Source organism: Ascaphus truei, chromosome 4 (genome assembly GCF_040206685.1).
Source record: "Ascaphus truei isolate aAscTru1 chromosome 4, aAscTru1.hap1, whole genome shotgun sequence".
Taxonomy (NCBI): Eukaryota; Metazoa; Chordata; class Amphibia; order Anura; family Ascaphidae; genus Ascaphus; species Ascaphus truei.
The window spans coordinates 215740470-215812558 of NC_134486.1; the positions used below are offsets into that span (position 1 = coordinate 215740470).

Genomic DNA, 72089 nt, shown 5'->3' on the forward strand with positions numbered 1-72089 from the left:
ATTAGCCAATATATGCCAATGTTGTTGTATAGACCTTTTGATATGTCCAGATGCAGTGCTGTAAGTGCTGACCACCTTACAGTGATCAGAATCAGTGGTCCTCATTGTTGGTGACAGCAGCTCCTCCCTCTTTGGGATCCTGGCTTTGATGAGTGCCTTATTGACTTCTTTGGGATCATATCCCCTCTCTAGAAAGCGAGAGGCCATCTCCAGAAGTGCACACTCCACTAGTTTGGGGTCACTCACAATTCTCCGGACACGTAGTAGTTGTGAGAAAGGGAGACCTGCTTTTAATGGTGGAGGATGATGGCTGGTTGCATGTAATAATGTGTTCCTATCTGTGGGCTTCTGGAATAGACCTGTGCAGAGTTTTCCATTGTCCTTATAAACAATGGTATCAAGAAAAGGAACTTCAATGGTACTGTAGCTAGCTGTGAACCTAATTGTACATGGAATTTTGTTTAGATACTCAGTAAATGATAGAAGCTCTGTTTCCAGTCCTCGCCAGACCAGGAACACATCATCAATGTAGCGATAGTAGTTAGATATACGGTCCGCAAATGGGGCATCGGTAAGCAAATGGGTGTTCTCGTAGGTATCCATGAACAGGTTGGCATACGCCGGTGCCATGTTTGACCCCATAGCGGTGCCTGTTAGTTGCAGATAAAAGGTTTTCTCAAACCTGAAGTAGTTCTTATGAAGTATCACCTCCAGCAGCAATAACAAGTATTCTGGAGGCGGCCCCTTGTGCTCTGCAAACTTACTGAAGTGGTCACGGATCGCTTCAATGCCCTCCTGGTGTGGGATGTTAGTATATAGACTGCCCACGTCCATGGTTACCAGTATAGTATCTGCAGTAACCGGCGAAATGCCTTCCAATTTGTGGATGAAGTCAGTTGTATCTTTGACAAATGAGGCCATCCGCATCACCATGGGTTGAAGGTAGAAATCCAAGAACTGTGATAATGGATGACACAAGGACCCCCGTGCCGAGATGATAGGTCTCCCCGGAGGCTTGGTCAGAGATTTGTGTATTTTAGGGAGTATATAAATGACCGGTGTAATGGGGTATGTTTGCATCAGAAACTTGGCTGTTTCCTCCGCAATCCACGAATTATTGAGTCCTAGCTGTATGATAGAGTCAATCTCCTTCTTGAACGGCATTGTTGGGTCTGATTTCAGATGCTTGTAGTTAGTATCGTCTCCAAGCTGGTTGGAGATTTCCTTTTTGTAGTCAGAGTATGTCATGACTACAATTCCGCCATCCTTGTCTGCTGCGCGTATGATGATATTTGTATTCGCCCGTAGTGACTTCAGTGCTTCATGTTCTTCCCTGGTCATGTTACGGAAACTAGTTCTGTATTGGCTGATACGTTGTCTAGTATCTCTCTCCACAAGACTCATAAATGTGGTGATGTTATGGTTCACGACCACAGGATCGAATGAACTCCTAGTCTTGAAACGGCCCCCAGTAATTGGGTCCCTGAGGGTGCTTGTTGATGTATCCCCTGTAGGTTTGCTATAAAAATCTTTTAGACGCAATTGTCTATTGAGCTTGAAAAGATCAACCTCCCATAGGAACGGATCCTGTTTGTGTGTAGGTACATACGATAACCCTTTCTGGAGGACATCAATTTCTGTTGTAGTCAATGCATGACCGGAGATGTTGTAGACTACCGTCTTCTCCATCTTCCTCTCTCCCCCCTCTCTCCTCTCTCCTTTCTGGAGTCCCGTAGTGGGTATCGGTGGTTTCCACCCACCTCTCCTGGTCTGCCGCCTGTATCGGAGTCGGGTAAGGGTTTTTTTTTTGTCCTGTCGTACCTATTCCTAAAAAAGGATCCGCAGACGTGCCTTCTTGTGAATCAGAAAAGTCTGTATCACTTGTATTGTATGCTGCACCAAATACTGCTGCCTTCCTGGTATGTGTATAGTGGCGTTTGTCCCTGGAGGAGCTCTGTGTGCTATCTCCAATCCCCAGAAGCCACTTATAAACACGTCGATCTTTGTAGTCCATCTTAACCTGTTTCAGCTTGTCCCGCTTGTATTTAACCAGCCCCTCACGGTACGCATCTATGGTGGTCTGCAGTTTGTCAGTCCAGTTAGTGTTGGTATCAGCACTGAGGGTATCACCATGTTTGGAATAGATAGTATCGATCTCTTTTTTAATTTTCCCCAGTTCCTTACTGGACTGTTCGATTACCAGTATGGTAAGGTCAAATGAGCACTTATTGAGTATCCCAATCCATTTTCTGCAGAATTCGGGATCGTTCCTACCTATGGTTGGCTGGTTCTTAATCCTGAACCCTCTGGGTAGCAACCCCTCTCGATGGTAGTGAGAGAGTGTCACCCCATGCAGGTAATAGTCAACTTCCCTCTTCTTTAACTTCACCAGATCATTATAAATTTCTGATGGTTTTTCAGGTCCGAGTACCTCATCAAATTTTTCAGTATATCTGATGGATGCTATTTCTGCCTCGCTATAGGTAAGCGTGTCAGAGATAGAGGAGAAGAGTCCTGCAGTATCAGCAAATTCCTCCATGATCCAATGTGTAAATCCCCAAAGCAATAGGAAGAGTGTGATATGAAATGAAAAAAATATCCAAAAATGCTCTACTCAATATGCTGTAGAGGAGCAAAAATAATAGTCCTGGGTGCTCAACTCATAAGAGAGTAATAGTCAGATAAGGCAGTTGGCACTCCAATAGGTGCTGGTAAGCCACAGGTGCACGTCCCATATAGAGAATGTAGTTATACGTTACCGTTCCAAGGATTGGTAAACAAGAGACAGCACTCAATGTTGAAAATCAAAGTGTATTAGTGAAAGCAAAAATACATCCAGAAACCCAACGTTTCGGTCCTACAGAATGGGACCTTCCTCAGGGGGATACAAAGGGAGAATGACACAGTTCACCACATATTTATACATCAAACATTGAAAGTCAATTAACCAATCACCATCACCCAATTAAATTAACACAAGAAACCTGCAGCTCTGATGTCATGTGTTGATTAAGCTTACATAAGATACCTCCATACTGCTAATCACCCAGCTGTGTATCATCCATTGTCATGGTTATCAATGGGTGTGAGCTCTGATTGATATGGCAGGGGCAATACACAAATCTCTGACCAAGCCTTCGGGGAGACCTATCATCTCGGCACGGGGGTCCTTGTGTCATCCATTATCACAGTTCTTGGATTTCTACCTTCAACCCATGGTGATGCGGATGGCCTCATTTGTCAAAGATACAACTGACTTCATCCACAAATTGGAAGGCATTTCGCCGGTTACTGCAGATACTATATGGGGTCAAACATGGCACCGGCGTATGCCAACCTGTTCATGGATACCTACGAGAACACCCATTTGCTTACCGATGCCCCATTTGCGGACCGTATATCTAACTACTATCGCTACATTGATGATGTGTTCCTGGTCTGGCGAGGACTGGAAACAGAGCTTCTATCATTTACTGAGTATCTAAACAAAATTCCATGTACAATTAGGTTCACAGCTAGCTACAGTACCATTGAAGTTCCTTTTCTTGATACCATTGTTTATAAGGACAATGGAAAACTCTGCACAGGTCTATTCCAGAAGCCCACAGATAGGAACACATTATTACATGCAACCAGCCATCATCCTCCACCATTAAAAGCAGGTCTCCCTTTCTCACAACTACTACGTGTCCGGAGAATTTTTGAGTGACCCCAAACTAGTGGAGTGTGCACTTCTGGAGATGGCCTCTCGCTTTCTAGAGAGGGGATATGATCCCAAAGAAGTCAATAAGGCACTCATCAAAGCCAGGATCCCAAAGAGGGAGGAGCTGCTGTCACCAACAATGAGGACCACTGATTCTGATCGCTGTAAGGTGGTCAGCACTTACAGCACTGCATCTGGACATATCAAAAGGTCTATACAACAACATTGGCATATATTGGCTAATGATCGCAGGATTGGGAAAGACTTTAATGCTCCACCCCTTTTTTGTTATAAAAGAGGCAGAAATCTGGGAGATCTGCTTACACATTCTGATCCCGTTGACAAATACATGCCAGCAAAGACCTGGCAGGCGAGAAAACCGGGGTCATACAGATGCCATGGCTGTACCAACTGCCAGTTTATGCAAACAGGAAGTACTTTTGCTCACCCTCAGACTGGCAAATCTACAAAAATTAAACAATATTTAAACTGTGAGTCTAAATATGTAGTGTACTTCATCAAGTGCCCATGTGGGCTCTACTACGTCGGAAAGACGATGAGAATGTTAAAGGAACGTATCAGTATTCATCGATGTGCAATCAGGAAGGCACTTCCTTCACACACACACACTGATACACACACACACCCCCACTGATACACCCCCACACCCCCACTGATACACACACACACCCACACACACACCCACTGATACACACACACACACCCACTGATACACACACACACACACACACACACACACACTGATACACACACACACACACACTGATACACACACACCCACTGATACACACACACACACACAAACACACACACACACACACACACACACACACACACACACACACACACACACACACACACACACACACACACACACACACACACACACACACACACACACCCACTGATACACACACTGATACACACACAGATACACCCCGCCTCCCCCTGCACCGCCCGCGACCGCGCAGCAACCAATGCCCGCCCCCGAGCCCATCTCCCACACCAGGGGGACAGGGGGAAGTGAGCGCCGGGGGGCAAAGCTGTGAGCGCCGGGGGGCAAAGCTGTTAGCGCCGGGGGGGCAAAGCTGTGAGCGCCGGGGGGGGGGGGCAAAGCTGTGAGCAATAGTGGGAGCGCCGGGGGGGCAATAGTGGGAGCGCCGGGGGGGCAATGGTGGGAGCGCCGGGGGGGGCAATGGTGGGAGCGCCGGGGGGGGCAATGCTGGGAGTGCCAGGAGGGGCAATGCTGGGAGCGCCGTGGGGGGGCAAAGGTACAAGGTGGTACAAAGGCAGGCGCACCCCCGCTACCACCTCCTGTTACCCCCCCCTGGCTGGGACCCGGGACAGAAGGGGGACACTCACCGCGCACCGAGGAAGCCGGGAAGACACGTGTGCTCTGCACAAAGCGGAAGTCCCGCCCCCGGCTTCCTCTGACCTGCCTGCAACCAATCCCCTGCGGGCCGGCCGGCATTCTAAGTCCCGCCCCCGGCATCATCATTCATCCAATCCCCTGCGGGCCGGCCGGCATTCTAAGTCCCGCCCCCGGCATTCTCCTTCATTCAGTCCCCGCGGCAGCATTCACACACACACATACAAAATACTTACCGGCCGCCGCATTCTCCTCACCGCCGCTGCACCGCAATACCGGGACCAGGGACAAAAACCGGGACAAAAACCGGGACAGACTTAAACCGGTACAGGCCTCAAAAAAACGGGACTGTACCGGTAAAACCGGTACGAATGGTCACCCTACATAAGCAGCAACTTCCCCCAGCTAACTCATTTTTTATAAACGGTTTATTGACGACCTCATCTTTATTTGGCACGGGAACACTGACACTTTATTAGAATTTATAGAATATTTAAATAACAACACTTTTGATATCAAACTCACTATTAATTTTCATACTCATCACATCAGCTACCTGGACATTTTATTTTATATTGACATCAATCAAAAAATACAATCTGACATATACAAGAAACCAAATTCCCGTAATTCATTTCTTAGAGCGGACAGCTGCCACCCCAGATCTGTGATCAAAGGAATACCTAAAGGCCAGTACCTCAGACTGAGACGGAACTGTTCAACTTTTGACAGTTTCATCACTCAGTCTGAGGAGCTGACCAATAAATTTATTGAGAGAGGATACGACAGGGAGACCCTCCAGACTACACTACAGGAGGTCAAGGGAATTGAACGAGCTACAGTAATGCCGTCTGTGACCAGAGTGAAGAGGGGAGATGTATACACTGAAACAAAAAGAGACAGAAAAGAGGACGTAGCATGTCCACTGTTTATTTCACAATATAGCAAATCCAGCAGTCAAATAAATAAGATTGTGAATAAGCACTGGGAATTGTTACGGATGGATCCAATCTTAAAGAAATATACAGATAAGGGTCCAAAATTTGTCTACAGAAGAGCTAAGACATTGGCTACCTTTTTATCACCAAGTGTAGTATCAACACCAGTAAAGAGCTGAGAACATTTTGTGACAAAGGGATCTTTTAGATGTAATCAGTGCAACATGTGTCAGTTCATGAAACCAGCTCGGCATGTCTTTTCCCACAGTCCACATAAACGCTATACCATACATAATTTTATCAATTGTAACACTACATTTGTAGTGTATTTGATTACGTGTGGCTGTGGGAAGAGGTATGTCGGTAGGACCACAAGGGCATTAAAAGTAAGGATGCAGGAACACTGCAGGTTGATACGCAAAAATGATAGGGAACACCCTGTTTCCAAACATTTTTCGGAATGTGGGCAGGGAGGCATCAGTAATTTCTCATTTGTAGGCATTGAAAAGATAATCAGAAAAGAAAGAGGGGGTAACACCGTGAAAACATTAGACTGTAGAGAATCCTATTGGATATTTACATTAAGAACAAGGTTCCCTGACGGAATAAATATAGAATGGAATATTAACCATTTTCTCAAATGAGTATTATGTATTTTGGAACAATAATGTATACAGTATATTATATGCTATTTATAGAAATATACCAAAAGGTTTTATACATTGTGAATATGTCTACATAACATATAGTATGACTAAAGCATACGAATACGTATTTATATGAGAATATATATCAATGCTCTATTTTTACTCTTCAGTAAACGTAAAACAAGTAGACGTCATTTTTTCTATTTTTTGCATTCTTTGCATTTTTTTGAATTAACGAGATAACTAAAACAGTGGGTCTAACTTTCATTATGGTCACGACCTATTGTTAAAATTATCCTGATTTGATATATTACACTGATAATTGGAAGTCTCCATTATTCAGGTCAAGGTATTCCAAAATGAATGTATACATGCATGTAACTCCACATTAGATAGATGTTTATTATTTACATGATTATTATTCTCATCCAGCGGGGCATGCAATTTGCTGTAAAGTAAGGCACGAGACACATTTGTTGCTTTTTTTAAAAAGAATGTTTTTATTTCTTTTTTGTATTTATCATCTAATCCTTTTTTGGATAAATACATATTTTTTAACAATAAACTGTCTTGTTTTATATGTTTTTTATATGTTTTTTCTGTTTAAGATATGTATATTATATCACTTGTTTATTATAAGTATTTGAGTCACTGTGTAATTATATACATATATTGCCTATAGGTTTTTATGTATACAGCTTACTGCCTATATACAATTATACTCCTTTCATTGTTCCCCCAAATGATCCCCTATAACCCAATGGGGCAGGGATGTGATATATTATTTTACCCATCACAATAGGATGCCTCACCGCTTGCGCGGAACATGGAGGAAGGGGGTGTTATCCTGCATGGGTCAGAGGCGTGCATTGCACTTAGAAGCGCCCCAAGGGGCGTTATATGCTGCATTACATGGCTGACAGCAGCAGTGTGCTCCCTGATACCTTGGCGCCGCGCGCATGCGCGGAGGTTTCATAATACACATAGAGCACCAACATGGAGGAAGGGGGCGTATTCTGTCTGGGTCAGAGGCATGCATTGCGCTTTGGACCGCCCCTAGGGGCGTATACATGCTGCAAACACATGACTGACACCAGCATTATGCTCCCTGACACCCTGGCGCCGCGCGCATGCGCGGAGGTCTCAGAAAACCATAGAGACTACGATAGAGGAGCTGGCGCCGCGCGCATGCGCGAGTACAGCGATTTTTAGTGGTTTAGACACCATCCATGACGTCACGTTTTGGCGCGAAAATAGGGCAGTCAGCTGTATATAAATTGTAGTTTTTAACCTAAACAACACTTCTTGATAAAGTTCCTTGAACGAAACGCGTTGAAGGTTTGCTGTTGTCCCACACCATGAATTAAATAAAGGACTATTTTTTCTGCAAGACCTGCTCCTCCTTATTGCTGTGCGCTGCACACCCTGGCTTTGGATCTAACTCATATCTCACCTGCTGGGCAAGCTCCATCAGGTCTGGTAGTTACAAAGGGCCCCAGTGGGGTTCCTCCTGTTCTCTGGACCTCTTTCGAACTTCAATGTCTATGCAGACATCCTGGCACCTATGTAAATGCCCAGGCTCACTGCATAGACATTTATACATACAGTAAAAGGGCAGACATACATATAAGTATAAGCTTAGACCGGCTGCTATGCGACGTGCGTGCGAACGTTCGGCACTCTTGTAGGTTTGACAATGGGAGTTGTCAAACAAGAAACTACTCCTGGCGGCGAAGTACAGCGTTTGACGCTGCTGCACTTGAAGGAGACAACTGAAGTTGTAATTTCAAGCGGCAGTCGCGTCACGTGTATTTTGCCAGCCAATTAGATTACATACACACACTTTGTTTCTTTAAAAAAAAAAATTAAATGGATGACAAGTCCCGCCTCCAAGTCGCGTCATTCAGTCTGCTGGGGATGAGCACACATCGCCCAGCAGACAGAGGCGCACAAACGTGGATGCTCGGACGTGCCGTAGTGTATTAGGCTCTCTGAGCTCGGCCTAAAACACTATAAACCATACTTTAATAAAATATTAACCTTGGGGAAGCTTATATATGTGAGGGATATTCGTCTGGGATACCTGGGCTCGAAAACCAGGAGTCTGGGGGACACTGTACAGCCCCAATGTAATTCACCTCGCGTACCCACAAATCATGCCTGCACGCCGGGGAGAATTAGGGGACTACCGATAACTTTATCCCCCAAACTCCTGCAAAAAAAAGGAATACATTTCGACCATAATATCCCACCTAAAACTTATACTCCAAAAATCTCATGTGCACAGTGAATGAACCCCAAAAGCCCCTAAATAGATCAGGTTTTTGCTATACTTTACATTGGACTTCCATAGCCCACCCTGTCCGTATGTACAGACGGGTACCCGTAAATTATACACTATTTGCGGGTAACATAACAGTACTACCGACTACTTCAGTCAGCAACACATTACACAGTTTTTTTAACCCTAGTTGCTCCCTAATATCCACCCTTAAACTCCTGCTCCCAAAGTCCCTGTCTTGCAGCTATTTCCTTACAGGGATCCTAACTATACATGGCATCCCTACTGTAGTTTACATTCCTGCATGGGACCGTAACATGGGAACAGAAATACAGGAAATTACATTATGGCGCACAACTAGACCCAAGAGCTGACACTTCCGCGCTTGACATATGCTTTCTAGAGCCAGTCAGCTGGGTGTGAGCTTTATTAATGAAGGCCGGCTACCCCCTACCGTCACAGTAATTTTAATTTATACCTCAACTTCATTGTCACATTGGGCATTTAAGTGGGCAGCAAAAAAAGATCTATCTATTTTCTTAACCTCTAGAAGTTGCATTACACATGTATTATGATGTATCAAATTGAGCACCTCTGTGTGTCACTTTTTCTCTCTTCAATTTGCTTTAAAAAAATCAGCCAGGTTTAATGTGAGGTTAACTTTTTTTTTTTTTTTTAACAAGCTGCACATGCAAGAAACTGTTTCTACACTTGAGACAACTGTGCACGGAAAAATGGTGAAAACACACTTTCCCTGTTACCAAATTATCTAAGTATATCGACAACATGGATACCCAGTATGATTAAAGGGATTTCACTTATATTAACAGAGCATGTTATCAAACCTAGTGTACTTTCTTTACCCATTTTTACCTTGCCACTACTATCATATGGCTATTTATGTGTGATCATGGGAGGATTTCATTATTAAGATGATTTTTTTTAATGAAGAAAATGACTGCTGCACTTTGTTTATTCCTTTAATAAATGTACTTGTAAAGTTTGTGATTTTATTGAAAATACTGTAGTATGTCTCTGATATTTGTTCGGAGTTCCGTACTGTATAATGTAACAAATTCCATCTCCTGCTTGATGTTTAGAAAAATACATGCATTTTATACTGTAGCTCAAGGGAATTATTTTTGGACTTATTGCATTATGAGCTGTATCTATATATTAACAAATTAACAAACAAGCTACTCCTCTAATTAGAGACTGAGACTGGGAAATAACAACGCAGAATAACCTTTACATGCAATTTCCATGCCACAGCCCCAAAAGAATTTTTGCAGGAACGCAGGGAATCCTTCACTATTCTACATAATTGATAGTAAAATAGACTCATTCTATTTTTCACTTGAATTTTGTTTCCTTATATTTGAGCTTCTGCATTTGGCTTGTAAGTAGGGACAATTAATATACAGCAATTATTTTAGTATTTAACACTTCTTTATAACTACTTTTATTTCCGCATTTGAAGTAGAATGTAAATTCTAAATTAGTTAAAGACATTAACTTCTAGCCCATGGAAAAGGATATTCACCACCAGGTGTAAGCATCTGGATTTCCTCTGTTTGGCCATGGGAACCATTTAGTCATGGATCATATTACGCATATATTCCCACACAAAGGATTCTGGGAGAAGCAGGGCATAATCGTGTATTTTTTTTTAAATGACGAGTTACTGTATTTAGGAAACGTTGGAAGAACATAGGTGATAATTGTTAATTCTTAACACTGTTTGCAAAAAGATTGTAACCAGACATAAAATAAGTTATGTGCATAAAAAGGGACAAAACCCCTCCACCATACACCGTGCAGTGTACAGCAAATAAAAATATCACTTGTGAGAACATTTGCATGTCTCTGACGGGTGGTTTTTAATTACCCTATTTAGGTGGTTGATATGGCCAGCTTGACTTCCTATTTAATGCCGCGCTGCATACAATATATACAGGGCAGCTGGCAGGGGTGAATGTCAAGACAATTGTCCTGGGCCCAGCAGTGCAGGTGGGCCCAGGGGCCCAAACCCGGAAGTTGCACCCAGCACAAAATCTGCTATTGGTTGGCGGGTAGGACCTCTAGCTTGAAAGGTACTCAGGGTCCCCTGCTCAACAACTTGCAGGGTCTGTCCACTCTCCTGCTCAATGACTTGTAAGGCCTGCCTAACCTATCATCAATTCTCCCCCTCCCCTCCCCTCCCCCTCCCCTCCCCTTACCCCTCCCCTCCCCCTCCCCTCCCCTTACCCCTCCCCTCCCCCTCCCCTCCCCCTCCCCTCCCCCACTCAACAACATATCAGCCTTAAATGGTATTACTTATAGTTATTCCTTCTTGGTCACAAAAAGGTGCCTTCTGTCTTATAGCAAAACTTAATAAATATGGCAGTAAACAGTTATTTGTTTCTTTGGTAAGCAAATATGGGCAGATATTTACTTAGAAAGTCTATACAATAGGACACTTCCAGAGCTGGAAGACAAACGAATGGGCATGATGTCTTAGCACCCATCTGTATACAGCAGTAATTCAAAAGCTTCTCATCATGAACTTGATATTCCCTTGTCTGATATCCTAATGTCACCTGGAAGCCTCCAGTTCAATATACTGCAAAGCTGCTTTCTTTCCCATTGAAATTAGTGATGAAAATAACATTGTGAAGGGTTTTGAAGAACAGCACTAATAAATATATGGGGTGAAAATGATATAGGATTTTTGAAAATTTAACAATTTTAATTCAATTGCTATGCATTTCAACTTCTAGACTTCCTTTTGCTAACCTTTATAACAAAAATAACAATCTAAATGCTAGAAATAGTGCTTTACGGCTACTGCTAAATTTGATTGTACCTTTAACAGGGTTAATGGAAAAAAAGGAGCATAAAGCTTACAAAAGACCTCATTCATTTCTGTTAAACAGATGTTTTGACATTGTGACATAAAGGGTTATTTTAAGGATTAAAAAAAAAATCTGATATTGCTAGTTAAAATCCAGCAAGATTTTAACAAAGGGAGCACAGATCTACAGTTTATTCCACAGTGCAATGTTTTTACAAAGATTAGGTTTTAATTTACACACTCTATTTAACTCCCTAAATAATAGGGTATTTAACCTACAGTAACCTGCTGCTTCCTGCGGTATTTTGGCAAGAGCTTTTCAACTACAGTAGTTGGATCAGAAGACAGGTAATCCCCGACTTAAAAAAAAGTACAGTTATTTAATAAAGAGAGATATATAATTTCAAACATTGTAATATCTAAAGCAATTAAATTTATGGGGTGCAGCATTCTATTACTATGTTGAATACAGAGGCGATGTAATAATGCAGTTTTATCATGAAACTGATGAGGCAGTTGGAACATACTGTACGCTTGACCGGGGAGGCTGCGAGGAAGCCCTCCTCCCCTCATTTACCAGTACCCACATAAACACATACAAATTACGACAGAGGGCCTCATGTAGTAAAGGCTGAAAAAATTAATCGCCAGGATTTTTAAATCTCCATTTTTGGCAGTGCTGCTATCACAGTATGCAGAAAGGCCCGAATACCAGTGATAACGACATTTGCAGAAATGGCGAGTAGTCGGCGGAGATAGGATCTGCCCTCCGAAAAGTTCTATCTATCTGCTGCAGAGAGCGAGCCGTCTCTCCCTGCGCAAATCTCGCCGGGAATTTTTTATTTTGCTATTTCAATTTTAATAATAGAGTAGATAAGCAGGGGGTCTCAGGAGCAGACTGCGTTGGTTTCAGGTCCGGGGACCCCCTGTTTCCTGAGATACATGCCCTATTCATGGAAATGTCCCGATCATGTGACGCGGGACATTTAAATGCACAGGAGATACTGGCACCCCATAATGGGCCTGTATCTCTGGAAGCAGGGGGTCCCCAAATCTCAAATCAATGTTCTGCTCCGGAGACCCCATGCTCATCTACACTAGTATTAAAACACAAATTTAAACAATTTCAAAATTTGTTACAATAGCGGCTATCTGCTATTGTAATGAAGCTGCTTTAATGTAATTTTTTATTAATAGTGTGTGGGAGCAGGGTGTCTCCTGAGCTGAACCCCAATCTGTCACTAAATCCCCAATCTGATTGGTTGTAGTGGACTATGTGACAGTACTGTAAATCGTGGGAAAAGATGACGTCATCCAAAGGGAGTCACATGGTCTACTACAACCAATCAGATTGAGGATTTAGTTCCCACAATCTGATTGGTTGAAATGCCATGTGACGCCGGCCATCTTGGATTTAGTGACATCATGTTAAAGGGAAATGAAGCACAGCCATTCTGGTTGGCTGGCTTAATTCCCTTTAAATGACGTAATTGGAAAAAAAACCCATTTGGTTTTAACAGAAGGCTGTTGAACCATTTCCTGCCCAAATGTGATGTCACATGCCATATATAAGGCCATTTAGGGTACAGATAAATACATTATTAGCCAAAGCATTTGTTTTTAATTACTTGCTTTGTATTGTGTGATTTTTTCTATTTGTGTTTATTCTGTGGATGTAATTGTTTGTCATTTTGCTGCCTTAGTTTACATTTTTTGTGTGATTATTTTTCGTTTTTAATTAATGATGTCTTGTGTTGGGTCCTGCTTTTAATGGTTCTGTTGCCTACTTGTTTTATTAATTAATTGCTTTGTTGCTTAATGGTTCAATTAATTAATTGTTGTGTTGGTTAGAGCTTTTATTAATTGTATTTATTGGCTAGTGTTTTTATTTAGTGAATTGGGGTATTTAAGTGTTTGTGTATGTTTCATTATTATGTCTTTTGGGCATTCATGTATTTTGATTAGGGTGCCCATTGAGTGCTATAGTGGCTTATCATGCCCATATTATTATATGGGTATGATGTACCACTATGCCACTGAATGGGTACAGGGTGGGTGTAGTGGATCCGGGGTGGGTAGTTAGGCCTCCAGGGTGGGTAGCGGGGCAGGTGAGAAGCAGTTATTAACCGCTATGCTGATTAAGGGGTTAGGGGCCATTAGAATGTATTTTGCTATGTTTTTTTTCTGGCAATGGAGGACATAGCCCTGCAGTAAGCTGACGAGGACACTCTTCATATTGGCAGGGGTAAGTAGAACAGTTTTAATTTTTTTTATTTATGCTGGTTGGCTACTGTTGTGTTTAATAATGGGCAATAATCTATTATTCATATCTGGATAGTAGTTATTTTGACCATTACTGTACTGTATGTATTTGGTGGAGGGGGGGGGGAGGTATATTTATTGAAATGTAGGCCATGTTTTTTTAAAACACCTGTTCAGCTGTTCCTAGCTGATTTGGAGGGTGGCTCCTCCTTCCCAAGTTTGAAGCTCACCCCCTCCCACTTTTAAATGGTTAAAAGCTCACTCCATCTCACCTTCCACACTCATGGGAACTTGCAGGCAGTTTGATTGCGACAAATCTAATACAGTGTGCTTTTTCTGGTATTATACAGGTTAATAAGAGCTTCAATCAGACTTAGAACTATGCAACTAATTTTGACAGATTTATTATAAATCATTCTTCCTGGTAATGTACAGGTTATTAAGAATTTATATTAGTGTTAGGACCCTTGAGACGTGGTCTGCCTTGGAGGGGCTCAAGGGCTTACAACACTTTGGCCAAAGAGTTAAACTAAAAGACCATTTTATTCCAAAGATACTTATATATATATATATATATATATATATATATATATATATATATATATATATATATATATATATATATATATATATATATAGGCACTGTACTGTGTATTTGTGTCATAGGATATAGCACTGAGCTCTGTCTGTGTTTCATGTTCTGACTCTGGTTTTAAACATGTTTTTTTAAATACAGGAATGGTACCGCAGGCAAGCAGGGACCCATGGGGACCACTTGAAGACCCCCGGATGCCCACGGGGACCACCTGAGGACCCTTGGCACCTGTGGGAAGGAACAGAGGACCCCTATGGGGCCTCTGGGGATCTGCAGGGACCACCAGAGGGCCCCCAGACTCATGTGGGAACCACCTGAGGGCCCCTAGACCCCCTTGGGAACCACTCAAGGGCCCCCAGACACCCATGGGGATGACCCGGGGACACCCAGACATCCGCAGGGACCACCCGTGGACCGTATTAATCCTTTGTGTAAAGTCTCCAGGCACTAATTCCCATGAGTGGGGTTGGTGCGCAAATTGAGCCGTGTGACAGTATTTGGCATGGGGCGCCACATGCGACCCCTGTTTCTCTGCCGAAAGTAATCTTTTCGTTCTGCCCTTGCAGGATTCGTTCGCAAATCCTCAGTGTATAGAATGACCCCTGACACAGGACCCACAAATAGGAAACACATACAATGAAGTATATATATGTTTACTATATGGGCAAAACAATAACATCACATCACATAACATCACATATAGCAACAAAGCCGTGTCACCCTCTGCCACTAACTGGCAGCTATAACCTTGCCCCTAACTGGGCTATACCCTTACACCTACAGTATACCCAAGTGTCCCCATAGTCCAGCAACCCACCTACTAGGCGTGATCAGCGCCTGCAAAGGAAACTGGTATGTAGGGTACAGTTGGTGCACTTGTAGAAATACCTGCCCGGGGCTCCTGCGCCCGGGTTCAGCAACAACAGAAAAGGACCCGTCTGCGTCCAACGCTGAATCCGCAGCAATGGCGTCCTCTCCCAATCCAGATAATATAATATTGTAAGGATGTGCTCACCACAAACGAGACGGGACCGCGGTGCTGAGGTGGGAAAGGTTAGAACGCCACCCACAGCCACGTGGGCACGTCTTGAGAGTAGATTGGTCTGGGGTTCCGGATCGGGGTAGGAGAGGTACGGTTGGTAGGAAGGCCGTTTGCCAAGTCCGGGGTTGGAGAGAGGGACGTTGTAGTTTACCGTAAGCCAGGATCGGGAAGCCAGAGGTGCGGAGAGTCGTGTAGCCGTATGCCGAGTTCAGGTTGCCAGAGGTACAGGAAGACGTAGCGGAAGCCGGTTCGGTTCACGAGGAAGTCTGCAAAGAGAACTAGGGAGGCAGAGAATGGTGAGAACAACTGGTTCTATGCTCAGCCAACGAGTCAGTGATTCTGCCAGGTATATATAGGAGAGAGGGTCCAATAGCAGTGCAGCAAGGTGGAGGTGTGTAGAAGGACCAGGATACCGCAGGGATAGGTCCAGAATGAGTCCCATGGGAGGAGCCATAAAGCCCAGTAGTCTGAGTGCATTTGATTGCAGCAATGTTTTGATGCGCTGTACCTTTAAGGGGTTGAGGCGACGCCGTGTGGCCATGCCTCCGTATAGCAGGGTTTGCGTGCGCGTGACCGGGTGAAGCCGCCAGCCCGAGATTAGAAGTGCAGTCCTGGCGTGCGCGCGCGCGCCCACGTGAAGCAGTGACCGGCGCTCCGGTGAGGGAATGAGAGTGTGCTGCGGGGATCTCCGTCGGAGCTGTAGGTGAGTGAGGAGCACGCCGAGGGCGGCGTGACTCCCAAATCCTCACAGTACCCCCCCCTTCAGGGGCGACCTCCGGGCGTCCATGACATGGCTTGGAGGGATGCTTGCGATGGAAAGCCTGAACGAGGCGAGGCGCGTGGAGATCCCGGTGGGGAATCCAGGAACGTTCCTCAGGTCCAAAGCCCTTCCAGTGAACCAAATATTGTAACCCTCCTCTGGAGATCCTAGAATCCAGGATAAACTGAACCTCGTACTCCTCTTGACCTTGGACCAGAAGAGGAAGTGGAGATACCGTGGACTTAGAAAAGCGAGAACTCCGGAATGCAGGTTTAAGTAAGGAAACATGAAAGACTGAAGGAATCTTCAACGAGGGTGGAAGACGCAAACGATAAGCCACAGGATTAATCCTCTTGACCACAGGAAAAGGACCGAGAAACTTAGGTGCTAACTTCATGGTAGGAACCTTTAAACGAATGTTCCTGGAGGAAAGCCAAACACTGTCTCCTGGGACGAATTCTGGAACCGGGCGTCGAAGACGATCTGCCTGAAGTTTCTGTCTCCCAGTAGCCACCCTTAAGTTCTCCTGAGTCTTTGTCCATAAGTCCTTTAAGCGGGAGATGCGTTTATCAACTGCTGGTACTCCTGAGGTTATAGGAGAGAAGGGTAGGCGGGAAGGGTGAAAGCCACAATTTATGAAGAAGGGTGATTCTTGAGTGGAGTCATTGCGAAGGGAGTTAAGAGCAAACTCAGCCCAAGGAAGTAGATCTACCCAATCATCCTGAGTCTCGGCTATGAAACACCGAAGGTATTGTTCCAGGTTTTGGTTGGCCCTCTCCGTCTGCCCATTGGTCTGTGGGTGGTAACCCGAGGAAAAATGAAGTGAAATACCCATCCTCCGAGAAAAGGCTCTCCAAAATCTTGACACAAACTGGGGACCACGATCAGAGACGATGGTTGCAGGTACTCCGTGAAGACGAAAAATCTCCTGGATAAAAATGTCCGCCAGCCTGGAGGAATTTGGAAGACCCCTTAAGGGAACAAGGTGAGTTTGTTTGGAAAAACGATCAATTACCACAAGGATGGTATTCTTTCCTTTGGAGTCTGGGAGCTCCACAATGAAATCCATAGAGATATGGTTCCAAGGACGGTCTGGAATAGGTAAGGGAAGAAGAAGGCCTGCAGGTCTAACCCGGGGTACTTTATTGCGAGCACAAGTGCCACATGCTTTGACGAACTCCTCCACATCCTTAGCCCTCTCAGGCCACCAGAAGGTACGTTGAACAAGGTCGTTGGTTTTCCGTATCCCTGGATGTCCTGCAGACTTAGAGGAATGGCACCACTCGAGAACCCTTTTGCGGTGTTGAGGCGCCGTGTAGAATCTTCCCTCCGGAACCTTGAGCCCCATAGGAATCTGTGATTGCTCGGATTGAATCTTGCCCATAATATCAAACGAGTTGGCGGACAGGATACATCTAGAGGGAATAATTGTCTCTAGCTGCTCTTCAGACTTGTCTTCAGCAAGGAATTGTCGAGACAGAGCATCCGCCTTTAGATTCTTGGAGCCAGGGATGAAGGAGATGAGAAAATTAAATCGAGAAAAAAATAATGCCCAGCGGGCTTGTCGAGAGTTCAAACGACGTGCCCCTTCTAAGTAAAGAAGGTTCTTATGGTCTGTAAGAATGGTTATGGGTGTCTCAGTACCTTCTAAGAAGTGTCTCCACTCTTCTAGTGCCAATTTGATCGCCAAAAGCTCCCGGTTCCCGACATCGTAATTCCGTTCTGCGGCCGAAAATTTCTTCGAAAAGAAGGCACATGGATGCAGTTTAGCTAACGGAGATGTCCTCTGTGACAAGACGGCTCCAGCCCCGATGTCCGATGCATCTACCTCCAAGGTAAATGGAAGTTTAGGATCCGGGTGGTTGAGGATGGGAGCTGACACAAAAGCCTTTTTTAGCAGATCAAATGCCCGTATGGCGGTTTCAGACCATGATGAAGGATCTACACCTTTCTTAGTGAGAGCCGTTATGGGAGATACTGTAGAGGAAAAATTGCGGATGAAACGTCGGTAATAGTTTGCAAAACCCAGAAAGCGTTGCACGGCTTTGAGAGTGGTAGGACGAGGCCAGTCCAAAATAGCCTTAAGTTTCTCTGGATCCATGTTGAAACCGGAGTCAGAGATAACGTATCCCAAAAACGCCACCGATTTGAGGTGGAACTGACATTTCTCCAATTTCGCAAAGAGATGGTTCTCCCGAAGGCGTAACAGCACTTGTTGAACATGGTTGATGTGTTCTTCAACGGATTTAGAAAAGATGAGGTTGTCATCTAAGTAAACAATAAGAAATGTATTAAGGATGTCCCGAAAGATCTCGTTGACAAAATCCTGGAAAACTGCTGGTGCGTTGCACAAACCGAATGGCATAACCAGGTACTCGTAGTGGCCGTCATGGGTGTTAAAAGCAGTCTTCCACTCGTCCCCCTCTCGTATCCTTACTAAATTGTAAGCACCTCTCAGGTCCAGTTTAGAAAAGATAGTTGCTCCCTGGAGACGGTCGAAGAGTTCCGGAATCAAAGGCAGAGGGTATCGATTTTTGCGTGTGATATTATTCAAACCCCGGTAGTCGATGCATGGACGGAGAGAACCGTCCTTCTTCTTGACGAAGAAGAATCCTGCTCCGACCGGGGAAGAAGATTTTCTGATGAAACCCCTTTCTAAGTTCTCGGCAATATAAATGTTCATGGCTTTTGTCTCTGGAAGAGAGAGAGGGTAGGATCTTCCCCTGGGAAGAGGTGCTCCAGGAAGTAGGTCAATGGGACAATCAAAAGACCGGTGCGGCGGTAGTACCTCGGAACGTGCTTTATCGAATACGTCACGGAATTCCCAGTACACAGAAGGTAAGGAGTTAATCTTCTCAGATATGGTAGATACTCCACCGATCTTCTGGAAAACCCTGGTACATGTCTTGGCACAAGAAGGAGACCACTGCACAGGTTCCCGATCCGTCCAGTCGATGCGAGGATTATGAAGTTGGAGCCAAGGAAGACCCAAAATCAACTCAGCAGAGGGAGTGTGGATTACATCGAGAGTAATGATCTCCGTATGGACGTCGACGAACTGCAGTAGAAGAGGTACCGTCTGTAGTGTGATAAATGCCGGATTGAGAGGTCGACCGTCAATGGCCTCCAAACCTACAGGCGTCCTCCTGTTGATAAATGGAATATTGTTCTGTCTAGCAAAAGTCTCATCAATGAAATTACCTGCAGAACCGGAATCAATGAACGCCCGTGCCCGGGTGTGAAACCCCTCTCCAGACAGTATTATAGGCAAGACTATCCTGGTAGGAAGGATGTTTTGGACGATGGGAGAAAGGGTCAGTATTCCCAAGGAAACTCTCCGGGATCTCATTGAGAGCTGGCGTTTTCCCGGTCTGTGGGGACACTGGGGTAAAACGTGAGTGGAATTGCCACAATACATACAAAGTCCGGCCGTGCGCCGACGTTGCTTCTCAGCAGAAGACAGCCTGTTGCCCCCCAACTGCATTGGTTCAGGAATGTCCCCGGAAGAAGGTGACGGAGCCACGAAGGTGGGAGCAAGACCTCTTGGAACCCGTTGACGGTAATGAGAACGTTCGTATCTCCGCTCCAGTAGGCGCTGATCCACACGGATAGCCAGAGCGATTAACTCCTCCAGGTTAGTAGGGCGATCTCGTGCGGCGAGCTCATCCTTTAGAGTTTCAGCCAGACCTTGCCAGAATGCAGAAGATAGAGCCTCGTTGTTCCAACCCGTCTCAGCAGCAAGAGTGCGGAACTCCACAGCATACAGGGCAACCGAACGATCTCCTTGAGTTATGTGGTGTAGAGCAGAAGCTGCCGTTAACTTCCGTGCTGGAGTATCGAAAACTCTTCGGAATTCCTCGACGAAAAGATCGATGTCCTGTGTGAGAGACCCCTGTTGTTCCCAGATGGGAGAGGCCCATGCCAGTGCCTGGTCGGTGAGAAGGGAGTAGATGTAGCCAACCCTGGAGACAGAAGACACAAAGCGAGAGGGGGAGAGACGAAATTGAACGAGACATTGGTTAATGAAACCCCGGCATCCTTGGGGATCCCCCGCGTAGTGTTTGGGAGGAGGAATACGTGGTTCTGGATTGAACGGAGGTATCGGGAAAGGATTCGCCGGTGCCACGGGTGGAGATTGGCGCGTGAGGACTCGAACTTGAAGAGTAAGGGCGTGGACGCTTTGCTGTAAAACATCCATTCGTTTATCAGATTGGTCCAGATAAGACTCTAATCTTGTAAAAAGAGCAGTATGGGCATTTAAAGTCCGCTCCACCTCAGCGGGGTCCATTTTTGGGGGGCTGAGCATAATGTAAGGATGTGCTCACCACAAACGAGACGGGACCGCGGTGCTGAGGTGGGAAAGGTTAGAACGCCACCCACAGCCACGTGGGCACGTCTTGAGAGTAGATTGGTCTGGGGTTCCGGATCGGGGTAGGAGAGGTACGGTTGGTAGGAAGGCCGTTTGCCAAGTCCGGGGTTGGAGAGAGGGACGTTGTAGTTTACCGTAAGCCAGGATCGGGAAGCCAGAGGTGCGGAGAGTCGTGTAGCCGTATGCCGAGTTCAGGTTGCCAGAGGTACAGGAAGACGTAGCGGAAGCCGGTTCGGTTCACGAGGAAGTCTGCAAAGAGAACTAGGGAGGCAGAGAATGGTGAGAACAACTGGTTCTATGCTCAGCCAACGAGTCAGTGATTCTGCCAGGTATATATAGGAGAGAGGGTCCAATAGCAGTGCAGCAAGGTGGAGGTGTGTAGAAGGACCAGGATACCGCAGGGATAGGTCCAGAATGAGTCCCATGGGAGGAGCCATAAAGCCCAGTAGTCTGAGTGCATTTGATTGCAGCAATGTTTTGATGCGCTGTACCTTTAAGGGGTTGAGGCGACGCCGTGTGGCCATGCCTCCGTATAGCAGGGTTTGCGTGCGCGTGACCGGGTGAAGCCGCCAGCCCGAGATTAGAAGTGCAGTCCTGGCGTGCGCGCGCGCGCCCACGTGAAGCAGTGACCGGCGCTCCGGTGAGGGAATGAGAGTGTGCTGCGGGGATCTCCGTCGGAGCTGTAGGTGAGTGAGGAGCACGCCGAGGGCGGCGTGACTCCCAAATCCTCACAAATATCACCACACAGATAGTCTCTATCTTGAGTGATGCAGGTCTGATCCCAGACACACTGGTCACACTGCTCCCTCCTTGTCAGAGCACACAGCAGCATCTGTCTCACTAACTAAGCTACTGCTAAAAGGGCAAAGTCCCTACCTTAGGGCCTTCCCTACACAGCAGCTACACATCTACTGGTGAGTTGGGCCTAGCTGGGGCCTGGGGGTAACCTGGCCTAGTGTAAGAAGCCACTTGCTCCCTACACCTACCTCCCCCTCCCTTCTCCCAGCTCCAACTAACTCTTCCTGTCTGCACACAACAATGTATCCATATGCAGCATGAGAATCTGTAAGGCTCAGTGGCTGTCTGACTGCATGTGATAGGGATCATAGGGCAGTCCCCAGAGGCTGCTGGGAGTTGTAGTCCACTCTGGGTTTTTTTCCTATGAGGACCGCATGGGCGCCTCTCTAATGGCCGCCTACCTCTCTCTATCTGCGCCTGTGCTAGACTAATGGCCGCCGCGCCACTTTCCTGCACATGCACAACATCTAGGGGGCCCTGCACTACAGGTAATGGCCGCCGCGACTCCTCATACATACCGCGCATGCGCGAATCCCGCGCCAGTCGCCATATGGCCGCCGATACTCCTGGGGCTACAGTGCGCATGCACGACTTCCTGCGCATGCACGAACGTATGCAAAATGGCAGCGCCCTGGCACTGATGTCGCCGGGAGCCCCTGCAACTGCCTGATATGGTGCAGGGGTACCCGCTACTCTGCGCAGGTGAGGAGGGCCAGAGGGGACCCTGCTACATAATCTTAGGCCCCCTGTATTCTTTTGAACTCTATGTATTGTTCTAAGAAAGTTTGGTCCCACTACTTCTTTGTGTCTTTTATCAGTAGTAGTTTTTCAAGTTTTATGAATTCGTTTTTAATTAAATCTATATTGTCGACTACATGTGGTTTGTCAGCTTCCATTAAATTATTATGGTCTAGGTGTCTGGCCATCCTCTTAGAAAATACATTGCTGTTTGCCATGTGTGTCTTTTGCCACAACTCTGGTTGTGCTTAAATATTGCTGTAAATCAGTACTGTTTGGATATGCTGTCAGATGGGCTAGAAGCAAGTGTGAGTACAAAAGATAGGCTAATTGGCGCTCACCCAAACAGTCCAACAGCACCACCTAGTGGTGAAATAAAATGAAACAGGACAAAACAAAGTGCAATATTAACACTATGCAGTGAGACCGAAAAGTAACTTCAGACAGGAATATTATACAATAAAAGATAAGTAGTAATATATGAAAAATAAAATTAAAAAAACCTGTCACAATAACTCAACCCCTAACAAAGGAAAAGCCAGATTCCTCCAGGAAGACAGGTACACGGAAGGTGAGGGAGTTTGTTGGAGACAGCAGACCACTGTGGTTAACAGCGTTCCTTATTTTCCCTGGTTGTTGCAGTGATGAATGTTGCTGATGATGGTAGGTAGGGTAGAGTAGGGTAGAAGGAGATAGAGGACTAATAGTTTAGTATGTTTAAAAATATTATTGGATGTGCGCCTGCATGTACAGTAACTACCAGCCCCTATGCCTTATGGGGCTTGTAATCCCTCGCGGAGCCCAGTTCTTCTAATGGTCTCCGCGTGCTCTCCTGCGCATGCCCTACCGGCATCCCACCACGGAGCCTCCGGAACACGGGAACGCTCCTGATACCACCCGCACTCCTCTGCAACCTCCCTTAGGCTGAGTCCCCAGTGCGTTCTGTGACACGCACGCCCGGCGGGAGGGGGGCGGCGCGTGCACAGCACTAACCGCGATCTTCGGTCTCCAGGAGAGAGGGAAGCTTGCGACTGGAGGGGGCGTGGTTGGGGATTTGCGTCGCAAGGTTTGAACTCAATTTGATTGAGTTGTAAAAACCTTGCAGCACGGCGTGGCTGCACCTTCAGCGTGAAGGTGATTACTGGGCCCAGCCCCATTGTGGGGTGGTGCTTACACGCACAGCGCACGCCGCGCCGTGCGCGCAGGCAGTTACTGGGACCGCAGCCTTAGACTGCGGCCAGGGTGGCGCTGACCGGGCGCTCACGCTCACGCTGGCCATGATGAAACACATTGCAGCAATGTGTGTGACAAGCATGAGCGAGCGCCTGCGCCTGCTCGGCGCTTAGCTGCTTGCCAAAGCAAACAAAATTGGATTTGTCTCTCGCTCGCACGTCATGTGAGCTGTTCGCCCAATGTGGGTGAACAAGCTCTGTGACGTCATGGCCACGCCCCCCAAATCGCTCCCCCCGCGCACCTAGCTGGCCACAAATCTCCCGGCCAAGCAGGGAGCGTGACGTCACCGCGCATGAGCGCCAGCACGCCCGCTCCCTGCCTGGACGCAGCCTTATCCAGAGCAGAGGAAGACCAAGGGGCCAGAGGGGACCTGGCTACATAAATAACCCTTGTATCCCTGTTAACTTCCTACTTTTATAACCCCTAAAATGTTTGGTTCATAAATCAGATAGAATTGTAATTTGGCAGTTTTGGTCTGTTTATGTGACAACATTTGAAATAATATAGAGAAGTAGATAATGCAAACCAAGTTGCTGACATATTGATTTGATCATGGCTGAAAGGACTTTCATGCAAATTCAAAGATCTTGCTGTTCTTATGCATTTGCTTTACGACGGATTTTTTTTTTTTTATATATATAAAAGTTTCTGACTTTTAGAAACACCAGATGGCAGTGGTGAACTTTATTACTAATGAACAAATGAAATGACGAAGAAGAAAAGAGGTCTTAAGGCTGTCATCTCCCTCCCCCACTGATGTCATTGCTGTCAGGGTACGGTGGGAGGAGTGATAAACTGCAGGCTCATTCAGCCAGTCACTAGAGCAGGGGTCTGGTTGTTTGAAGCCGTATTCTCCCCTGTCACACTATGCTAAACGTCTACAAAGGGGTGAGAGGTGGATTAAGAGAAATAAGCAACTGCAGTGGATAGAAAACTCAATCCCCGGCTTTGTTTTATGGAATCACATCGGCTACATTTCCTTTCAAGTAAGGCTTCATTTCTGGATGGAAAACCCTTGGCAGATTGTGGCCACATTGTCCTGACTGCCCTTTCATCTGGTGTTGATGGGTTGCTTGGAGCTCTGAAGACCTGAAGAAGCAATAATCAAGGAAGGCTCTCGTAGCATCAATAACCCTTTGGATCTGTCTTGTCAGTGGAGATCCGCTTGGAATGGTGGAGCTTCAGAGGTGAAAAGTCTCTTCTGGCATTATCTGCTGACCGACCTATGCTAGCTGTGCGGCTTACCTGGCCCTTGTCGCCACCTCCATATCTATTTTTTTGCCCACAACTGCCTAGCCCTCTCCTTCCGCCCTCAGGGTGTCTCTAAAGCTGATGCCTCCGCAAGGAGAGACGGAGTATATCAGTAAACCGGTAACTTCTGGAGGCTGCAATGAGGTCCCCCCTGTCCCACCCCGGAGGCTGAGAAGTCGTGGTTTGGGGGTGTCCAGGAGCAGAGGTGCTGGTCCTGGGACAGAACGCAAGATTAAGTGTGTACTGGTGGGGGATGGAGCTGTGGGCAAAACCAGTTTAGTAGTGAGTTACACCACCAATGGGTACCCTACAGAGTATGTACCAACAGCCTTTGATAACTTCTCAGGTAATCACAACCTACTGTAGTACTCAGCAGAATGTGTCCATATATCAGAACTAAATATGTTGCTTATTCCTATAACTTTTCATTGATTCTTTCTTTGCTGATCCTATTATTTTGCTCATTTTACCGGTTCAGCAAGCATATATATTTGACATATTTTGTTATTGCCACTGTATTTCCTCCTAAATCAATACTAACCAGTCATTAATTTGCTTTATTCATACTTAATACATGATGCAGGCTCTTGTAATTAACCACAACTGTTAAAGCAATTATATTGACTTTCAATAAATCTCATAGGAGGCATAATATAAACAGGGGCATAATATAAACAGGGGCATAATATAAGTGTATCTGTTCATTTATACTGAGAATCAGGTTTGTGGGGGCGTTTGGTGTATTGTAACTGTCTTTTAATTTATTTTCAAATAAATTAGTGCTTGGAGTCATGCAGGGAGAACAATCATTGTCAGTGTCTTGTTAAACAGATGGGTGTATTGTGGTGGGCGATGGAGGTTCATAAAATGCACATAGGATGGTGAATGCATTGACGTACAAATGGACAGGGGGAGCCATGCAGCTGAAAAGTCCAAAGCAAACTAGGTTTGGAGGCTTTAGTTTACATTGCGTTCATTTCAAAAACACCTGACACTGCACATTGACCAGTCACAACCATTTCAAAGACACTCCATTAGTTTGCTATTTAATACAGTAAAGGAAGTGGCAAATTCTTGGGAAAAATATAATGCTATCCCTAATATGAAAGACAGACAGGGATCAGATAGGGTCTGAGATTTTTTTTAACAGATAAAAAAAAAATAGTTTCTATACTGTTTTAAAAGAACTTTAACAAATGTAACTCCTGATAGTGATGGGTGCTGCAGCAATAGGTTCATGCAAATAGGGCTTCCTTGTCAAGAAACACTGATCTAAACCGTTGATTCTGTAAACAAAAGTTCAAATTACAGTATAAACGCTTTCCATTTTAGTAAGCTTAATAATTACTGGTGATATTTGGTCCAGATAAGGTTTATTTACAGTTTGTTATACAGTACTTTAACTGGAGAAAAATAAAAACGACACACAGATGTTGTAGAAGTTGCATAATACTACCATTGTATCATTGCAACATAATTTAAAGCATTATTATACTTCAGAATTATAGATTAAACCACCCACATGGTTGTAAACTAGAAACACAGCTCTGGAACGTCTTTCTGAGGCAGTGTTAATATTATTAACTAGATAATGGATAAACTTAGTTCCAGAGAGACAAAGAATGTCCTTTACAAATTTGTGGTAGCTGTTTCTATATGTGGTTTGGTTATTGACTTAATGGATTACAGCATTTGATGCTGCTAGCTTAACTCTGTGAATACAGTAAATAGTTTTTTTTTGTAAGATCACTCAAGTGTCATTGACAAAGTAGAAACCTGTAAGTGCTGTATGTTAATTAAAAACCTGACACATTGATCACTTCATAAAAACACCATACAGTAATAGATGTTGTCTTTATAGATTATGTACAATAACATTGGTTCATAATTTGTATGATGTGCCAATACAACACCTGTGTGTAAGACATATAGGGCCCTACTGATTGAGCTATGCTATGCCATAAGACACCTGACAGCCCATTCAGAGTAAGTAAATGTGACCTATAATCCATACAGTAACTTCATCTATATATATATAAGACTGAAAAAATGTTTGGGTGTCTGTTTGCACCCTCACCTCATTGGCCTGCGGGGTGGGCTGACTTCACGGCCACGCCTATGCAGGGCGTGACAGTCACACCACCCTCACACCGCATGCGCCTCACTGTCCATTTGGTGACTGCCAGGACCGCACAGTTACTCCTACTCCTGCCAGGACCCCACACTCACTGCTACTCCACAGCCTCCCTCACTGTCTCCCCCTTCCCCCCGCGCCGCCATCCTCCCACTCACACCACCACCCCACTACACACACGTGCCTCACCGCGCCCGCTCCTCCCTTCAGTTGCGCCTGCCAGGGGCACTGCCGCTCGACTCATCCTGCTTTGGCTGACTGCCAGGGGCGCCGCCGCTCGTCTCACCGCCCCAGTGCCACCGTCCTCCCCCCTGCCTTCAGCTGCGTTTGCCACGGCCGCCGCCGCTCGACTCACCCTGCTGCGGCTGACTGCCAGTCACTCACTCACCCAGTCACTCACCCACCCACTCAGTCACTCACCCACCGAGTCACTCACACACCCACCCACTGACCAACCCACCCACTAACCCCCCTCCCTTCAGCTACGCTTGCCACGGCCGCCGCTCGCCTCACCGCGCCTCACAGCCCCCGCGCCGCCATCCTCCCTCATCCGTTTAGCGGTGGCTGCCTGCCATTGGCGCCGCCACTCGCCTCACCTCACCGCCCTCTCCCTTCCCCGGCTCCTACCAGCAGCCTCCGCCGCCGCTTCAAGTATGGGGGACAGCGGGGAGGGGGGGAAATAGATGCCAGGGGGGAGAAATGCAGGGGGGGAGAGATAACACACCCATCCAATAGAAGGGGGGGAACGGAGGTGTGAAGGGGGGGAACGGAGGTGTGAAGGGGGGGAACGGAGGTGTGAAGGGGGGGAATGAAGGTGTGAAGGGGGGGGAACGGAGGTGTGAAGGGGGGGAACGGAGGTGTGAAGGGGGGAACGGAGGTGTGAAGGGGGGAACGAAGGTGTGGGGGGGGGATGGAGGTGTGAAGGGGGGGAACGGAGGTGTGAAGGGGGGAAATGGAGGTGTGAAGGGGGGGGCCCAGCTGTGAATACGGGGGGGGGGGGAGTCGCGTGCAGGGGGGTGCAGATTGCTGTCAACGGGGGGACAAACAGACGGGGGGAGAAAGGGGAAGGGGGGAGAGAGGGCAATGGGGGGAAAGAGAGGGCAATGGGGGGAAAGAGAGGGCAATGGGGGGAAAGATTGGGCAATGGGGAGAGAGAGGGCAATGGGGAGAGAGAGGGCAATGGAGAGAGAGGGAGAGAGAGAGGGAGAGGGGGGAGAGAGAGAGAGGGGGGAGAGAGAGAGAGGGGGGGAGAGGGGGAGAGAGAGAGAGGGGGGGAGAGAGGGAGAGAGAGGGGGGGAGAGAGAGGGGGGAGAGAGTGGGGGGAGAGAGGGGGAGAGTGGGAGCGGAGAGAGAGAGGGGGAGTGGAGAAAGAGGGGGAGCGGGAAAATTCAATGCCGGGCAACGCTGGGTATATCAGCTAGTCATGAATAAAATGAGGTGATGTTTCTTATTCCCTGCTCAGAATTCTGTTGCACCAGATTGCAAAGATGTTGCACTGTAACAGTGATTTGCTAAAGGAATTATTTAAGTCTCTCATGAGTAGAGTTATCATAATACAATGTAACTTTGGCCAATCAGAGTTACATTCCATTAACATTGTAACTCCGTTTATAATTGCAAGTGTCTATCAGAAGATAAATCACGTCTGGTGAAAGTAATTTAAAAAAAGTAGTTGCACTTTGCTCGATTTTATAATACAGCTGCTTTTATTTAATTTGGAGGAAAATATCTTTGGACTGTATTTTAGAAATATTTAAAAATCTAAAAAAAGAAAAATCGTAAAAACTGATACTGGCTAAAATAAATCCCTATCTCTTTAAAGACAAATCGTATTGGAGATAAAGAAAGTTGTAGCCCTCTGAGGGGCTTATTATTCTGTAAAGTGAGATAGTGCTGATTCTGCAACTACTGCACAGAAAATCCCATTCAAGTCAAATACGCACAGTAGTATTGTATGTCTTTATTTATATAGTGCCAAAAGTGTACTCAGCGCTTCACAAAGAATACAGTACAGGGAATTATTAAAATACAATAAGTGCAGCAAAATCAGACAATAGGAAAGGAAATCCCTGCCCCAAAGAGCTTACAATCTAAGAGGGTTGATGGGAAACTTACAGAGACAGCAGGTGAGGGAATATGTGCTGTAGATGGCAGTGCTTGGCCACAATGGGTAGTAGGAGTGACTGAGTGTGGGACAGTAACCATGAGTGCAGGCTATTGGGATGCTTGATTTGTGGGACGAGTTTTAAGGTTAGTCAGTATTAAATCAGAAGGTTAACACCATTTACAGGGGAAGAGATGGCATGGAGGCATAGGTGAGATCAGATGTGTATGTCTGGGTTCAGGCTTAGGAGAAATCCCCAGCATCAGGAAGGAGTAGATAGAAGTTGTGAATAGAGGATTTTTGTGGGTGTTTTTTTTATTGAGGGGTAAAGAAGTTGTTGGGAGAGAGGTGTATAAATAATGGTGCAGTGTGCAGTGGGGAGTGGGGAAGTTGGAGAGAACAGAGACGTTCACAAAGGAGTGAGGAAACAGTAAACAGAAAAAGAAATAGGGAGGTCATAGTGAGATGCAGGAGAAGAGACTTCCCAGGTTCTGGAGGATAGGAAGAGTAGATATAATCACAGCGTTTAGAAAGTTAAGTTCTCACAGTTGCAAAGTTGTTGTTGTTGTGCAGAGTCCAGATCTTCCTCAAATCTTCACCTCCAATTTCAACTCCACTGATTTCGGATAATAATATCCTGAGAATGGAAATATAAATTAGGCAGCTTGAAGACACATGAATGCTTTTCAGAACTGTTGCTGGGAAAACCTCAGTCCTAAAATTCCTGATTTGTCTTTTAAGTTTTAGTTTTATTAATAAAAACAAAATTAGTGCAACATGTCGGGGTTATCTGAGTTAGCTTGCTCCTATAGTAAAATCTTACAACTTACATATGTTTTGAATTTTATTCACATGGTGGGACCACAAGTGTGAACTGCAGGAACTGGTTCATGTGCTAATGGTGTGGTCATCCTAGGACATGGCACATAACACAGTATCTGTGTTGACAACTGCAAGCTTCAACTCCTTTACTGCCAGAGGGGTTAGCAAGAGGTTAATAAATGTTGTTATAGTTGTGATGACAATAAGATATTTTGGATGCTGACAAATGATTTCTCTGTGATGGTCCATGAGGAAACTAAACTTGTGCATGGCCCAGAAACTAATTAAAGGGGCAGTCTCTATTATGATTAAATTGGACTGTGGCATGTTAAATAGCTTTAGGGACTGAGGGTAGCTAAAAAATCAGACACATTTTTCTAAATAATTTTCTAAACTTTTAACTTTTTCATGGTTAACAAAATCTTGGGTTTTACAATATTTATCTTTTGTCAGCCTTGAAAGAAATTATAATGCCTTCATAAGTGAAAGATAAACATCTTAGCTAATATGCTAGAATACCAATGTTCCAAATAAAAGCAATACAGTGTATATCTATTTTTCACAAGATGCTAAATTGTAGAACAGTTACATAAATGGTGGTTGAATCTTTAAGGAAGCCAATTATACTGATCTACTATATATTTCTGAAAGCACTGTATGTCTGCGTCCCTAGCGGCAATCTCATTGGTCCCTTGGCCTGCCCGCCCCCGCACCTCTCATTGGCCTGAGGCAGAGTGACGGACACACACACACACACACACACACACACACCCCCCCCCTCACACACACACCCACACCCTCACTCTCCCCCGTCAGTTGGACCGCAGCTCACCTTCCACACACCCCCCCCCCCTCCTCTCCCGGTGCCCCTCACTCTCTCCCCCCACCTCACCCAAATCCCCACGCTCCGCAACATCCCCAGCCGCACCATCACCCTCACCGTGCGCCGCGGCCCTCCTGCTCAGCAGCAAACTCCAGGCTCCTCCCCCCTCGCGGCGCGGCCCGGGCCTCCTGCTCTCCCCCTCACGTGCGCCGCTACCGTAGAGGGGAAGCGCGGCCCGGGCCTTTTGCTCTCCACCTCACGTGCGCCGCTACCGGAGAGGGGAAGCGCGGCGCGGGACTCCCCCTCACGTGCGCCGCTACCGGAGAGGGGAAGCGTGGCGCGAGACTCCCCCTCACGTGCGCCGCTACCGGAGAGGGGAAGCGCGGCGCGAGACTCCCCATCACGTGCGCCGCTACCGGAGAGGGGAAGCGCGGCGCGGGACTCCCCCTCACGTGCGCCGCTACCGGAGAGGGGAAGCGCGGCGCGAGACTCCCCATCACGTGCGCCGCTACCGGAGAGGGGAAGCGCGGCGCGAGACTCCCCATCACGTGCGCCGCTACCGGAGAGGGGAAGCGCGGCGCGGGACTCCCCCTCACGTGCGCCGCTACCGGAGAGGGGAAGCGCGGCGCGAGACTCCACCTCATGTGCGCCGCTACCGGAGAGGGGAAGCGCGGCGCGAGACTCCCCATCACGTGCGCCGCTACCGGAGAGGGGAAGCGCGGCGCGGGACTCCCCCTCACGTGCGCCGCTACCGGAGAGGGGAAGCGCGGCGCGAGACTCCCCATCACGTGCGCCGCTACCGGAGAGGGGAAGCGCGGCGCGAGACTCCCCATCACGTGCGCCGCTACCGGAGAGGGGAAGCGCGGCGCGGGACTCCCCCTCACGTGCGCCGGCTCCCGGACGGAGGGGAAGCGAGGGGAAGCACGGCGCGGGACTCCTGCCACTCTTGCCCCCCTCCCCCCCCCCAGCTTCCCGAACTCACCTCCTGCCCTAGCCAGATGCCAAGGGCTCAAGGTAAGTCACCCACCGTCTCCCACCCACGCACTGTCACCCAGTCACCCACCCAGTCACCCACCCACCCTGTCACCCACCCAGTCACCCACCCACCCAGTCACCCACCCACTCAGTCACCCACCCACTCAGTCACCCACCCAGTCACTTTCACCCAGTCACCCACCCACTCAGTCACCCACCCACTCAGTCACCCACCCACTCAGTCACCCACCCACTCAGTAACCCACCCACCCACTCACTTAGTCACCCAAAAACTCACTTAGTCACCCACCCACTCACTCAGTCAAGTCACCCACCCACCCAGTCACCCACCCACCCAGTCAGTCACCCACCCAGTCACCCACCCAGTCACCCACCCAGTCACCCACCCACACACCCACCCAGTCACTTTCACCCAATCACCCACCCACTCACCCACCCACTCAGTCAACTCAGTCAACTCAGTCACCCACCCACTCAGTCACCCACCCAGTCACTCAGTCACTCACCCAGTCACTCAGTCACCCACCCATTCAGTCACCCACTCACCCACCCAGTCAGTCACCCACTCACCCACCCAGTCAGTCACCCACTCACCCACCCAGTCAGTCACCCACTCACCCACCCAGTCAGTCACCCACTCACCCACCCACTCACCCACCCAGTCAGTCACCCACTCACCCACCCAGTCAGTCACCCACTCACCCACCCAGTCAGTCACCCACTCACCCACCCAGTCAGTCACCCACTCACCCACCCACCCAGTCAGTCACCCACTCACCCACCCAGTCAGTCACCCACTCACCCACCCAGTCAGTCACCCACTCACCCACCCAGTCAGTCACCCACTCACCCACCCAGTCAGTCACCCACTCACCCACCCAGTCAGTCACCCACTCACCCACCCAGTCAGTCACCCACTCACCCACCCAGTCAGTCACCCACTCACCCACCCAGTCAGTCTCCCACTAACCCACCCAGTCAGTCTCCCACTCACCCACCCAGTCAGTCTCCCACTCACCCACCCAGTCAGTCTCCCACTCACCCACCCAGTCAGTCTCCCACTCACCCACCTAGTCAGTCTCCCACTCACCCACCCAGTCAGTCTCCCACTCACCCACCCAGTCAGTCTACCACCCACCCACCCAGTCAGTCTCCCACCCAGTCAGTCTCCCACCCAGTCAGTCTCCCACCCAGTCAGTCTCCCACCCAGTCAGTCTCCCACCCACTCTCCCACTCAGTCTCCCACTCAGTCTCCCACTCACCCACCCATTCAGTTTCCCACCCATTCAGTTTCCCACTCACCCACCCATTCAGTTTCCCACTCACCCACCCATTCAGTTTCCCACTCACCCACCCATTCAGTTTCCCACTCACCCACCCATTCAGTTTCCCACTCACCCACCCATTCAGTTTCCCACTCATCCACCCATTCAGTTTCCCACTCATCCACCCATTCAGTTTACCACTCATCCACCCATTCAGTTTCCCACTCACCCACCCATTCAGTCTCCCACTCACCCACCCATTCAGTCTCCCACTCACCCACCCATTCAGTCTCCCACTCACCCACCCATTCAGTCTCCCACTCACCCACCCATTCAGTCTCACACTCACCCACCCATTCAGTCTCACACTCACCCACCCAGTCTCACCCAAAACCACCCACCCAGTCACTGACCCCACCCACCCACTCACCGACCCCACCCACCCACTCACCGACCCCACCTACCCACTCACCGACCCACCCAGTCACCGACCCCAGTCACTGACCCACCCAGTCACCGACCCTGAAAAAGTCACCCAGTCACCGACCCACCCACCGACCCAAAGTCACTCACCCACCCAAAGTCACTCACCCAAAGTCACCCACCCACCCACCGACCCAAATTCACCCACCCACCCACCCACCGACCCAAAGTCACCCACCCACCGACCCAAAGTCATCCACCCCCCGACCCAACTCACCCACCCACCGACCCAATTCACCCACCCAACCACCGACCCAAAGTCACCCACCGACCCAAAGTCACCCACCCACCGACCCAAAGTCAAACCGACCCAAAGTCACCCACCCACCCACCGACCCAAAGTCACCCACCCACCAACCCAAAGTCACCTACCCACCCACCCAAAGTCAAACCGACCCAAAGTCACCCACCCAGTCACCGACCCAAAGTCACCCACTCAGTCACCAACCCACCCACTCAGTCAAGTGTCACCCACCCACCCACACAGTCACCCACACACTCAGTCAACTCAGTCACCCACCTAGCTGTCAAGGTTGGGGGAAGCCTAACCCTGTCGTACGCCCCCCCCCAAAATTACATCCCGGGCAACGCCGGGTCTCTCAGCTAGTAAGTTATATAATAAAACATTTTTGTTGCCCTGCTCTTTTGAACTATCTTTTTAAACTCTAAACAAATCATGGTTAGTATGGAAACTCAGGAAAAAGGTAGTTAAAGCAGCATTTAATGTTCAACAGAGGCAGGGGGTCTCCGGGGCCGAACCACATTAATTTAGACTCCGAGACCCCCCTGCTTCCTGAGATACTTACCTCTGTAGCTGTTTCTTTGTTGATGTCTAAATCCCCTGGGTTATGCGGGGCAATAGGAAGCCGTCACAAATGCCATTGTGGCTTCCTATTGGCTCCTATGCTGTGGGAGGATGAAGCCATTAATCCATATTGTTCACCCAGCCGCGGATGCTGCCAGTAGCACTTACGGAGGTAAGTATTTCAGGAAGTATGGGGTGCCCAGAGCTGAAGCAAATGGGGTTCAGAACCGGAGATCCCTTGCTTCCCGAGATGTTTAACTCCGTAAGTGTTGCAGGCAGCATCCCCTACTAGGTGAACACATCTTTATGTGCAAGACACAAAGGCAACAATTTTATTATAAGTCTTTTTTTAAGCTGCTTCTGAGAAATGCACCTGAAGCATTCCTCAATAGACCTGTTTTATAGACTAATGGCGTGTATGTGTATGTATGTATGTATGTATGTATGTATGTATGTATACAGACACACACACACACACACACACACACACACACACACACACACACACACACACACACACACACACACACACACACACACACACACACACACACACACACACACACACACACACACACACACACACACACACACAGTTGTGTGAAAAAAAAGTACTCCCTCTTTGAATTCTATGGTTTTACATGTCAGGACATAATAACAATCATCAGTTCCTTAGCAGGTCTTGAAATTAGGTAAATACAACCTCAGATGAACACACACACACACACACACACACACACAGTTGTGTGAAAAAAAAAGTACTCCCTCTTTGAATTCTATGGTTTTACATATCAGGACATAATAACAATCATCAGTTCCTTAGCAGGTCTTGAAATTAGGTAAATACAACCTCAGATGAACAACAACACATGACATATTACACCGTGTCATGATTTATTTAACAAAAATAAAGCCAAAATGGAGAAGCCATGTATGAAAAACTAAGTATACCTTATGATTCAATAGCTTGTAGAACCACCTTTAGCAGCAATAACTTGAAGTAATCGTTTTCTATATGACTTTCAGTCTCTCACATCGTTGTGGAGGAATTTTGGCCCACTCTTCTTTACAATGTTGCTTCTGTTCATTGAGGTTTGTGGGCATTTGTTAATGCACAGCTCTCTTAAGGTCCAGCCACAGCATTTCAGTCGAGTGTAGGTCTGGACTTTGACTGGGCCATTGCAACACCTTGATTCTTTTCTTTTTCAGCCATTCTGTTGTAGATTTGCTGGTGTTCTTGGGATCATTGTCCTGTTGCATGACCCAATTTCGGCCAAGCTCTAGCTGTCGGACAGATGGCCTCACATTTGACTCTAGAATACTTTGGTATACAGAGGAGTTCATGGTTGACTCAATGACTGCAAAGTTTCCAGGCCCTGTGGCTGCAAAACAAGCAGTTGGTATGAGGTGTTTGTGCTGATATACTATGTTTGGTTTTCACCAAACATGGCGCTGTGCATTATGGCCAAACATCTCCACTTTTGTCTCGTCTGTCCAAAGGACATTGTTCCTAAAGTCTTGTGGTTTGTTCAGATGCAACTTTGCAAACCTAAGCCGTGCTGCCATGTTCTTTTTAGAGAGACAAGGCTTTCTCCTGGCAACCCTTCCAAACAAACCATGCTTGTTCAGTCTTTTTCTAATTGTACTCTCTTGAACTTTAATATTTAACATGCTGAGGCCTGTAGAGTCTGAGATTTAACTCTTGGGTTTTATGCAATTTCTCTGAGCATTGCACGGTCTGACCTTGCGGTAAATTAGCTGGGACGTCCACTCCTGGGAAGATTGCAACTGTCATGAATGTTTTCCACTTTTGAATAATCTTTCTCACTGTAGAATGATGGGCTTTACATTGTTTGGAAATGGCCTTATAACCCTTCCCAGATTGATGGGCAGCAACAATTGCTTCTCTAAGATCATTGCTGATGTCTTTCCTCCTTGGCATTGTGTTAACACACACCTGAATGCTCCAGACCAGCAAACTGCTAAAACTTCGGCTTTTATAGAGGTGGTCACACTTGCTGATGATCAATTAATCAAGGGCATTTGATTAGCAGCACCTGTCTGCTACTTAGCATCTAAATTCCAATGGAAGCAGTAGAGGTGTACTTAGTTTTTCACACAAAGCTTCTCCATTTTGGCTTTATTTTTGTTAAATAAATCATGACACAGTGTAATATGTCATGTGTTGTTATTCATCTGATGTTGTATTTACCTAATTTTAAGACCTGCTAAGGAACAGATGATTGTTATTATGTCCTGATATGTAAAACCATAGAATTCAAAGAGGGTGTACTTTCTTTTTCACACAACTGTGTATGTGTGTATATATATATATATATATATATATATATTTATATATATTGGAGAAAAATAAGAGAGAGCGCACGCCCCATAGCGTAATACAGTACATTTATTTGGGGAAGGGGGGGGGGGGGGGGTAGAAAATCCACTCACAAGGGTAAATTAAAATCAAGCAGTGTGTGATATACTGTATCACCGCTAACTCTGGTCACTCAGCATCCAGACCCTGCAGTCCAACTCTCACTTGAAGCTGCTGGTTGAAGTTCTCTGGTGCATGAGTCGAAAGGCTCCTTAAAATGAATGATGCAGTCTTTGAGTTTGGGTACTAACTCCAATGTCAGCCGGCCGCAATGTGAATCTGCACTCGATGCGGCCCGTCATGCGCTTGCGTGATGACGCAGTTCCGTTCCCTGACACGTTTCGTCACGTGCTGTGACTTTCTCAAAGGGTTGCTGGTAGTTCATGCCCTCACTAAGGATTTATGTCAGCTGGTTGCTAGGTAACCCGATCGTGTCCTTCAATAGGTTCAAAGTTCAAATGGGTAAACCTATCATGGCAATATTATGCCTTAGGTGGATGAAAAGGCTGGCATGAAGTGAAAGCAAAATATAAACATATATGTCTATATGTATATGGGGAGGGGGGTAAGGAATGATCAAAGGATAAATAATAATATAAATTAATGATTAAATAAACATATTAATGATAGATGATGAACCACTGAGAATGATAAAATAATATACATAAAATGTAAAATGGTAAATAATAAAATATTATAAAATATATATATATGAAGAAAATATCTTCTTGCTGGAGGGGACAACTAAATAGATAATATCTCGAAAAGACACAGATGGGCATGTGTAATGGAAGAAAACCAGAGAAGATAATTGTTATAAATATAAATACAACATATCTTAACAACATAGTTAATAAATTGAAAAACCATAAAAGTGCTAGAACTAAAAATAAGTGTGACTAAGTCACTAATAAGTAACCATAAATTGTGATTGCAGGATTCTCATTACAAATATTAATAAATTAATTAAATTTTTTTTTTTTTTAGAAAGAAAAAATGTGAATTTTACCTAACATTTCCCAGAATCCCTTGCTGCAGTGGAAACGCTGTGTGCTGGTCTAAGACATGCAAATGAGCATGTTGCCTGTCTAAGACATGCAAATGAGCATACAGTAATATTTACAGTTGCTATATGCTTTACTGTGGTGGGTTTTTGTCACTTTTTTTACCCACCATAACCTTAATAATTACACACACACACACACACACACACACACACACACACACACACACACACACACACACACACACACACACACACACACACACACACACTGTCACTCAGTCACTCAGTCACACACACTGTCACTCAGTCACTCAGACACACACACACACACACACACACACACACACACACACACACTGCAGCTACAGACATACATATACACACATATACACAGAGAGAGGGAGAGAGAAACTGCAGCTACAAACAAACTGCAGACAGCCACTTACTTTGCAGCTACACAAACACTCTCTCTCGCTCCTCAACTCAAAATGAAGCTCTGTTCACAGAGGGAGGGGGAGGAGTCACTGCCTGCTGCTGCTATCTGGCCAATCCCCTGCCCTGTCTGAGAGCTGTTCCTGCCTCCTGACCAATCCCCTGCCCTGTCTCAGAGCTGTTCTCAAAGCCGATTGGCTGGAAATAAACACATTGGAAATAAACACATTGCAAGCTGCAAAAATTCCGGGCATTACTGAATTAATAATGCCTGGAATGTTAACCTAACAAAGAGCAGGGATTTCAATAATGCCCGGAATTTTACAGCTTTAGCCTATAATTGAGAATATTGTTTGAGAAAAAAATGTAGTGTAGTACTTGTAAGTGGCTACTTCATTGCTATGATCTGTTTAGCTAAAAAAAAAATATTGGATGGGATTGCACCTTTAGCCTGCAGGGGTGCACAGGAAATAAGTTCCAGTTGTAAAATACAAATATTTGTGTTACTTTCCCTATGGGGAGCTGATTATTCCCTGAGGTTTTAAATACATCAAGTATGAAAAGAAGCCCTTTGAGTTTGCTTCTTCCTCTTTCTCCCTTGCCTCTTCAAAGAGTTTACCTTCAGTGATTTACCACTTCATCAATTGCAGTGAATTGAATTTCAAAGTCTTAAAGGGTTAGCAAGCAGTGTGAGTTCCAACTTTTGTGGCCAATAAATCCTAACTAATTGGAGGGAAATTCAAAAAGGCAAGGTATGTTTTCATAAAAGGAAAAAGCATCCAATACAGAGGCCTAACAGTTAATTTACTTTTTCTTCTTTTTTAGCTGTTGTGGCGGTAGATGGAAAGCCATTGAAACTTCAACTTTGTGATACAGCTGGACAGGTCAGTAAGAACATTTAATTGTATGTTATTTTTTTTAACTGTATGCTTCACGCATTTCTACGCACTAGTCAATGCAATTATATTCACTGTAAATCTATGTAAAGTATCTAGAATAAGCTTTTATATATTTGTCTTGATCCCAATTCATTGCACGTCCCTCTTAGTTCACTCCAAGTCAAAACTCATGAGGTTTTGAAAGCTCTGCACTATACAGTTTTATTTATGAGGAGCTCTAATATTTGTTCCCTAAAACATAGAACAACCTACAACAAATCTACTGTACAAGCCCCTTTCACAATTAGGTTACATGATCCAGGGGTGAGCATTGTATTGTAGAGCACAGAAGGAGTTTGGCAATAGAGTTGTTGTCCTTGTAAGCAGGATAAATATTTTCAAATAATGCCTGGTTAGCATTAAAGTTAAAAAATAAATTAGAAGCAGACCAATGTCATTCAACATTGCAATAAAACTTGATTTTTTTTTAAATTATTCGATTACCTCTGTTTTCTGCAATTAAGTAACACAACTTGACTTTCCAGTTTTTGCTGCAGCTGGAATAGTCATTATGAAAAAGGATACTCACTTGGTATGCAGAGGGCTGGACACATTCAGTAGGGAGTGGGGAAATAAAAGAGCACTCAAAGGTGATTGGACTTTTTAATGGTAGAAAGGCATACATATCCAGGCAGAGAAATACATTGAAAAAGTGGTGTTCCTGAGCCTGGCGTCAGAAATTCCAAACCTGTTAAACATTGAGGTTCTTTGGATTCTCTGAAAGGGGAGGGGGGGGGGGGGAGTGTTTATGAATGGAATGTTTCCTTTTCACTTTTAGACACTGTAAAACCTCCTTAGCTTTATAACCTAGCTGTAGCAGCCCCTGAACCCCTATACTAGGTTCAGTGTACCTGGGTATCTATTTGGGTATCTCTACTATATTGGGGAACCACTGCTACACTAGGGAATCTGTGAATATCTGCAGATATAGTTTAACCCCTTTATACCCAGTGTGACAGGGTGAAGTCAACCCCTATCAGTTATGCCTGGGAAACATATGTCTGAGTGCTTCATCCAGCACTCAGAAGGTTAACTCAGGAGGAAGCTAGGTAATCAGGATGTAAGCTGACACCTGATAGCCAGCAAGGTATAAAAGGATGTTGTTACTGGCAGTAGCTGGCTGCCTTAGACCAGAGCACGCTGCTATGTGAGCTGCTAGCCAGACGGATTCACCAAACTAACTCTTCCAACCAAAGTAAGAATTGTTCATTTGTTTTCCTGACTGCTTAATATACACTTATGGTTTGGTAAATGGTTTAGCCAGCCAGCCTGCTAGATAGGCCCGGTGTGTTAGTCAGTTCTCCCAATGTGGAGCAGGATTTATTTTGGTGTTTAAAGGGACAGTGTACCCACATGTTATGTTATGCTGTGGAGAAATAAAGCCACTGAACGTTTTCATTATCCTGAAACTACACGTGTGGACTGTTCCCTGACCTCGGCTACAGGCCGTCCTGCCACACCCAGTTACCTTGTCTGGATGATGCTGCAGCAGGGATCCTGGCGGTGAGCCGTAATAACGCTTCCAGAGTCAGAGTTTGGCAGAGTAATGTGCTTAGCTGTATCCGAGACTCTCACTCAATCCCCAGATACAACATTTGGGGTATCCCATAACTTTGGAACCCCGATACATAGCCACATTCTATAAGACTTTCTCTTAAAAACCCACCCTGAAACTTACAGCCTAGTCAGTTCTCCAAATGTGGAGCAGGATTTATTTTGGTGTTTAAAGGGACAATGTACCCACATGTTATGTTATGCTGTGGAGAAATAAAGCCACCGAAAGTTTTCATTATCCTGAAACTACACGTGTAGACTGTTCCCTGACCTCGGCTACAGGCCGTCCTGCCACAGGTGGTGTCAGAAGTGGGATGTCGGACGGCCCCTGTATCTGAAGGGCCACACAAAAAAAAATGGAGACAATTTTTTCTCAGTTCCTTGAGCAACAGCTCCAGCTAGCAGAGAAGCAAGCTGAGCGACAAGCCCAGCAAGATTAGCAACAGGCCTGGCGAGAGGAAAAGCTACTCCAACTGCTGGCTGAAGGCTCAGCCACAGTAAGATCAGAGATTCCCAATAACCCACCGGTGATGCTACATAAAATGAAGCCAACCGAAGACCCAGAGGCATTTCTCCTCACTTTTGAAAGGGTAGCCACGGCCCACGGCTGGACATTTGATCGCTGGGTAATGACTCTGGCTCCACTCCTCATAGGAGAAGCTCAGGCAGCCTACCAGGCTCTTCCAGCAGACGAGGCCATGGACTATCAGCAACTAAAGGCTGCTATTCTGGATCGCCAAGGCCTCACTCCAGAGACCTACCGACAGCGGTTCCGGACAGTCAAATATACAAACAGAGACAGACCCCGGGTCGTAGCCCACCGCTTAGTAGACTTATGTACCAGGTGGATGCAACCGGAGAAGCATACCAAGGCAGAGATCCTTGAACAGTTTGTGCTCGAGCAGTTCATACAGATACTGCCCCCCTCCTCCCGCTCCTGGGTAAAAAAACACGCTGCATTTTCCCTGGATTCAGCGGTCCGCTTGGTGGAAAACTTCCTTGGCGACGACACCAAACAGGATTGCTGGGAACGGTCCGTGCAAACACCAGTTGCTTCCGGTGATGCTAGAGGCAGGAGAGCAGACAATCAAGGGGTCTACAACCCGCCAGCTCAGGAGATCCAGTCAACCCGATCGGAAGACCCTTTCCCATCTTGGAGGGTTCCTGGTACAAACTCCCGCAGAGACGCCCGTCCCGGGTCCCGAGGCCATTGGATCACTCAAGGGAGGCCGCCACCCACAGTATTCCCCGAGAACCTGGACTCCCATCACCCATCCGGTGGAGAGGATACCACCACCAACCAGAAGGGAGGATCCCATCCAACAGCGGAGAGGTCCAAACACCGAGCCCCGTTGAGAGCTTCCGCTGACGACCGAGTTTGCGGACTCAGGAGATGATGAGATGGACTGTTCATATGGCAGAACCACTGCCACAGCTTCTCTCCGAGGGGACCACAATCGTGGTTAGTCCCAGCATCTCTGGAGGGGAAAATAGTAAAAGCCATGCTGGACTCGCGATCTGGAAAAACCCTGATCCTAGAGGGCCTAATTCCAAGCAACAGACTATCCTATGACTCTCCGTGGAATATCGAGTGTATCCATGGGGATACAAAGAGATACCCGACGGCGAACATTCTACTGCGTATCAAGGATCAAGAGGCTAGCCTACTAGTGGGAGTTGCTCCCTGGCTACCTGCTCCTGTTCTACTTGACCGAGACTGGCCCTACTTCAAAACATTGTTGGCCCCTACTCCTACAGAGCTTACTTCTCTGGTACCGGAGAAACCCGGAGACTTATTTCCTTTTTCCCCAGAGATTTTTCCCCGTAGACACCACGTCTCAAAGACACGTAAACAGAGACGTGCGGAAAAAGAGGACTGGTTAAGAAAGGCTGGGACTCTTGGTAACATTAGTCAGCCCAAAGGACTGCAGGTCATGGCCGGAGATGACCAGGGTGGGGAACAGATAGATACTGGAATTTTTCCAGACCTGGATCTTCCTGACTTCTGTCAGAGGCAGAGGGAAGACCCAGCTCTGGCTAGACAATATGAGAAGGTGGTACAGGTCAACAACAAGATAATGGATGAACAAGGTGCAAGAGTGTTTCCACATTTTGAACTATTGAATGACATCCTATATCGTGTGAATAAGGTTACACAAACAGGGGAGGTCATTCGACAGATGTTAGTCCCTAAAGGGTTGATTAAAACAGTGTTCACCCTAGCCCATACTCTCCCATGGGGTGGTCATTTGGGCAGGGATAAGACCATGGACCGCATCCTGTCCCGGTTTTACTGGCCAGGCATACATGGTGACATCATGAAATTATGTGAGACATGTCCTGAATGCCAGTTAACTAGCCAAAAAGGACAGAAGCCGGCTCCCTTGGTCCCTCTGCCCTTGGTAGCCGTCCCATTCGAGAGAATTGGGGTAGATCTGGTCGGACCTTTAGAACCCTCTGCGAAGGGACATAAATTTATACTCGTTGTTGTAGATTATGCCACCAGATATCCTGAGGCCTTCCCGCTGAGATCAGCCACTGCTAAACAGGTTGCTCACAGGCTGTTAGAACTGTTCTCTAGGGTAGGACTTCCCCAAGTAATGTTAACTGACCAGGGAACAAATTTCATGGCAAAGTTAATGCAGAATGTCCTGAAGTTATTGGAGGTAAAATCCGTCCGGACCTCAGTCTACCATCCTCAGACTAATGGATTGTTAGAGAGGTTTAACCGTACTTTAAAAACCATGCTTAGGAAGTTTGTGGACACTGAAAAACGAGCTTGGGATGAACTTCTCCCTTTCCTATTGTTTGCGGTACGAGAAGTTCCCCAATCATCCACAGGCTTCTCCCCGTTTGAGCTCCTATATGGACGCCAACCTCGGGGTATTCTCGACCTCCTGAAGGAATCCTGGGAGGAGGAGCCCTCCCCCTCCAAGAATACCCTTCAGTATGTCATAGACCTTAGAAACCGCCTAGACATGATAGGTCGGTTTGCTAAGGAAAACCTCAAATCTGCTCAAGAACGTCAAGAGAGGCAGTACAACCAAAATGCCCGCTTGAGGGTCTTCCAACCTGGGGACCAAGTGATGCTACTACTACCGACATCAGAGAGTAAACTCCTTGAAAAGTGGCAGGGTCCTTTCCAAGTTCTCCGCCGCACCGGGGAGGGGAACTATGAGATCTCTCAACCAGGGTCCAGGAAGGGTAAACAAATCTACCACGTAAACCTCCTGAAACCCTGGAAAACGATGAGATCGCTGTTCATCCACCCTCGGGAAGGAGAGACGGATTTGGGTCCACAGCCTCCAAAGGGTAGTACGTACAATGACCTTCAGGTTCCCATGGGAGGGCAGTTAACAATGGAACAAAGGTCAGACCTACTAGAATTATGTGACCAGTTCCTAGATGTTTTTTCTGAGCTGCCAGGGCAGACTGATTTAGTGTCCCATAGGATTGCGACAGAACCTGGCGTAAAAGTACAGTCCCGTCCCTATAGATTGCCAGAGGGACGAAAAGACCTGGTAGTGAGGGAGATAATAGACATGTTGGAATTGGGCGTGATCGAGGAGTCCCACAGCGAATGGTGTAGCCCTATAGTGTTGGTCCCTAAACCAGATGGGAAGGTGAGGTTTTGCGTGGATCTGCAACAGGTAAATGCTGTATCCAGATTCGATGCTTACCCAATGCCTAGGGTGGATGAATTGCTTGACTCTCTTGGTAAAGCAGAGTATATCTCCACCCTAGATCTCACGAAAGGATATTGGCAGATACCTCTAGCAGAAGAATCCAAATGCAAAACTGCCTTCGCCACCCCTCTCGGTTTATACCAATTCACTATGCCATTTGGGTTACATGGGGCTCCAGCCACGTTCCAAAGGTTAATGGACAAGGTACTACGACCCCATAGGGCATATTCCGCGGCCTACTTGGATGACATTGTCATCTATAGCAGACACTTGCAGTCTCATATAAAAAGGTTAAGGGCTATCCTAACGTCCTTAAGAGAAGCAGGGCTCACTGCAAATCCAAAAAAATGTGCCCTGGGTAAATCCACTACAAAATACTTGGGCTATGCCGTTGGGGGAGGGATAGTAAGGCCACTAGCTAGCAAGGTGGCCGCCATAAAGGAAGTCCCCACTCCACAAAGACACAGGTCTGCTCCCTTTTGGGGTTAGCAGGGTATTACAGGCGGTTTATCCCCAATTTTTCAGAAATTTCTGCACCCCTAACAGATCTGACAAAAAAGAGTGCCTGACCCAAGTTAAATGGTCTTGGGAGTGCCAAGACACCTTTGACATGCTAAAAAAGTGCCTGTCAGAGGGCCCCGCTCTTCGGAGCCCAGATTTTAAAGAGCCCTTCATCATCCAGACGGATGCCTCAGAGGTAGGACTGGGAGCAGTGCTGTCCCAGCAATTTGATGGTGTTGAACACCCCCATACTGTTCATCAACCGAAAGCTGTTCCCAAGGGAAGTGAGGTATTCCGTCATTGAAAAGGAGTGCCTCGCTTTAAAATGGGCAATTGAGGCCTTGAGACATTATGTCGCCGGAGTACACTTCACCCTGGTCACTGACCATGCGCCCTTGAAATGGTTAAACACCATGAAGGACACAAACTCAAGGGTTGACCAGGTGGTATATGGCCCTCCAACCCTTCTCTTTTAATATACAGCATAGACCTGGAAAGGACCATGGAAATGCCGATTTTTTGTCAAGAGAAGGAGTGGAGGGTCGGTCTTCAGCCGTGTGGGACCCTAGCCACACACAAACAGGGGAGGTATGTGACAGGGTGAAGTCAACCCCTATCAGTTATGCCTGGGAAACATATGTCTGAGTGCTTCATCCAGCACTCAGAAGGTTAACTCAGGAGGAAGCTAGGTAATCAGGATGTAAGCTGACACCTGATAGCCAGCAAGGTATAAAAGGATGTTGTTACTGGCAGTAGCTGGCTGCCTTAGACCAGAGCACGCTGCTATTTGAGCTGCTAGCCAGACGGTTTCACCAAACTATTTCTTCCAACCAAAGTAAGAATTGTTCATTTGTTTTCCTGACTGCTTAATATACACTTATGGTTTGGTAAATGGTTTAGCCAGCCAGCCTGCTAGATAGGCCTGGTGTGTTAGTCAGTTCTCCCAATGTGGAGCAGGATTTATTTTGGTGTTTAAAGGGACAGTGTACCCACATGTTATGTTATGCTGTGGAGAAATAAAGCCACTGAACGTTTTCATTATCCTGAAACTACACGTGTGGACTGTTCCCTGACCTCGGCTACAGGCCGTCCTGCCACACCCAGTTACCTTGTCTGGATGATGCTGCAGCAGGGATCCTGGCGGTGAGCCATAATAACGCTTCCAGAGTCAGAGTTTGGCAGAGTAATGTGCTTAGCTGTATCCGAGACTCTCACTCAATCCCCAGATACAACATTTGGGGTATCCCATAACTTTGGAACCCCGATACATAGCCACATTCTATAAGACTTTCTCTGACAAACCCATCCTGAAACTTACAGCCTAGAAATCTCCCGATCCCAGCACCCCGGTAAAGGCAAAAGTCACATAGATCTTTATTGTCGCAAAATTAGAATACAGTTGCAGTATTACATTTTCGACTCCTGGGTCCCAGAGCTGACACTCTAAGATCCTAACACACAGGTCAGGGTTAACCAAGTGGACTTGATCTTTATTGATGAGTGTACTAACAGACAGTGATGTGTTTAAGGGGTTGCATTTCGGTAAATATACCTCTTTTTCAAATTCCAACACCTATGTTTAAATCATTTTTAAAAGTTAGTTTTTCAACATGGTGTGCTGAGACTTGGGTCGGGGTTGATTTCCTCTTGTTACTTTCTTTTTTGTGGTCAGTGTGTGCTGAGAAAGACTTTGCACAGCCAGAGCCTCCCTCTATCCCACTACACTTATCTTTATTGGCACTCTGAGAAGGACAGGGTGGGAAAAGAGTTCATATAAAGGGAGATAATAAAAAACAATTTAATGTGCCAAAAATAGAAGAGGATTACACTGACATGTTTCACCAACAAACGGCTTTATCAAAGTGCATAAAATCTTGCCTCCTACATGGGTATTTGTATGTCCGCCAAACCAGGAAGTAACTGACTTGTTTCGCGCCATACACAGTCACGTGATGACGTCAAAAGCGTCATCACGTCGGCCCATGTTGTTCATGTTGGTGTACAGTTATCAAACACATGTATTCCTCATGCCCATAGTTATGATACATTCTAATATATACAATGTAGATATACACTGTGTGTACTATTGGGATATGAGGACACAGGTTTCAATCATGTTACATGAGGAAGTCATACCCCCATTGATACCTTCTTGTAATCATAATGGGTTTTTTAATTTGAATATTTTTCTTGTGGTTAGTATTTAGGTTATTTTTATGATATATTCTTTATTCCACAATGATTTTTAGATTATTTTTTTTTGTAGTTTATTAACTTTATTTGTTTGTATGGGTTTGTTAGATTTAATAATGGGGGTTTTGTTGTTGTTTGAAGAACATGGGCTGACGTGATGACGCTTTTGACGTCATCACGTGACTGTGTATGGCGCGAAACCAGTCAGTTACTTCCTGGTTCGGCGGACATACAAATACCCATGTAGGAGGTAAGATTTTATGCACTTTGATAAAGCCATTTGTTGGCGAAACATGTCAGTGTAATCCTCTTCTATTTTTGTCACATTAAATCGTTTTTTATTATCTCCCTTTTTGCTTTCTGAATTTGTGGTGTAGCGTACTCTACTCGAAAACAGTTCCAGGTCTTTCTCGAGTAACTCCCAGTCATTGGAAAGTGCTCTAAAAAGGTAATCTTAAGGAATTTCGTTCCAAAAATGGATTTATTCGTTAGCCCCGTTCCCAGTAAGTGTGTTTAACTTGAATTGTGTAACTTTGTGTGTCTGTCTTCTACGAGAAATAAATTACCATTTATTTTACCATCTTGTTTTGCTCAATCAATGATCCCGGTAATTAAAAGGTGTTAAGAAACCGGGTCTCCCGTGACACCCATAGCCTGAGAATCTCCACTGGTTAGCACTCCTGGAAAGGCAAAAGACACAAATACTTTACTGTCATACAATAACATTCATTGCAGGTACAATACACAGGTTGCAGAGCTGACACTCTAAAACCTGAAACAGGGCTCAGAGGTAACCAGCCGGGCATAATACCATTATTGATGGCCTGGTTACCCCTTCACCGTCACATTATGCTGGGTAAGAAAGTGAGGCAGACTCACCTGAAATCAGTACCACTAACACCATTACTCTTTTAACTGTACTTTGGACAATGCTATTTCTATAATTCAAATGTTTAATAACTTTTTCAATGTAGCCGTAACGCTTGACTGTGAACTGCCTAACAACAAATGTCATTGGCCTCTTTTAAGATAAATTAGTAACAGAAAAAAAGAAATGTGATAGAATAAAGGGATAAGAAAACCAGACCTTAAAACTAGAAGAATATTTATTATTTAAATACTTTATTTAAAAATTAAAAAAAAGTGCAAGTGTATTTTTTAAAATAAAAAGGTTGTGGTATTCCTGACGTCTAAGTACTTAATGCTGCAAAATACAGTCCTACTGTATTGCATATGCAATACGGTGGAGGTTTCTTGTTGCCTTTTTCACCCACAATAACTTAAAACGTGATGGTAAACCCTACAGTCTTGAAAATGCGAAGCCAGCAGTACAACCAACTTCACACTGATGATACCCATTAAGGTTGAAACATGTCTGTGAATGGTTTCTCTGGCTTTGCATCTGATTCCCATGCTGTGCTTTTAAAGCTGTGTTAACAGCGAGCATTTGCTTATATGGCCTCCATGTAACAATGGTTTTTCAGACAAAAGGTGACACATTGTGTGCTCATTTGCATGTCATTTCCCAGAATCCCTTGCTGCAGTGGAAGCACAGTATGCTGGGGATAATGGTGAATGGCAGGGTTGCAGACCTGCCTAAGACATGTGAATGTGCTCACAAGTGATCTTTTTATTTGATATATATATATACTTTTTTCATAAAATCAATCCGGCATCTGTACCCCCCCTCCCCCGATGGGAAAACAAAACTTTGCAAAGAGGGGCTCCTCTCCATTTTCTCGATTTTGTTTGATACTAAACCACACTCACTGGAACTGAAGTTCTTGCCCACAATTACTGTAAATGTGATACTTTGTCCCCATTTGTAAGTATTATGTCTAGTATTGTTTCCTTGCGAATGTGCTCACTTACCAATTGTTAAGAGAATGTCCTTGCAAGGATTCCAGGAAGTACCTGCTTTTGGCTGAAGCTGTAACATGCCCACTCCAGTCCCATAATTTTTACCTGTCCATTGTCAAATGACATCTGTCAAGTGAGGACATCAGGAAGATGGCACTTTAACCTTGTCCAATTTAGTTACTCTTCTAGAGCTCTGTAGATCACCCCAGTACAAAGAACAACATTCTTCCCAGTTTCGAGGCTTACCCATGGTGTCTCAGTCTTTTTCTCCAGTACCTTGTATGTAATATAAAGTTGCCTTTATATTATTCCTCACAAAGGTCCAGATCCACAAAGTTATGTTGTCACTCAATGTGACGTTAACCTAAATTAACAAGAAGTTATGACTAACACTGTATCTTCAAAAGACAATACCGAAATTTAAACCATAAGATTATAGTGTTAACTATAACATTTGTTAGTGATAACAACATGCAAATGATCTGAAAATGAGGCATTATCAAAAATCATATATCTACTAATGTCCATTAAGGTTAACGTGGGGACTTAATGTTAGGTTAGTTAGGTCATACCTAATTTTGTGTTACTAACATCCAGACCATGATGTAGTGCTTTTGCAGGAACTAGATGGGTGTAACACCACAGTTAATATGATTTGAGTAAGAGAGCAATATTTCCCCCTCACCTGAAATTGAGTTAAACACCTTCTTCAGAGTGGGATCGGAGTAACACTAAGACATACTTAACATCACTTTAATGGAACATAACGTTATGCTACAATAACGTGATGTTGAGCCTATTATTATGAGTTGTAGAACAGCTGTTCTTTTGCATATAATAAACTAATTCACCCACACTTTCTACAATCAAAACCGCCCTCAAATGTCAAATGAATTGAATTATGCTAGAAAAACAGTAAACCATTCGCAAAACAAATTCTGACCAATTCACCCATTTCTAGTGTCCTTTCAATGAGGAGTATTTACAAAAAATAATGTGCTAACTTTTTTACAGGATGAATTCGACAAGCTACGACCCTTATGCTACACCAATGCCGATGTCTTTTTGCTGTGCTTTAGTGTGGTGAGCCCGGCCTCTTTCCAGAATGTCTGCGAGAAGTGGGTTCCTGAAATCCGCTGCCATTGCCCTAAAACCCCCGTTATTTTGGTCGGGACACAGTCAGATCTAAGAGAGGACGTCAACATCTTGATTGAATTGGACAAATGCAAAGAGAAGCCTGTAATGGAAGAGGCTGCCAAGCTGTGTGCTGAGGAAACCAAAGCCACCTCTTACATTGAGTGCTCAGCCTTGACTCAGAAAAACCTCAAGGAGGTCTTTGATGCTGCCATTTTAGCTGGAATTCAGTACTCTGATACTCAGCAACAACCAAAGAAGTCAAAGAGCAGGACTCCAGACAAAGTTAAAAACATTTCCAAATCTTGGTGGAAGAAATACTGTTGTTTTGTATAATCTCTGCATAAAATCTAACAAATCAGGCTAATTATTTTTTAACTTCTTTTTCCAAATATTTGTAACAGTTTTTATAGGACTTGCTCAATCTGTCAAAGACCGGGAGCTAAAGGTGTACTGTGACTTGATTTTCTCCTAGCCCCGGCAAAGAAATCCATTTTCCACTGCTAAGGAAACTTGTTGCTGCTGCTTTCCTGTGGCCAGCAGTTTCTCAGACCACGGTTTGCTGGGGAAGCTCAGCCGTGGCAAACCCCGGTCACAAGGAATCTAAAATGGGCTGCATTGTTAGTCTTTGCTCTGGAAGGGTTTAGAGTTCTCAATCTCCAGCATATTGTTAATTAGGAGCTATATTAGCTTTACGATCTCTTATTATATTCAGTAATTGAAAAAAAAAAAAAAAAACAATATATATATATATTGCTTCTATGAAACATAATATCAATTTTTACCGCTTTGGGTGAGTCATTGTTCAAAGGCAAAGAATGAAAAATATAGGAATGTAATTGTTTCTTTTGAGAATGTGCATCAAAAAAAATTATTGCAAGGTCCTGAAAAATGCAGTTTATGCACCTGTAAAGAGATCAATGTAAAACAAAAATTATACAGATTGTATCACTTGTGCCTCTGTCGTTTCTTACTCTTGACAAATGATGTCTCCCCATATTGCAATATTAAAGACCACTAATTTATATTGTTATTGTAAATATAGCATTTTTGTGGACAGTGGGCATAGGCTGACATTGACTAAGCAGTGCTATTCCATAAGGCACATTTGGAAGTGCTGGAAGGTAAGGTGTCCCATGGAATAGTATCACTTAGTAACACTGGACCACACTCTTTAAAGAGCAAGATTTTTTTGTGGGGGTGTTTAAGGTTTCAATCTAGTTTGACATTAAAAGGCCTTCTGCAGACCTTGCTGGTTTTTAAATTGGGATGGGAGATTTAAAAAACTGTACTGTTTGTGATTCTTCCTTTTAGCATAAAACAATTAAAGAAGTTCATTTTCAATCGTTTCAGACTTTTTAATCTCTCGTCTCCAAATGAATAGGACTTTCCAAATGAGAGATAAGAAAAATACAATCACAAGTAATATCATATACTGTATCCATTATTTAAGTCAGCAGAGTAAAAAAAAATCTATAAATCAGATAATTCTTATACTTCGTCCTTACTTGGTGCTTTATGATTTTGTTTGCCTATGCGACCGACTGGTTGTATGTACACTACTCTAACAACTAAGAGGGATCTAAGAGGGATCTTCTACTCTAACAGAAGAGGGATCTTCTGTGCTAGGGGGAGCTTGAATTTATAGCTGCAAGGGATCAGTATGATATCATAGGAATTACTGAAACATGATTAAACTCATGACTGGACAATTAATTTAGAAGGTTATTACCTTTTCGGAAGGATCGAGCAAATGGAAGAGGAGGTGGAGTAAGCTTATATGTTAATCTGATCTAAAACCTATTATAAGGGAAGATGTTGATGAAGGGAATGATGAAAATGTAGAGACTTTATGGATAGAAATTAGCAGTGGAGGTAAAAGTATAAAGAAAATGTTTAAGGGATATGCAATAAACCACAAAATACAGTATATGTGAGATTGAGGAAACTAAAATACTTTTGCAAATGGAGAAGGCATCAAAAACTTTGTCATGTTTGTATAATAGGTGATTTTTCTTATCCAGACATAGACTGGGGCAATCAGATTAGCATTACAACAAAAGGAAACAGGTTTTTGGGGGTACTTAAAGATAATTACATTACCCAAATTATTGAGGAACCAACAAGGAGAGGGGCAATAATGCATTTACTCATATCAAACAATGTAGAAGTAATAACATTTATTCAAGTTCTGGAACATTTGGGTAACAGTGATCATAACATGGTCTCATTTGAAATAAATGATCAAAAAACATATTACTTGGGTTCAGCAAAGACCTTAAACTTTAGAAAGGCAGATTTTAATAAACCGAGGTCTATTCTACAATGAATAAATTGGGATGATGTTTTTGCAGGGAAAAATGTAGAAGATACATGGGCAGTCTTTAAAACATTGTTATAAAGTACACTTATCAGTGTATACCTTTGGGTAATACATATAAAAGAAATACGTCAAGACCAATGTGGCTAAATAAACAGGTAAGGGAGGAAATGGAAAACAAGAGGAAGGCATTTAGATTCTTGAAGTCAGAAGGGACGGAGGCATCGTATCAGAATTATAAGGAATGTAACAAAATTGCAAAGGGGCAATTAATTGAGCAAAAAAGGATAATGAAAAAAGGATTGCAATAGAAAGTAAGATCAACTCTAAAAAGTTATTTATGTACCTTAATAACAAAAAAATCAGAAAAGAAAATATAGGACTCTTTCGGTGTGAGATGGGCAGACAGATTATTGGAGATAAGGCAAAAGTAGAGGTATTAAACAAATTCTTTGCCTCTATGTTTACCAGGGAAGAATCAATTTCAATTGTAGTGCTGCAGGAGGAAGCCACAACCTCCTTATTAATGGTTAACCTTATTGGTTAATGGAGGAAGAAGTTCATAGGCGTCTTGATAAAATTAAAGTAAATAAGCCACCAGGCCCGATAGCATACATCCAAGAGTTCTTAAGGAGTTAAGTTCAGTAATAGCCAAACCATTACATTTAATATTCAAGGACTCCATTTCCACAGGCTCAGTACCACAAAATTGTCGCAAAGAAAATGTATCTATATTTAAAAAGGGAGCTAGATCACAACTGGGAAATTACAGACCTGTAAACCTGACTTCAATAGTAGGGAAGCTACTTGAAGGTTTATCACGGATAATATTTTTTTTTTAGTAATAGTCAATATATCCTATGGGGAGATCCCACTGTTCCTTTTTTGAAGGAGTTGAGATCAATTTTAGAACTAGGAAAATTCCTCAGTATTTTGGACCAAAAATAAATCAATTTTTGTACAAAGAACATCCGTTTATCCCAATCTTTCACTATCTCCCGAAGATCTATAAGACATTGGTCTCCCCACCTGTGAGGCCAATAGTCTCTAGTATTGGATCCTTGGGAGATGGTGTATCGAGATATGTGGATACATATTTGCAGGAGTTTGTACAGGCCTTGCCCTCCTACATAAGAGATCGTGGTGATCTCCTCAAACAACTAGAATCTGTCATATGGGAAAACAATCTCCTCTGGGTCACACTGGACGTTACGTCCTTGTATACGGTGATACAACATCACCAAGAGGTGGCAGCTGTCAAATTCTTTCTAGATAAATCTGATCTTTCATAAGCACAGTGCACTTTTATTTTAGATTGTATATATTATTTACTCACACACATTTTTTTTTTTATGGCACTTTCTATCTCCAAACACGTGGAACGGCCATGAGCACCAGCTTTGCACCATCATATGCCCAGTAGAAAACCAGACTGTGTGGTGCTCTTAAAACGTAGACTCAGCAACTTCAATTATAATGTATAACATAGTGTTTGTCCTTGGAGTATCCCACATATAAATGGTGACCACCTATAGCATAAACACCTATTTCCACCAGGTATCAATAAACCGGAAGAGTATAACCCCAATTGGTAAATACTCACACTAGCTAGTGTCCAGCCAAATCATTGAATGGGAAAAAAACGGTGTATATAGAGTAAATAAACTCACTTAAGGCAGGTGGTCCTCCAGGGATTAACCTTCCTAGGTGCGTGCATCCGGTACTCCACAGCAAGGGCAGATATCCAGAAGGAGAATTGGAGCACAGCTACAAAAAAATGCTAGAGAGTGTTTCCCAAAATGAGAGGTTTATTATGGTCAGAGCATGGTTGACAGAAAAAATAGAGCCCTCAGGCCCCCACCGACATGTTTCGAGCGTGCGCTCTTTATCAAGGTGTACAATGATCTAATATTCCCCCTTACCTAATATAGTCTCCTTTTCCCGCCAAACGTCCCGTTAACCCGTCGCTTAGCTGTATCACCTGCAATGCGCCCTGTTGCCAGAGTGCATCACGAGTACCACGCTTCACGGCGGGTATCGCGGTGACGTCAGCGCGTCAAGAAACACAACAAACTTTATTGACAATATAAACTTAACAATCTAACATAACTTCAAACAACTTTATTAATCTATTAAACATAATATATATTAACTAAAAATACAGACATATAATACGGATAAAATCTATTTAAAAAAACACAAGCAAGTTTAAAGAAAAATTACAAGCAAGCTTTAATGAAAAAACGCTGATCGTTACAAGTTTAAAAGAAATATTTATTTATATATTGGGTTGTGAAACATATGAATCCACATATCCCCACCCTATCCAAGATTTTATAACCAGCATGTACCTACAAATTAGTCAATATATTCACTTATTTAATCAAACCTAATGAATAACTAGCATACATGCTTGTACCAACAGATTTTTTTACAATTGTTTGTAAGTTATATTCCTAAGGTATGGGTATGGGATTCATATGTTTCAGATCATAATCTTAACCATATACAGCTTTGAGGATGAGTATCTTATAGTGTAAGTGATATAACATAGTTTAGTTTTCCCAGTCTATCTATAGCACTTATAAGTATGTAATTTATTTTATCATTATACAATCAAGTATATGCATAGAAATTGATGGTAATGCAAATAGATTATAATATGCAAATAGAATATATATACATAAAGATATAAATTTGTATATAATAAATGGATTCATAATACATATACATTTTTATATAGTGATAATTAATGAATTCATAATACAATTACAATTAATTAGGTATCAAATCATTTTAAGTATGGGTTTAGATCCCAATCTGTATTCAATCCATAGGGGATCCTAGTATTTAGAGTAAAAATCCAGAAGATTTCCTTTTTATCCAGTAATTCCAATCTATTACCACCCCTATATGGCATTTCAATATGTTCGATTCCTCTAAATCTTAATTTGGTAATATCTCCATATTTACAGGTTGTAAAGTGTTGGGATACCGGATGCGTTAGATCTTTAAGTTTAATCAACCTAATATGTTCTCGCATTCTGGCCTTCAATGCTCGCGTTGTGCGTCCCACATATTGCTTACCACATCCACAGTCCAATAAATAGACTATGAATGTGGTATTGCAATTTATGAAGGATTTTATAGTGTATATTTGTCCTGTATTAAAGGATTTGAAATCAGATGTTTGATCCATGAACGTACAAGAAATACACCTCAAACATTTGTAACAGCCCTTTGGTAGACCAACCCCATGTGCTTGTTTTTTTAGATGTAAAAAGACTTCGAGAGACATAATTAGCAACCGTTTTAGCCTTTTTGAAGACGAAACGTGGGCCCTCCTGGTATACTTTCTTCAGTAAGGGGTCTGCAGATAATACATTCCAATGTTTCCTCACAATCTCCTTAATACCATTCGCTTGAACATTAAATTGTGTTATAAACATTGGACTATTAAAGTCCCATGTGCTCTGTTTTGGATTCCTTTGTTTATTTAAGAGATCATCCCTATTCATATCCCTAACTTCAGCAAATGACCTTTCAAGATTGGTTTTAAGATATCCCCTCTCCTCAAATCTTTTTAAGAGTTCCTCTGATTGAATCAGAAAGTCCTCCTCATTGGAACAAATCCTTTTTAATCGGATGAGTTGTCCTTTAGGTATTGAATTTAAGAGGGGTTTTGGATGGCAGCTGTCAAATCTTAGATATGTGTTACGTGAGTTTTCTTTCCTATAAATATTTGAACCAATTTTCATATGCATATCAATAAATAAATATAGATCAAGATAATGAATATGGTGAAAATCATAAGTGTAAGTGAATTTTAAATTAAAATCATTGTGATTAAGGTGATTAATAAATAATAAAAGTGATTCTTCCTTTACAGAGCAGGATTAACAATCTCAGCAAGGCTGAAAAAGAGGCTTTACACAAATTGAAAAATAATAAAGATTTGATTGTTAAAAGTGCAGATAAGGGGGGAGCCATTGTAGTGCAGAGTAAAATACAATACAGGGAGGAAGCTTTACGCCAATTGTCAGATGATTCATCATACTCTGTACTGCGTGGTGACCCAACTCCTATGTTTCTTAAACAGCTCAGATTACTCATAGAGGAGGGTTCCCTTTTGGGAGTTCTTGATTCTAAGGAGTGTGAATTTCTTTTTGAGACACATCCCATTATCCCAATATTTCACCATCTCCCAAAGATCCATAAAACTTTGGTCTCCCCCCCTGGGAGACCAATAGTTGCTAGTATTGGATCTTTGGGAGATGGTGTCTCTAGATATGTGGATTATTATTTGCAACAATTTGTTTATGATTTACCATCACATATCAGAGACAGTGGTGACCTTTTGGATAAACTCACAAACATTGATTGGAAAGGGGGTTACATCTGGGTTACACTAGATGTGACCTCCTTGTACACCATTATAACTCATCAACATGGTATGGCAGCTGTCAACACTTATTTGGAACACTCCACATTATCACTTACACAGAGAGCTTTTATTTTGGATTGTATTCACTTTTTATTATCACATAATTACTTTTTGTTCGATGACACTTTTTATCTCCAAATATGTGGAACCGCTATGGGTACCAGCTTTGCTCCATCTTATGCCAACCTATTTTTGGGTTGGTGGGAGTCGGTCCACATATTTGGAGATAACAACCCTTATCGACACTTTATCACTTTTTATAGACGGTTTTTGGACGATTTAATATTTATTTGGGAAGGAGGGGAAGAATCACTTTTATTATTTATTAATCACCTTAATCACAATGATTTTAATTTAAAATTCACTTACACTTATGATTTTCACCATATTCATTATCTTGATCTATATTTATTTATTGATATGCATATGAAAATTGGTTCAAATATTTATAGGAAAGAAAACTCACGTAACACATATCTAAGATTTGACAGCTGCCATCCAAAACCCCTCTTAAATTCAATACCTAAAGGACAACTCATCCGATTAAAAAGGATTTGTTCCAATGAGGAGGACTTTCTGATTCAATCAGAGGAACTCTTAAAAAGATTTGAGGAGAGGGGATATCTTAAAACCAATCTTGAAAGGTCATTTGCTGAAGTTAGGGATATGAATAGGGATGATCTCTTAAATAAACAAAGGAATCCAAAACAGAGCACATGGGACTTTAATAGTCCAATGTTTATAACACAATTTAATGTTCAAGCGAATGGTATTAAGGAGATTGTGAGGAAACATTGGAATGTATTATCTGCAGACCCCTTACTGAAGAAAGTATACCAGGAGGGCCCACGTTTCGTCTTCAAAAAGGCTAAAACGGTTGCTAATTATGTCTCTCGAAGTCTTTTTACATCTAAAAAACAAGCACATGGGGTTGGTCTACCAAAGGGCTGTTACAAATGTTTGAGGTGTATTTCTTGTACGTTCATGGATCAAACATCTGATTTCAAATCCTTTAATACAGGACAAATATACACTATAAAATCCTTCATAAATTGCAATACCACATTCATAGTCTATTTATTGGACTGTGGATGTGGTAAGCAATATGTGGGACGCACAACGCGAGCATTGAAGGCCAGAATGCGAGAACATATTAGGTTGATTAAACTTAAAGATCTAACGCATCCGGTATCCCAACACTTTACAACCTGTAAATATGGAGATATTACCAAATTAAGATTTAGAGGAATCGAACATATTGAAATGCCATATAGGGGTGGTAATAGATTGGAATTACTGGATAAAAAGGAACTCTTCTGGATTTTTACTCTAAATACTAGGATCCCCTATGGATTGAATACAGATTGGGATCTAAACCCATACTTAAAATGATTTGATACCTAATTAATTGTAATTGTATTATGAATTCATTAATTATCACTATATAAAAATGTATATGTATTATGAATCCATTTATTATATACAAATTTATATCTTTATGTATATATATTCTATTTGCATATTATAATCTATTTGCATTACCATCAATTTCTATGCATATACTTGATTGTATAATGATAAAATAAATTACATACTTATAAGTGCTATAGATAGACTGGGAAAACTAAACTATGTTATATCACTTACACTATAAGATACTCATCCTCAAAGCTGTATATGGTTAAGATTATGATCTGAAACATATGAATCCCATACCCATACCTTAGGAATATAACTTACATACAATTGTAAAAAAATCTGTTGGTACAAGCATGTATGCTAGTTATTCATTAGGTTTGATTAAATAAGTGAATATATTGACTAATTTGTAGGTACATGCTGGTTATAAAATCTTGGATAGGGTGGGGATATGTGGATTCATATGTTTCACAACCCAATATATAAATAAATATTTCTTTTAAACTTGTAACGATCAGCGTTTTTTCATTAAAGCTTGCTTGTAATTTTTCTTTAAACTTGCTTGTGTTTTTTTAAATAGATTTTATCCGTATTATATGTCTGTATTTTTAGTTAATATATATTATGTTTAATAGATTAATAAAGTTGTTTGAAGTTATGTTAGATTGTTAAGTTTATATTGTCAATAAAGTTTGTTGTGTTTCTTGACGCGCTGACGTCACCGCGATACCCGCCGTGAAGCGTGGTACTCGTGATGCACTCTGGCAACAGGGCGCATTGCAGGTGATACAGCTAAGCGACGGGTTAACGGGACGTTTGGCGGGAAAAGGAGACTATATTAGGTAAGGGGGAATATTAGATCATTGTACACCTTGATAAAGAGCGCACGCTCGAAACATGTCGGTGGGGGCCTGAGGGCTCTATTTTTTCTGTCAACCATGCTCTGACCATAATAAACCTCTCATTTTGGGAAACACTCTCTAGCATTTTTTTGTAGCTGTGCTCCAATTCTCCTTCTGGATATCCACCATCATATGCCAATCTCTTTTTGGGATGGTGGGAGTCGTTCCACGTGTTTGGAGATAGAAATCCTTTAGAGATCACATCATATTTTACAAACATTTCATAGATAATCTTATTGTTGTTTGGAGAGGGGAGCACAGTCACTTTTATTATTTATTAATCACCTTAATGATAATGATTTAAATTTACACTTCACATATAATTATGATTTCCATCATATTCAATATCAGGATTTATATTTATGTATTGATCTATTAAAAGTGACATCTATAGAAAGATTAATTCCCATAACACCTTATTGAGAGCTGACAGTTGGCACCCCAAATCCCTAATACGAAGAATCCCTAAGGGACAATTCATATAATTAAAACAAAATTGTTCAAATGATGATGATTTTGAAAGACAATCCCAAGATCTCTTTGATAGGTTCCTCAATAGAGGTTATAATAAAGCAGGCCTCCATAGGGCATTTGAGGAAGTAGCAATAATGGATAGGTCAACCCTGTTCAAAGATAAAATATCTGACAAAAAGAAAAGTATGCCAAAACAAACTCCAATGTTTATTACTATGTATAGTGTTCAGTCAGAACAAATAAAAAATATTATCCAACGACATTGGTATGTATTATCTGTTGATCGTGCATTAAAAAACATCTTTCAGGAGGGGCCTAAGTTCGTATTCAAACAAGCTAAAACTATTTCAAACTTTGTATCACCCAGCCTATTTCAGTCAGAAAATATTGGGAATTCACAGGTACCTGTAGGAAGTTATAGATGTTCAAACTGAAAAATTTGAAAATACATGAACAATGGGATTGACTTCTCATCAGCAGCGACAGGTCGGCAGTTTCGAGCCAGAATGTTTATTAATTGCAATACATGTTTTGTGGTCTATCTGCTGACCTGTCGCTGTGGGAAACAATATGTGGGTCGCACAATTCGAGATCTTAAAGTGCGAATAATGGAGCATGTGTGACTCAATAAAAAGAGTGACTTGGTACATCCAGTGTCGAACCACTTCTCTTGTTGTAATTCAGGGGTATAGGGGTATTTTCCTTTACAGGAATTGAACAAGTACCGCTGTCTATCAGGGGCGGCAACAGAGTAAATGCCTTGGATCGCCGAGAATTATTTTGTATATTCACTATGAAGACAAGGGTGCTATTTGGTTTAAATTCAGATTGAGACAAAGGTCCCTTTTTAGATAAATGAGTTTATATGTTAAGGAACCATGACCTCTTTCTTAAAGCTTTATATCCTGCTAAATTAATTTCATCTGTTGAATATAAATCTGTTTCCCAATATTTTGCAACCGTTCAGTTTTTCAACTGTTGAAGGTCTATATATATATACTTTATGTTCAGTATATGGAATATTTCTATAATGATGTTCTATTTAGGGCACCGCTTCCAAATGTCATGGTGTATATATATTTCTTGATAAGTGTTATTTTTATATAATTTTTCAGAAAAGAATCTCTTTGATGGAGAGTATGATTATTATGATCTTATACTGTACCATGGAATGTGGGGTGTATTGGTCATATTCACTGATTTAAACTATATGATCGTCACATATATTTCTAGTAAGAAAATAATGTCTCCAAGAAAAATGTAAAATCTGATAGAAAACAAAATGTATTAAATACTGTAGGACGGGCCATTATATGTACAGGTAAACCCCGTTATAGCACGACCCGTTATAATGCGAAATCGGTTATAACGCGGTTTTCACGTGGCTCCCGTTTTTTAAAAATGATTTTTAATTTTTGAAAATGTTTTTTTTTTAATTTAATTTTTTGGGGTGGGCATAAATTGGGACAAAACATCCCCCCCCTCTCACACAGTATCCCCCCCCCTGCTCACAGCCCCCCCTTGCTCAAAGTACACACCAGCTCACAAAATACCCCCCCTGCTCAAACAGTAACCCCCCTCCCTACTCACTGTAATCCCCTTCTCAAATCCACTTCTTCTCGCCGGCTCATACAGTTCCTTTGCGTCCTGCTTAGCGAGTGAATCGTCCACACTGCTCCCCTGGTCTCTCCCGGCAGTTGACAAAGACACCAGAGAGCGTGAAGCCAGAATCTCGATCAGACAACCCTCATGTGCGCGTGCGCCGTGCGCATGCGCCGTGTGTGCGGCTCGTGAGATGTGGATGTGGACTGCCTGTCTCTCCCTGAAGGGACTTGCCCCCCACGATCCAGCAAGCATCCTCTGCTGAACTCCATACCAGGACCATGGCAAAGGCCCCTATCGCCTCTCGCAGCTCTGCAGCTGGGAGTTCTCACGCCAAGGGCTAGTATACAGACCCCTGTCAGCACGCACTGTTCCATCAGATTTGGCCAGCTTGAATTGCTCTCATTCACAAAATGGGACCAGCAGATGGCCATGTTTGCAGTCCGTCCTCTCGAGCTATTTGAGTAGCACAATGCCTTAAGCTTTGTGTGGTTGCCGCTGCCCCACCGGCTCTGGGAACACGGGAGAGTTCTCAGCTTTCCCTCCGGCGGACGCGGTAGCACTTAAGCGGCGGCCATTTTTTTTTTTTCATTTTTTTTGCGACGGCCATTTTGTTTTTTCGCGACCCCATTACTAACGCGGTGGTCTCGGGAGTACCCCGAGGACCGCGCTATAACGGGGTTTACCTGTATATATATTTCAGAATATGCAAAAATGTTGTATGTTAATATAACTATAGTGAACCTGACCTGATCTGTGACTCCATAGCAAACTAGCTTAAGGTGTTAATTTGCATATGTACAGTGATATTTTATACAGACTACCCTCTTTAGATCATGTGGTAAATTACAATGTGGTTGTTTTGTTTCTTTTTGAGTAATTTGTTTCGTTATCATATATTTTTCAATAAAGTTTTACATTTTTATTGTAATATATTTCCTTCAAAGGGCCGCCACATAAGTGCATAAGATGGGTCTCGTTCTTCTGCGCGTGCGCCTCAGTTTGACATGTTGTTCCCCTGCCCTGGGTTGTGTTTACTTTTCATAATGATGGGAGCAATAGGGGTAGTCATTGCGCGAGCACGTACTCCCCTCTTCTCATTCATCGTTTTGTCTACACACAACACCTGGGCGGGGTTTAGCTTCTTGGCACGAGGGCGCGCACGCATCATTATGATGCTTATAGTGTCAGCTGTGGTCGCGAATGCGCGTGTGCCTGAACTACTCCCCCGCTCTGTGGGCATCCTCCATTGTCTCAACAGCAGGCATGCCAGCAGTTAGGTATCGCGCAAGCGCGAACTACTCAGGCATTTTCCCGCTGTTGCTCTGGATTAGATGTATGGGGCATGGTTTGTTATCGTGGTGCGGGCACGCGCAAATAATCGCTATACACCAGATGCTAATTGGCACGCCGAGGGGTGGATCCCAGTGATGTTTTAGGATTGGTAAATTACTTTATTATTTATCTATAAATATATTGGTGATGATACGATACCTTGAGAAAGTAATTAGACGAGGGTAATGCAGTTGATGTGATCTACATAGATTTTGCAAAGGCTTTTGATAACGGTTCCACACAAGAGGTTGGTGTACAAAATAAAGCAATTTGGACGCAATAAAAATATATGCACCTGGATTGAAAACTGGTTGAAGGACAGACAACAGAGGGTTGTGATAAATTGAACTTTTTCAGGTTGGGCTAAAGTCATGAGTGGAGTACCTCAGCGATGGTTCCTGGACCCCTGCTTTTTAACCTGTTTATTAATGACCTTGAGGTTGGCGTAGATAGCAAAGTCTCAAACTTTGCTGATGACACTAAATTGTATAAGGTAGTAAAATCAGAGCAGGATGTAATTTCTCTCCAGAAGGACTTGGATAGACTGGAAACGTGGGCAGGTCAATGGCAGATGAGGTGTAATACAGTTAAGTGTAAGGTTATGCATTTTGGAAGCAAGAATAAACAGGCGACTTACAAATTAAATGGGGATAAATTAGGGGAATCCTTGATGGAGAAGGATTTAGGAGTGCTGGTAGGCAGCAGGCTTAGCAATAGTGCCCAAAGGCATGCAGTAGCTGCAAAGGCAAACAAAATCTTATTTTGTATTAAACGGGCAATGAATGGTAGTAAGTAAACATAATTATGCTCCTTTATAAAGCATTAGTAAGACCACACCTTGAATATGGAGAACAATTTTGGGCACCACTCCTTAGAAAAAACATTAGGGGGGGGGCGTGCCGATTACGTCATCCGGTACGGAAGGGTAAGAGGAGAGCTCCAGAGACCCTCACGAATAAACGCAATTATTAGCAGCTTTACCCCTAAACTTCCGACCCCAAAATACACAGCCCGGATTCCTGAATACCCAGGCATGTCACACAAACCAAAAAAAACAACCCGGACAGGGGGTTACAAAGTTTTTTTCCCCTCCGACACGGGAACAAAAACGCAAGATGGCGTCTCCCCGCCCGGCGCACGCGGTGCAAAACCAGTAACAACGGATCGGGATGGATCTAATGAAATGCCAACCTCGGATGAGGGGATCACTAAGGCATACTTAGAAGAGCTACATAGTAAACTTTACCGATCCCTGCAGGCCGACCTGAGAGAAGCGGTCGATGAACTGAAACAGGACATATTAGGCCTCACCCAAAGAACTACGATACTGGAGAACAGACTGGAGGAGGCCCTCAAACATCAGAACGCAGCAGATGAAGAAATCACCCGGCTGCGTGCTGAAGTGAACTCTCTAAAAGATGGATTAGAGGACTAAGAGAACCACGACCGCCGGCAGAATATCAGAATCCACGGTATACCTGAAGCGGTTCTCCCTGGTCACCTCAGAGAATATCTAAGAGACTTCTTCATGACCATCTGTGGGGACCTGGAAGAGAGGGAGCTCGAAATAGACAGGGCACTAGGCCCGAGATCGGACGACCCCAACCAGAGAAGGGACGTGGTCGTCCGCATGCACAGCTACACAGCTAAAGAAAACATTGTTGGTGCTTGTCGGGAGCAGGATTTCGTGCAGTTCCGAGAAGAGCCCCTTCAAGAATACAAAGACTTGTCCAAAACCACCATCAACCGGCGCAAAGAACTGCGCCCCTTAACTCTACTATTGCGAGACAGCGGAATAAAGTACAAGTGGGGGTTCCCTTTTAAGTTGATCATAAACTATAATAGAAAGTGCTTTACCATCCGATATCTGGAAGATATGACCCAGCTTGCCCGCGCCCTTGGCTTGACTCCCCCGGCATCCTGGTCCACCGATGCACGGTGCTCCCAGAGGCAAGAGAATGAAGCAGAAACAGACGAAGGCGAAATAACACTCCCTGAGACGCACCGTATGCTCCCAGACACGGAGATGCCGTATGCTACCATCCTAACTTCACAAGGGGAACCCGATCGCGACCCAGGATGGATACCTCTAACTGCGGAGCTACTCATCGGAACCTCTGGTGAGCACCCCCCCTGCGGATGAGTCCCTGGAGGTCTTACCTAAGTTACATAGGTGTTGCAACTAATTCAAATGTGTTAACTCAGACCCCAGCAGAGGTTTAAATGCATGATAATGGTAACGCAACCCTACCCCTCCCCTCTCCCTGTCTATCCCCACCCAGTGTTCGCCCCCCCCTCCCTCCCCCCTTTCACCTCCCCCTCCCCCCTCCCCCTCCCTCCCCCCTCCCCCTTTCCCTCCCCCCTTCCCCCCCATTGCTCCCCCTGCCCCCCCTTCCCCCCCTCCCCTGTCTCTTCCCTCCCCCCTCCCCCTCCTCCCCCCTCCCCTCCCCCTGCTCCCTCCCTACCCATAACCCCCCCTCCCTCCCCTTCCCCCCCTCCACCCCCCCCCATCCATTGATAATCTCAAGGTACAAATCATGGCAGTTAAATCACCCCAAGAAGTTACTGGTGTTCACCTAAGTGACTGTGATGATGTATACAAAGAGAATGTATAAGACTGCAGGTTCTACAAAAACAGTCATGTCAAGATATATATCTTTCCCTCCCCCCACCCCCCCTTTTACCCTTCTCCCTTCCTGATCATGACCTTGATTGGGTTTATACTATGATTATAAGGTATAACGCACACTTCTGAGAAGGAACAGTATGAGCAAAATAGTGTCCCCGCAGATAAGGGCCACCTAAGTTACATATGTGATGCAACCAAATCAAATGTGTCATAGCAGAATAATGCTACCTTACCCCTCCATGCCTTTCCCCTTCTCTCGTCTCCCCCCCCTCTACTCCCCTCTCCCAACACCCACCCCCTCAGGCTCACTACCCCTTACCTCTGGGGATGAGTATTTCTTTAGCATACTGACACTCTTTGGACCAATGGTATGATATAATACCCAGAGGGTCTCCACCTCGCCCGCTCCTGCCGGCTGCTGTCACCGGACCCACCCCCCAAGGGTCTTAAACCCTAAAAACCGACCATTAGTTAGGTCGGTCTTGTTCTATTAAGACCTTGTCAAGGTCTACTTTCTTCTCTCACTTTAACCTGCTGGTACTGTCCCAGCATGCAACCCCCCTCCCCCCCTCCCCCCCACACTCCTTCCCACCCTGGTCAGCCGAGGTTAGTATCAGGCGAAGACAGGATCCCATTGATCCTCTCATTAAAGGGCCCCAGCGCTTTATGAGTTTAAATCAGTCCATCCCTAGTGGGAAGGGAATGGTCGTAAAACTCCATAGACATTATAGAACTTATGGCTAGTCAGTCGGCAATTAAGCTGGTATCCTTGAATGTAAAAGGATTACAAAACAACAGAAAAAGGAGACTCGCTTTCCAGGAAATTAAAAAATCCGGGGGATATATTATATTTCTTCAGGAGACGCATTTCATATCCCAGGACCCGCCTAAAACATTCCAAAAGGCATTCCCGATGAGCTTTTACTCATCATTTAGTAGTAAAAGGAGAGGAGTTGCTATTCTGATTCGTCAAGGAACTCCATTCAATCTAATAAAAACAAACGGATCCAGAGGGTAGATTCCTTGTGGTATATGGCTCAATATCGGGATCGGCAATCGCACTGATTAACTTATATGCCCCAAACGAGAACCAGGCTAACTTCCTTAAAAAAGTGTGAGAGGAAGTAGATTCTGACTATCTGTCTTCAATAATACTAGGTGGGGACCTAAACATGGTACTTAACCCTACTGAAGATAAATCATTTGTTCCAGGCCGCCCGCTTTCTACCCAACCCCAGAGATTGGGGAAAAAAATGTAAAGATATTATAACAGAGTTCTCCTTGGTGGACATTTGGAGAGTCCAACACCAGGGGCAAAGGGACTTTACCTTTTACTCGGCCCCTCACCAGACCTATTCTCGTATAGACTACTTCCTGGCTACCAGGAATGTCCTGGAGGCTGTTGCCACTTCTGAAATTGGCCCAATTACTTGGTCAGATCATGCACCCATCACCCTGACCCTTTCTATTCCATTTGTTAAAATAACTTCGTACAGCTGGAAATTAAATGACTCATTACTAAATCACTCGGAAGTAGAGAAGGAGATCAAAAAAGCCCCTAAGGATTATTTTAGATTGAATCTTGGATCGGTCTTATCCCCAGCAATCCTGTGGGAAGCCCATAAGGCGGCAATTAGAGGTAATTTTATCTCAATTGCATCCCACAGGAAGAAAGTAAAGGCAAAATTACTCAAAGAGCTTACAGACAAAATTATTAAATTAGAGCAGTAGCACAAATCTAACCCCTCCAGGAAAGTTTACAAATCATTGACAGCTGTCAGAAATGAATTAAAGCAGATCCAACTAGAGAATGTAGAAAAAGCTCTCAAATTGACAGGTCAGAGGTATTATGATATAGGTAACAAGGCCGACAGACTTCTTGCTAGCATGTTAAGAGGAATACAAAAAAGATCGCAAATAACAGCGATCAAGAATAGATCTGGTGAGTTATTGTATAACGAAAAAAAAAATAGCAGATGAATTCACCAAATTCTACACTAAGCTATATAACCTGAGAACCCGAACTGGTAATCCAGGACCCACCGAAGCGGGGGCAATTATAGATTATTTTCGATGATTGCTGTCTCCCCTCCCTGACAGAGGAGGAAAATTCCTTGTTAAACGCTAAAATATCATTAGAAGAACTGACAGCGGCAGTAAAAGCATCAAAAACGTCCAAAACGCCGGGCCCTAATGGCTTTACAAATATCTACTATAAGAAATTCTTACCAATATTGTCCACCCTCTTATTAAATTTGTTCAACTCATTCATGGAAGGAAATCCCATCCCATCTTCAATGTCATCAGCTAACCTTGCGATAATACATAAAGAAGGAAAGGACCCGACACAATGCGGAAGCTATAGGCCAATTTCCCTGTTGAACAATGACCTCAAACTGTATAGTAAGATATTGGCAAACAGACTGAATCCCATTCTCCCTAGACTAATCCATAATGACCAGGTTGGGTTTGCCTCAGGCCGCCAGGCCTCGGACAATACCCGCGAAATAATTAATATGATAGATCATATCCACCTGACCGGCTCGAAGGCAATGCTATTGTGCCTGGACGCCGAGAAGGCATTCGTTAGAATCAACTGGCTATTCTTGGATAACACTTTGAAGAAATTTGGCTTTAAAGACTCATTTCTAGAAGGAGTCCGTGCACTCTACCAAAATCCGTCCGCAATGGTTAGACTTCCGGGCGGGAACTCCGAAAGGTTCCAAATTAAAAATGGAACCAGACAGGGTTGCCCCCTGTCGCCCCTTCTTTTTGCTCTCACCATAGAACCACTAGCGGCTAAATACAAAATAATACGAATATCCAGGGCATTGTAATTGGGAAAATAAATGATAAAATCTCCTTGTTCGCCGATGATATCATTTTAATCTTGATCAAACCCCAAACTTCCCTTCCTAACCTTCAAAGGGAACTGACGGACTTTGGCAAAATATCAGGCTACAAAATAAATAACGAAAAATCCGAAGCCCTAAGTCTAAGTCTCCCAGACTTAGAAGTGAAATTGCTCAAATTAAACTTTAGCTATAGATGGTGCTCCTCATACATTAAATACTTGGGAGTAAATGTATCATGGAACTACCAAGCTCATACCATGATAATTACCCAGCTCTTTTCGAGAAAATCAAAAAAGATCTGGATAAATGGGAAGGTTTCCAGATCTCATGGATCGGAAGAATGATCTCAGTTAAGATGAATATACTCCCTAGATTATTATATTATTTCCAAACACTTCCTGTCCAGGTCCCTGTCTCTTCCCTCCCCCCTCCCCCTCCTCCCCCCTCCCCTCCCCCTGCTCCCTCCCTACCCATAACCCCCCCTCCCTCCCCTTCCCCCCCTCCACCCCCCCCCATCCATTGATAATCTCAAGGTACAAATCATGGCAGTTAAATCACCCCAAGAAGTTACTGGTGTTCACCTAAGTGACTGTGATGATGTATACAAAGAGAATGTATAAGACTGCAGGTTCTACAAAAACAGTCATGTCAAGATATATATCTTTCCCTCCCCCCACCCCCCCTTTTACCCTTCTCCCTTCCTGATCATGACCTTGATTGGGTTTATACTATGATTATAAGGTATAACGCACACTTCTGAGAAGGAACAGTATGAGCAAAATAGTGTCCCCGCAGATAAGGGCCACCTAAGTTACATATGTGATGCAACCAAATCAAATGTGTCATAGCAGAATAATGCTACCTTACCCCTCCATGCCTTTCCCCTTCTCTCGTCTCCCCCCCCTCTACTCCCCTCTCCCAACACCCACCCCCTCAGGCTCACTACCCCTTACCTCTGGGGATGAGTATTTCTTTAGCATACTGACACTCTTTGGACCAATGGTATGATATAATACCCAGAGGGTCTCCACCTCGCCCGCTCCTGCCGGCTGCTGTCACCGGACCCACCCCCCAAGGGTCTTAAACCCTAAAAACCGACCATTAGTTAGGTCGGTCTTGTTCTATTAAGACCTTGTCAAGGTCTACTTTCTTCTCTCACTTTAACCTGCTGGTACTGTCCCAGCATGCAACCCCCCTCCCCCCCTCCCCCCCACACTCCTTCCCACCCTGGTCAGCCGAGGTTAGTATCAGGCGAAGACAGGATCCCATTGATCCTCTCATTAAAGGGCCCCAGCGCTTTATGAGTTTAAATCAGTCCATCCCTAGTGGGAAGGGAATGGTCGTAAAACTCCATAGACATTATAGAACTTATGGCTAGTCAGTCGGCAATTAAGCTGGTATCCTTGAATGTAAAAGGATTACAAAACAACAGAAAAAGGAGACTCGCTTTCCAGGAAATTAAAAAATCCGGGGGATATATTATATTTCTTCAGGAGACGCATTTCATATCCCAGGACCCGCCTAAAACATTCCAAAAGGCATTCCCGATGAGCTTTTACTCATCATTTAGTAGTAAAAGGAGAGGAGTTGCTATTCTGATTCGTCAAGGAACTCCATTCAATCTAATAAAAACAAACGGATCCAGAGGGTAGATTCCTTGTGGTATATGGCTCAATATCGGGATCGGCAATCGCACTGATTAACTTATATGCCCCAAACGAGAACCAGGCTAACTTCCTTAAAAAAGTGTGAGAGGAAGTAGATTCTGACTATCTGTCTTCAATAATACTAGGTGGGGACCTAAACATGGTACTTAACCCTACTGAAGATAAATCATTTGTTCCAGGCCGCCCGCTTTCTACCCAACCCCAGAGATTGGGGAAAAAAATGTAAAGATATTATAACAGAGTTCTCCTTGGTGGACATTTGGAGAGTCCAACACCAGGGGCAAAGGGACTTTACCTTTTACTCGGCCCCTCACCAGACCTATTCTCGTATAGACTACTTCCTGGCTACCAGGAATGTCCTGGAGGCTGTTGCCACTTCTGAAATTGGCCCAATTACTTGGTCAGATCATGCACCCATCACCCTGACCCTTTCTATTCCATTTGTTAAAATAACTTCGTACAGCTGGAAATTAAATGACTCATTACTAAATCACTCGGAAGTAGAGAAGGAGATCAAAAAAGCCCCTAAGGATTATTTTAGATTGAATCTTGGATCGGTCTTATCCCCAGCAATCCTGTGGGAAGCCCATAAGGCGGCAATTAGAGGTAATTTTATCTCAATTGCATCCCACAGGAAGAAAGTAAAGGCAAAATTACTCAAAGAGCTTACAGACAAAATTATTAAATTAGAGCAGTAGCACAAATCTAACCCCTCCAGGAAAGTTTACAAATCATTGACAGCTGTCAGAAATGAATTAAAGCAGATCCAACTAGAGAATGTAGAAAAAGCTCTCAAATTGACAGGTCAGAGGTATTATGATATAGGTAACAAGGCCGACAGACTTCTTGCTAGCAAGTTAAGAGGAATACAAAAAAGATCGCAAATAACAGCGATCAAGAATAGATCTGGTGAGTTATTGTATAACGAAAAAAAAAATAGCAGATGAATTCACCAAATTCTACACTAAGCTATATAACCTGAGAACCCGAACTGGTAATCCAGGACCCACCGAAGCGGGGGCAATTATAGATTATTTTCGATGATTGCTGTCTCCCCTCCCTGACAGAGGAGGAAAATTCCTTGTTAAACGCTAAAATATCATTAGAAGAACTGACAGCGGCAGTAAAAGCATCAAAAACGTCCAAAACGCCGGGCCCTAATGGCTTTACAAATATCTACTATAAGAAATTCTTACCAATATTGTCCACCCTCTTATTAAATTTGTTCAACTCATTCATGGAAGGAAATCCCATCCCATCTTCAATGTCATCAGCTAACCTTGCGATAATACATAAAGAAGGAAAGGACCCGACACAATGCGGAAGCTATAGGCCAATTTCCCTGTTGAACAATGACCTCAAACTGTATAGTAAGATATTGGCAAACAGACTGAATCCCATTCTCCCTAGACTAATCCATAATGACCAGGTTGGGTTTGCCTCAGGCCGCCAGGCCTCGGACAATACCCGCGAAATAATTAATATGATAGATCATATCCACCTGACCGGCTCGAAGGCAATGCTATTGTGCCTGGACGCCGAGAAGGCATTCGTTAGAATCAACTGGCTATTCTTGGATAACACTTTGAAGAAATTTGGCTTTAAAGACTCATTTCTAGAAGGAGTCCGTGCACTCTACCAAAATCCGTCCGCAATGGTTAGACTTCCGGGCGGGAACTCCGAAAGGTTCCAAATTAAAAATGGAACCAGACAGGGTTGCCCCCTGTCGCCCCTTCTTTTTGCTCTCACCATAGAACCACTAGCGGCTAAATACAAAATAATACGAATATCCAGGGCATTGTAATTGGGAAAATAAATGATAAAATCTCCTTGTTCGCCGATGATATCATTTTAATCTTGATCAAACCCCAAACTTCCCTTCCTAACCTTCAAAGGGAACTGACGGACTTTGGCAAAATATCAGGCTACAAAATAAATAACGAAAAATCCGAAGCCCTAAGTCTAAGTCTCCCAGACTTAGAAGTGAAATTGCTCAAATTAAACTTTAGCTATAGATGGTGCTCCTCATACATTAAATACTTGGGAGTAAATGTATCATGGAACTACCAAGCTCATACCATGATAATTACCCAGCTCTTTTCGAGAAAATCAAAAAAGATCTGGATAAATGGGAAGGTTTCCAGATCTCATGGATCGGAAGAATGATCTCAGTTAAGATGAATATACTCCCTAGATTATTATATTATTTCCAAACACTTCCTGTCCAGGTCCCTGGCTCTGAGCTGAAAAATATTCAAAAGAGGTTGTTAAATTTTATATGGCAGGGCAAGAGACCCAGAGTCGCTAGGTCAGTATTGCTGTCACCAAGATCAGGGGGGGGGGGCATGGTATATATAAATATTACCTTGCTGCACAATTAAAACATGCAGTAATGTGGAACACAGACCCAGCCCATTGTTGCTGGGTTGGAATAGAGTCTCATTATGCCAGAATGCCCTTTCTCCAAGCGTGTCTATGGAATCTAG

The 72089-nt window shown here is 44.2% G+C and overlaps 1 protein-coding gene across 1 annotated transcript; it reads left to right on the top strand.

Annotated features, from left to right (window-relative positions):
* The first annotated feature begins 24379 nt into the window (after window positions 1-24379).
* Window positions 24380-51300, top strand: RHOU (ras homolog family member U). Its single transcript, XM_075596859.1, has 3 exons — window positions 24380-25186; window positions 38916-38974; window positions 49837-51300. Exons 1-3 carry the CDS (start codon window positions 24922-24924, stop codon window positions 50290-50292), a joined length of 780 nt encoding a protein of 259 aa, XP_075452974.1. The 5' UTR covers window positions 24380-24921; the 3' UTR covers window positions 50293-51300.
* The last annotated feature ends 20789 nt before the right edge of the window (window positions 51301-72089 follow it).

Bases quoted from the DNA above. Each gene is read 5' to 3' on its own strand.
- RHOU (XM_075596859.1), top strand. From the start codon at position 24,922: ATGCCTCCGCAAGGAGAGACGGAGTATATCAGTAAACCGGTAACTTCT. The intron at 25,187-38,915 runs GTAATCACAACC...CTTCTTTTTTAG, and splicing joins AGCCTTTGATAACTTCTCAG to CTGTTGTGGCGGTAGATGGA. The intron at 38,975-49,836 runs GTCAGTAAGAAC...ACTTTTTTACAG, and splicing joins TTTGTGATACAGCTGGACAG to GATGAATTCGACAAGCTACG.